The sequence below is a fragment of the Triticum aestivum genome, chromosome 5D (assembly GCF_018294505.1).
Source record: "Triticum aestivum cultivar Chinese Spring chromosome 5D, IWGSC CS RefSeq v2.1, whole genome shotgun sequence".
Classification (NCBI taxonomy): domain Eukaryota; kingdom Viridiplantae; phylum Streptophyta; class Magnoliopsida; order Poales; family Poaceae; genus Triticum; species Triticum aestivum.
The window spans coordinates 487,874,455-487,946,543 of record NC_057808.1 but is presented as its reverse complement, the minus strand read 5'-3'; the positions used below and the strand labels follow the sequence as shown (position 1 = coordinate 487,946,543).

The 72,089-nt window shown below is 45.8% G+C and overlaps 1 protein-coding gene and 1 pseudogene across 1 annotated transcript; both read left to right on the top strand.

Moving 5' to 3' along the window:
* The first annotated feature begins 19,304 nt into the window (after positions 1-19,304).
* On the top strand, positions 19,305-19,443 carry LOC123126399 (uncharacterized; annotated as a pseudogene).
* A 19,254-nt stretch (positions 19,444-38,697) lies between these two features.
* LOC123120965 (probable leucine-rich repeat receptor-like protein kinase At1g35710) lies at positions 38,698-58,986 on the top strand. Its single transcript, XM_044540914.1, has 3 exons — positions 38,698-38,962; positions 39,512-39,701; positions 56,113-58,986. Exons 1-3 carry the CDS (start codon positions 38,698-38,700, stop codon positions 57,803-57,805), a joined length of 2,148 nt encoding a protein of 715 aa, XP_044396849.1. The 3' UTR covers positions 57,806-58,986.
* The last annotated feature ends 13,103 nt before the right edge of the window (positions 58,987-72,089 follow it).

Here is a 72,089-nt window from a genome sequence, read left to right as displayed (position 1 = left end):
AAAAAAAAGATAGAATTTAAATCGGCGCAACAAGCGCTAAATAGGAAATCGGCGCAACAAGCGCTAAATAGGAAATCGCCGCGGCCGGGCGGACGTAGTGGCGCTCGCTGCGCGTTTGTCAGTCCAAGTGGGCGACCGAGCAGCGAGTCACAGACGTGATGGGTGGACAAGATATAGCGCCTTCTCTGCCTCCATCCTATATTGACCCTAAATCTAGTGCACTAAGCTGCCTACCTCATTAATGTCACTTCTGTTGTATTCATGCCTGCATAGTACTTTTTTTTTCGAAACAGATCAAAGTTGCATACTCCTGAATAATGCCACCATTATATTAACTTTACCATTTGTTTCAAAAAAATGTCTACCACTTATTAAAAATTGTTCATAAATTTTGGGAAAATATTATGTAACCATTGTCTTCCTAATGAAGGGTTTAATTTCTAAAGCACAACTCAAATTTGGAAACATGTGTTTTTCTTGCAAATTTATTTTGGAAAATATATCTTCTCCTCGAGTATATTTTTGGAAAATATATCTACAATGATTTTTTTTCCAAAATGTACACTTGTATATTTTCTTCAAAATATTCTTAACACCAACTTGTATGTTTTTTCCTTCAAAAATTGTACTCCAGAAAAAACAAAATAATTTCTAAGACAAATATCCCAATCCAATGTTTTCTACAAAATACTCTTTACAACAACATTTTTTATAATGATCTCTATCTCTAGATCAATCAATGTAATTACCACAATCAAGAAAGCTCCATGTTATCTATAAAATATTATTTACAACGCCAATTATTATTTAAATTAAATTGTTCATTTAAAAAATCCAGTTTATTATGTACTACATTTACATTCTGAAGTCAAATTTCCCAAGGCTCTTTTGTATGTTTTCTTGACAATATTCATTACACCAAGAAATTCTTCAAGAGTAGAACATGAATCAGCGTAACCAAAATATTCATTGCACTTCAGTAAATGAGGGTGTCCTTCATTAAGACTATGGGGATCCATGCGCCCAGGAAAATTTTGTTCTGGCATGTGGACTGAGGCCTCCTTTTGTTTGGAGGAATTTTATAGGATATGATTTTTATAGTAATTTTTCCTTTAGAGCCCTCTAGTTTGTAGGAATGGATTCCTATTCCTACATAGGATTAGTTCATATATCCTCCACATTTCATAGGAAAATAGACATGCGTCTAGACTCAATAAAAAAAATTCAATTTATATGATGTGAACCAAATGACATCTCTTTCCTATTCCTACTCATAGGATTTGAGATACATGTCATCGCATTTTCTAAAGTTTCCTATTCCTGTGATAATCCTATCCTATGAATCAAACGAGGCCTGGATGAAATTGTTGTTGGGGAACGTAGTAATTTCAAAAATTTCCTACGCACACGCAAGATCATGGTGATGCATAGCAACGAGAGGGGAGAGTGTTGTCCACGTACCCTCGTAGACCGAAAGCGGAAGCGTTAACACAACGCGGTTGATGTAGTCGTACGTCTTCACGATCCGACCGATCAAGTACCGAACGCAGGGCACCTCCGAGTTCAGCACACGTTCAGCTCGATGACGTCCCTCGAACTCCGATCCAGCCGAGTGTTGAGGGAGGGTTCGTCAGCACGACGGCGTGGTGACGATGATGATGTTCTACCGACGCAGGGCTTCGCCTAAGCACCGCTACGATATTATCGAGGTGTAATATGGTGGAGAGATCAATAGATCAATTGTTGTGTCTATGGGGTGCCCCCTGCCCCCGTATATAAAGGAGCAAGGGGGGAGGCGGCCGGCCTAGGAGGAGGGCGCGCCAAGGGGGGAGTCCTACTCCCACCGGGAGTAGGACTCCTCCTTTCCTTGTTGGAGTAGGAGAAGGGAAGGGAGAAGGAGAAGGAAGGAAGGGAGCGCCCCCCTCCCTAGTCCAATTCGGACTAGTCCATGGGGAGTGGTGCGGCCACCCTTTGGGGCCTTTCTCTCCTTTCCCGTATGGCCCATTAAGGCCCAATACGAATTCCCGTAACTCTCCGGTACTCCGAAAAATACCCGAATCACTCGGAACCTTTCCGATGTCCGAATATAGTCGTCCAATATATCGATCTTTACGTCTCGACCATTTCGAGACTCCTCGTCATGTCCCCGATCTCATCCGGGACTCCGAACTCCTTTGGTACATCAAAACTCATAAACTCATAATAAAACTATCATCGTAACGTTAAGCATGCGGACCCTACGGGTTCGAGAACTATGTAGACATGAACCGAGACATGTCTCCGGTCAATAACCAATAGCGGGACCTGGATGCCCATATTGGCTCCCACATATTCTACGAAGATCTTTATCGGTCAAACCGCATAACAACATACGTTGTTCCCTTTGTCATCGGTATGTTACTTGACCGAGATTCGATCGTCGGTATCTTAATACCTAGTTCAATCTCGTTACCCGCAAGTCTCTTTACTCGTTCCGTAATACATCATCTCGCAACAAACTCATTAGTTGCAATGCTTGCAAGGCTTAAGTGATGTGCATTACCGAGAGGGCCTAGAGATACCTCTCCGACAATCGGAGTGACAAATCCTAATCTCGAAATACGCCAACCCAACAAGTACCTTCGGAGACACCTGTAGAGCACCTTTATAATCACCCAGTTACGTTGTGACGTTTGGTAGCACACAAAGTGTTCCTCCGGTAAACGGGAGTTGCATAATCTCATAGTCATAGGAACATGTATAAGTCATGAAGAAAGCAATAGCAACATAGTAAACGATCGAGTGCTAAGCTAACGGAATGGGTCAAGTCAATCACATCATTCTCCTAATGATGTGATCCCGTTAATCAAATGACAACTCATGTCTATGGCTAGGAAACATAACCATCTTTTATCAACGAGCTAGTCAAGTAGAGGCATACTAGTGACACTCTGTTTGTCTATGTATTCACACATGTATCATGTTTCCAGTTAATACAATTCTAGCATGAATAATAAACATTTATCATGATATAAGGAAATAAATAATAACTTTATTATTGCCTCTAGGGCATATTTCCTTCAGTCTCCCACTTGCACTAGAGTCAATAATCTAGATTACACAGTAATGATTCTTACACCCATGGAGCCTTGGTGCTGATCATGTTTTGCTCGTGGAAGAGGCTTAGTCAACGGGTCTGCAACATTCAGATCCGTATGTATCTTGCAAATTTCTATGTCTCCCACCTGGACTAAATCCCGGATGGAATTGAAGCGTCTTTTGATGTGCTTGGTTCTCTTGTGAAATCTGGATTCCTTTGCTAATGCAATTGCACCAGTATTGTCACAAAAGATTTTCATTGGACCCGATGCACTAGGTATGACACCTAGATCGGATATGAACTTCTTCATCCAGACTCCTTCATTTGCTGCTTCCGAAGCAGCTATGTACTCCGCTTCACATGTAGAACCCGCCACGACGCTTTGTTTAGAACTGCACCAACTGACAGCTCCATCGTTCAATGTAAACACGTATCCGGATTGCGATTTAGAATCGTCCGGATCAGTGTCAAAGCTTGCATCGACGTAACCATTTACGATGAGCTCTTTGTCACCTCCATAAACGAGAAACATATCCTTAGTCCTTTTCAGGTATTTCAGGATATTCTTGACCGCTGTCCAGTGATCCACTCCTGGATTACTTTGGTACCTTCCTGCTAGACTTATAGCAAGGCATACATCAGGTCTGGTACACAGCATTGCATACATGATAGAGCCTATGGCTGAAGCATAGGGGACATCTTTCATCTTCTCTCTATCTTTTGCAGTGGTCGGGCATTGAGTCTTACTCAACTTCACACCTTGTAACACAGGCAAGAACCCTTTCTTTGCTTGATCCATTTTGAACTTCTTCAAAACTTTGTTAAGGTATGTGCTTTGTGAAAGTCCAATTAAGCGTCTTGATCTATCTCTATAGATCTTGATGCCCAATATATACACAGCTTCACCGAGGTCTTTCATTGAAAAACTCTTATTCAAGTATCCCTTTATGCTATCCAGAAATTCTATATCATTTCCAATCAGCAATATGTCATCCACATATAATATCAGAAATGCTACAGAGCTCACACTCACTTTCTTGTAAATACAGGCTTCTCCAAAAGTCTGTACAAAACCAAATGCTTTGATCACACTATCAAAGCGTTTATTCCAACTCCGAGAGGCTTGCACCAGTCCATAAATGGATCGCTGGAGCTTGCACACTTTGTTAGCTCCCTTTGGATCGACAAAACCTTCCGGTTGCATCATATACAATTCTTCTTCCAGAAATCCATTCAGGAATGCAGTTTTGACATCCATTTGCCAAATTTCATAATCATAAAATGCGGCAATTGCTAACATGATTCGGACAGACTTAAGCATCGCTACGGGTGAGAAGGTCTCATCGTAGTCAATCCCTTGAACTTGTCGAAAACCTTTCGCAACAAGTCGAGCTTTATAGACAGTAACATTACCGTCAGCGTCAGTCTTCTTCTTGAAGATCCATTTATTTTCAATGGCTTGCCGATCATCGGGCAAGTCAACCAAAGTCCATACTTTGTTCTCATACATGGATCCCATCTTGGATTTCATGGCGTCAAGCCATTTTGCGGAATCTTACCGTACCACTCTGGTGCGGATCTTACTCTGGTTGACCTACGAGGTTCAGTAATAACTTGATCTGAAGTTTCATGATCATCATCATTAACTTCCTCACTAATTGGTGTAGGCGTCGCAGAAACCGGTTTCTGTGATGAACTACTTTCCAATATGGGAGCAGGTACAGTTACCTCATCAAGTTCTACTTTCCTCCCACTCACTTCTTTCGAGAGAAACTCCTTCTCCAGAAAAATTCTGAATTTAGCAACAAAAGTTTTTCCTTCGGATCTGTGATAGAAGGTGTACCCAACAGTTTCCTTTGGGTATCCTATGAAGACACATTTCTCCGCTTTGGGTTCGAGCTTATCAGGTTGAAGTTTTTTCACATAAGCATCGCAGCCCCATACTTTAAGAAACGACAACTTTGGTTTCTTGCCAAACCACAGTTCATAAGGCGTCGTCTCAACGGATTTTGATGGTGCCCTATTTAACGTGAATGCAGCTGTCTCTAAAGCATAACCCCAAAACGATAGCGGTAAATCAGTAAGAGACATCATAGATCGCACCATATCTAGTAAAGTACGATTACGACGTTCGGACACACCATTACGCTGTGGTGTTCCGGGTGGCGTGAGTTGCGAAACTATTCCGCATTGTTTCAAATGAAGACCAAACTGATAACTCAAATATTCGTAGCAGCAATGTCGAATAAAACTAAAGTAGCTAGTCCATTCGCATGACAGATCTACATAGAAAGATCTCATTAACCTCACCTAATGTGAGATCTCATACAAGTCTCCCCCTAGAATACCTCTAACTAACATGGGAAGATACTAAACAAACAGAATCTGACAATAAGACCACAAACAGATATCCATGACTAGAAATGCCCAGCTTGACCGATGCAAACGACAACAAAGAACGTGACGCAGATGGCCAGAGATGAAAATGTAGTTGGGGGTTGGGAGCTGGTGGTTGAGAGGTAGAGGTATTAACTAAAGCGTGTGGACAAATGCATGAGCATGACATGCACTAGTAGAAAAAGGGTCATCTGTCCCGGTTGGTAAGGGCCTTTTGTCCCGGTTTTTGAACCGGGACTAAAGGGTCGTTGCTAATGCCCTAGCCCTTTAGGCCCGGTTCTTACACGAACCGGGACAGATGGGCCTCCACGTGGCCGGTGCGGCGAGCCCAGGCAGGAGAGCCTTTGGTCCCGGTTGGTGGCACTAACCGGGACCAATAGGCATCCACGCGTCAGCATTTCAGGGGCTGGGGTTTTTGTTTTTTTTTGAAGGGGGGGGGGCGTTGGGGGTTTTGGGGGGTTAATTTAGGTGTTTCATATATTGTGTTAGCTAGCTAATTAATAGAGAGAAGTGTCCTCTCTTATCTCCGTGCTTGGTCGACGCTACATACTATATACGTATAGAGAGGACTAGACACGCTAGCTAGTAAGCAAATGAAGGAAACAGAAGATCGTCATGAACATATGCATACTGAGAGAAGTGATATCGACCACCTCTCCTTCTCCGAGAGATTGGTCGAACAACAAGTTCTCGTATATCTATCCGACACTACCGGCTACATATATACAATAATTATCTCTGACAATATAATCTCGTTATATATGAACACAGGGTCCACATAGTATTCTCCGTTTTCAGCGATCACGTGGTCAAGGAAGAATGCCGCCAATTCCTCTTGAATTGCTCGCATACGATCTGGTGCTAGGAGTTCATCCCGCATCCGAAAGATCTAATTTGAAGAAGGGGTCAATACATATATATATGTGAATAAATGAAACTCAACACAAATGATGGTAATAAAATAAAATTGTGAATATTATTGCTTACGCACTTCATATTGTTCGTCACAGTAGCCCCGCTCACAGGTCGTGTGGCGGATGGACTCGCAAACGTAGTATCCACAGAAATCATTCCCTTGTTCCTGCCACAACCACTTTACAAGAAATAGAGGTCAATCAAACTGATAAGCAAGCATGCTAAATGGTATTGATGAAACTAGCGCTTGAATCACTAGGAGATGCGCGGAACATGCTACTATAATACTTACTTTCGGGTGTCTAAATTGCAGGTTCTTCGGCAGTCCCGGAGCTTTTTTGGTGAATTTTCTCCAAACCCTGCCAGACAAAGAAAACAATTACTTGATATCAGGAAATGAACAAAGTTGCTGATATGGTGGATAATGATCGATTTAGCTTACTTCTCGAGCATTTGATTCATGTCCGCATAGTCCTGGAGATCTTTTCGTCGCGAGTCTAAGACGGCTACTACTCCCTGCTCAAGCTTAATCTCTAGGAGAATATAGTGGAAGCTGTGCACGCATGCATAACTCATCAATTACATTACTATAACCTGGACTAATAAGGGAAACCGAATATGCACAAGACAATAACACTCACTTGAAGTTGTAAGGAAAGAGTATTATATCTTTGTTTTCATTTATTACCAACGATCGTAGCAAGTTGGCCTCGGTATTTTCGGCATGATATTTAACCTCAGTTGCATCGATGAGATTTGTGTTAATGAACCCAATATCACCGATTTGTCTTTTCTTCAATTCGGCGATCTTCAATCTGCATAATATAGTGAGGATAAGTATAAATACATGCAATGAAAGAGCTGACCTATATAGAGAGACTTAATGACAGAAGTAGTACTACTTACAGATAGTAGCAAGTGATCGTTGTTTTATCGAGGGACTTTAGATTGTAAACTGGAAGAAATCCTCAAATGGAACATTCAGTAGTTCAATTCCAACGAGGTCATGCTCCGGTTTAACTCTCAGCGTCAAAGTACTCATCCCATCAGACTCTCTGCAGGTTTTCATGTACCAATCATGTAGTCTTCGCATCATCGTGCTTAGAGATCTGACATCTTTGACGAGAGGCTTCCCGTAATGGTATTTGTGTTCGTCCACCTCCAAGAAATCATAATGTACATCGTCGGGCAGGTAATCTCCAAGATTGCTATAACCGGGCACCATCCTCGGATCATTAGCGACGATGTCGCTAGACACCTTGAGCGGGGGGCACGGTTGGTTCGCTTGTTCGCCGAGCTGGGCAATTTTTTTCCCAGCTCGTCATTCTTTTAACCTTTGATCACTGACAGTACTTCCCGACTGCTCCGCTTCGACAAATGTCTTTGCAATAATGCGCTCGTAGTTGCCTTTCGGTGGAGACTTTGGTGGTTTTGTCAGGGCAGCCAGAGTGCGCTTCGCTTTCACCGGATCTACCTTCTCCTCCGGAGGTGGATGTTTCTTTGCTTTCACCCCTTCAAAGAAGTTCGTCACTTCGGCTCGCACGATCTTCGTGGTTTCCTCCTCAGTCCTCTCGTATGGTAACTTCTCTGGAGTCTTCAGAGAAGGATCGAATCTGTATTGCCTCCCGCCACTGGTTGTACTGCTAGACACCGGCAGAGCAGATGGAGCGGCTGCGGCTGTCTTCTTTCCCTGCTTACGAGGCGGAGGAGAAGGACCACGACATGCGGAGCAGCCGGAGCGGCGGCGGGTCTCTTCCGCCCTTGCTGACGAGGCGGAGAAGGAAGAGGCTGGCTGCTCGGGCGCGCCTGCGCAGGCGGAGAAGGAGGCGGAGTGCCGCCACGCGCCGGAGAAGGAGGTTGAGTGCCCTGATCACTCGCTGGAGGAGGAGGCGGAGGAGGAGGCGGAGTGCCACCACGCACCGGAGAAGGAGGCTGAGTGCCCTGACCACTCGCCGGAGGAGGAGGCAGAGTGCCTTTACTCGCCGGAGGCGTCCAGTTCGGAAGGTTGATGAGCTCCTTCCGCCATAGGCATGGAGTCTTCAGAGCAGAACCCAGCCGAGTCTCCCCTTCACCGGTAGGGTGGTCAAGCTGGAGGTCCTCAAATCCCTCCGTTATTTCGTCCACCGTCACCCTAGCATATCCTTCTGGAATCGGACGACAGTGAAAAGTTGCGCCGGGTTCAGGAGGTCGAACAGAGCCGACAGACGCCTTGACTTTGAAGTCCTTTGATCGCGTCATAAGGTGGCAATGTTGAGACTCCGTGATAGTATCCACGGGGTAGCTAGCAGGAGCCGTCAAGACATGCTCCAGCTGAAGCAGCTCGGTGGAAGCCACGTTGCTTCTCCGCTAAGATGGCGGGGTACCTTCGGGGGTAGTTTCGGCAGGTTGATTGCTGCGAGCTACGTCTCGTTCCTCTAGCGCTTGAACCCTTTCGTGCAGCTTCTGAATTTGGGTCTGCTCCACTTTTTTCCTCCTCTCCTGGCATTTGTAACCGCCTGCGTCCGGAAAACCAGCCTTCAACGGAATGGAGCCTGGTGTGCCTCGTGTCCGTCCAGGGTGCTCAGGATTCCCGAGGGCCATGTGAGCTCGTCGTTCTCTCTGTCTGGAACGAACGTCCCTTGGTGCGCTGCATCGATATAGTGCTGAAGCCTCTTGACTGGTATTCTCATTTGCTCGTCCGTCCAAATGCACTTCCCTGATACAGGGTCCAAGGTTCCGCCAGCCCCGAAGAACCAAGTCCGGCAACGGTCTGGCCAGTTCATTGTCTCTGGTTCGATCCCTTTATCAAGCAGATCATTCTCAGCCTTGGCCCACTTAGGCCGGGCTTTGAGGTAGCCACCTGACCCCGTGCGATGGTGAAGCTTCTTCTTCGCAGCATTTTTCTTGTTTGTCGCTGACAACTTCTTACTCTTTTCCGATGTCTTGTGGGCCATAAATGCGGGCCAGTGATCTCTGATCTTCTCATATTTTTCGATGAATTCTGGTGTCTCTTCTTTGTCGACAAACGTTTTCAGCTCATTCTTCCACCTCCTGAATAGGTCTGCCATCTTCTTAAGAGCATGAGACTTGATTAATTGCTCTTTAACTGGCTTCTCCGGATCCTCCTCTGGCGGTAGGGTGAAATTTGCCTTCAGCTTAGTCCAAAGATCATCTTTCTGCATATCATTGACATAAGACACCTCAGGGTTTTCCTTCTTAGGCTTATACCATTGGTGGATGCTGATCGGAATCTTGTCCCTAACAAGAACCCCGCACTGAGCAGCAAATGCTTCCTTTGTCCGGATGGGTTCAATCGGTTGCCGTCGCGCGCGATTGTTGTGATCTCAAACCTTTCATCCGACCGCAACTTTCTCTTCGGGCCTCGTCTCTTTATCGAAGTTGTGCTCAATCCAGAGGGCTAGAAAAAAGAAGAAAGACGAGAGTTAATTAATATGTGTACATACCAAAACAATGAATGCATCAATTAGCTAGTCAGCACAGGCTTAACTAATATATTTACCTGGCCGGACTCTGTTCGGTCACCGGAGCCGTCACCATGGGCTCCTTCTTGCACCAGCATTGGGTCACCGGAGCCATCATAATCATGTCTTTCCTCCTCCACTCTTCGATCACCGGAGCCTGCTTCTTCACGCTGTTCTTCCAGACCATCATTGTCGTTAAGATACGACAAGACATCACCTCCGGCTAAGATTATGTCCCCCAACACCTCTTCTGCTTCCCCGTCTCGTCCGTGCTCCATTGTTTCTGCAATTATTACACAAACATGACAGCAGGTGGATATATTAGTGCAAAGTAGACCTAGCTTATTCCGGGTTTGGGGTGGCCTCGGCAACGCTTCAAGGGTAGGGGCGCGGCGGGAGGGGGTAGGAGACCGACATCGTTTTTTTTCTAGGGTTTGGGTGTCCTCGAGAGTTTTGGTCGAGCGAGAGGGCCGGGGGGTGCTCCCGTGGTATAAGTTATCACGGTCGAAGTTATCCGGGAGGGGGTTATACCGACAACGGCGACATACATACATGGGAAAATAATGTTATCGGGGAGGGGGTAGGTCGAACCCCCCCTCGTGTTGAAGTTATCGGGACACGGGGTATATCGACAACGACATATCCGATAAAAAATAAGAAGACGAAGAAGAAATAAAAAGAGGAGAAGAAGATATTAATAGAGGAGAAGATTGAAGAAAAAAAGAAGAAAAAAAAGAGGAGAAGAAGAAAGGAATAGAGGAGAAGAAGAGAAAATATTTTCTCTTCTTCTCCTCTATTCCTTTCTTCTTCTCCTCTTCTTTTTCTTCTTCTTTTTTCTTCTTATTTATTTCTCATCTTCTTCCTCTCCTCTTCTTCTCCTTTCTTCTTCTTCTTATTTTCCTTTTTCCTCTCATTCTTTTTCTTCTTCTTCCTTTCCTAGCTAGATATATAAAACTTTTCTAAAAATGTAACTTTTGCATATATAAAACTTTTTCTTCTTCCTTCTTCTTCCTTCTATTCCTTCTTCCTAAATATATAAAACTTTTCTAAAAATGAAACTAACCTAAAATGTACTAAATCAGAGAACATATATAGATAAAACTTTTGTAAAAATCTAACTTTTGCATATATGTATTTTTAAAACATCATTACAATTGAAAAAAATGCGTACATACATACAAAAAACATGTAAAAAAATACATACATACATATATGAACATACATCAAAAAAATACATATATCTAAAAAATACATACATACAGATATGAAAATCTAAAAACATGTAAAAAAATAGCACGGCGGCGGGGCCGGCAGAGGCGCAGTGCTCACCGAGGGAGGAGCGCACGGCGGGCGGCGTAGGGGCAAGCAGGGGCACGGGGAGTGGCGCGGAGACGGCGTCGGGGCAGGAGCGGCACGCGTCGGGGCCGGGGCGGTGCGCGTCGGGGCAGGGCGGCACGCGGCGACGACGTCGGGCGAGGGCGCGGGCGACAGCGAGGGCGCGGGCGAGCTCGGGCAGCCTGGCGGCGTCGTCGGAGGGATCGAAGAACTGACGAAATTTTCACAAGTGCTGGCTTATATAGCAAACCCATTGGTACCGGTTGGTGGCACAAACCGGTACCAATGCCACCTTTAGTCCCGGTTGGTGTCGCCAACCGGGACCAAAGGCCTCTTTTCAGCAGCCCAAAGGGCGGGAAGTGGCGTCCTTTGGTCCCGGTTGGTGGCACCAACCGGGACTAAAGGGGGGCATTGGTACCGGTTGGTGCCACGAACCGGTACCAATGCACCCCTTTAGTATCGGTTGGTGCCATCAACCGGGACCAAAGGCCTTGTGCTGCTGCGCCCGCGTCGAAAGTTTAGTCCCACCTCGCTAGTTGAGGGGGGCGCGCAGTGGTTTATAAGCCCCACTGCCGCTCCCCTCGCGAGCTCCTCTCCATTGCAGGCTTACGGGCCTAATTGTCACTGCTATGCCTGATGGGCCTACTAGGCCTTCTACGGGTCTGAATCCTGGCCCATCGATGGGTTTCTAGTCGTATTCAGGCCGTGGTGGCCCAGTAGGTGGCACATTTTTTATTTTTTGCCTGTTTTTTATTTTCTTTTTTGCTTTATTTATTTTGTTTTGTTTCTACTTACAACAAAAAAATTATTTATTTTATTTTATTTTGTTTCTAATTACTTATTTATTTTACTTTATGATAATTCTTTTTGCTATTAAAGTTTCTAACAAAAAAAGTTCTTTATGAAAATTCTTTTTGCTTTCAATGATTTGGAACAGAAAATACTAGAGGTTGCTTATAATGTTTTGAACAGAAAATACTTTGATAATTTTAGTTTCATAAATTTTATTTATGTTATTAAAGTTTATTTTATTTTGTTTCTACTTATATATTTTATAAAATTTTATATTATTTTTGTTTCTAATTACTTATTTATTTTATTTGTTATTTTTCATGCACCATTTTTCATGAATTTACTGATTATTTTGAGCTATAAGACCCTAAAATGGAAAAGCATTTCAAATGAACTCTGAAAAGGTTGAAAGTTGGCATGGTATCATCATTTCATCCACATAGCATGTGCAAGAAAGTTGAGAGGGTTACGGCAAAAACTGGATGCACTTCGTGTACAAAACGGACAATCTCTTTCGAAGTATCAGGATTTTCATACGGAAACTCGTCTGTTACAAAGGGATTTCATTTTTTTAAACTTATTTGAAATCCTGACTTTTTGTGTGTTCAAAATGCACCATTCAAAGCCACATCATCAATTTTCAACCCTTTCTGACTTCATTTGTTATTTTTCATGCATTTATCGATTATTTTGAGCTATAAGACCCTGAAATTGAAAAGCATTTCAAATGAACTCTGAAAAGGTTGAAAGTTGGCACGGTATCATCATTTCATCCACATAGCATGTGCAAGAAAGTTGAGAGGGTTACGGCAAAAACGGGATGCACTTCGTGTACAAAACGGACAATGGTATCATACTCGTCTGTTACAAAGTTGGCATGGTATCATCATAATAGTTGCGGGAGAAAGTCTTCACTTTTTCTTCGCTTGTGTCATTTGCTTATTGCGCCGTAACCATGGATAATCTTCATCGTTTCTCAGGATGCTTGGGTCAGCCTTGACTTTGAAGGGAGGAATTTCATGAAACTTTTCATAATCTTCAGACATGTCTGTCTTGCCCTCCACTCCCACGATGTCCCTTTTTCCTGAAAGAACTATGTGGCGCTTTGGCTCATCGTATGATGTATTCGCTTCCTTATCTTTTCTTTTTCTCGGTTTGGTAGACATGTCTTTCATATAGATAACCTGTGCCACATCATTGGCTAGGACGAACGGTTCGTCAGTGTACCCAAGATTTTTCAGATCCACTGTTGTCATTCCGTACTGTGGGTCTACCTGTACCCCGCCTCCTAACAGATTGACCCATTTGCACTTAAACAAAGGGACCTTAAAATCATGTCCGTAGTCAAGTTCCCATATGTCCACTATGTAACCATCATATGTGTCCTTTCCCCTCTCGGTTGCTGCATCAAAGCGGACACCGCCGTTTTGGTTGGTGCTCTTTTGATCTTGGGCGATCGTGTAAAATGTATTCCCATTTATCTTGTATCCTTTGTAAGTTAATACAGTCAAAGATGGTCCCCTGGACAACGAGTACAGCTCATCACAAACAGTGTTGTCACCTCTAAGACGTGTTTCCAACCAACTGCTGAAAGTCCTGATGTGTTCACATGTAATCCAGTCGTCGCACTGCTTCGGGTGTTTGGAGCGCAGACTGTTCTTGTGTTGATCGACATACAGGGTCACCAAGGTAGAGTTCTGTAGAACTGTGTAGTGTGCTTGAGACCAAGAATGCCCGTCCCTGCATATTATTGAGTCCGCTCCTAGCATGCCTTTTCCAGTCAGTCTCCCCTCATACCGTGATTTAAGGAGACCTATCTTCTTAAGGCCAGGAATGAAGTCAACACAAAACCCAATGACATCCTCTGTTTGATGGCCCATGGAGATGCTTCCTTCTGGCCTAGCGCGGTTACGGACATATTTCTTTAGGACTCCCATGAACCTCTCAAAGGGGAACATATTGTGTAGAAATACGGGCCCCAGAATGACAATCTCGTCGACTAGATGAACTAGGACGTGCGTCATGATATTGAAGAAGGATGGTGGGAACACCAGCTCGAAACTGACAAGACATTGCGCCACATCACTCCTTAGCCTTGGTATGATTTCTGGATCGATCACCTTCTAAGAGATTGCATTGAGGAATGCACATAGCTTCACAATGGCTAATCGGACATTTTTCGATAGAAGCCCCCTCAATGCAACCGGAAGCAGTTGCGTGATAATCACGTGACAGTCATGAGACTTTAGGTTCTGAAACTTTTTCTCTAGCATATTTATTATTCCCTTTATATTCGACGAGAAGCCAGTCGGGACCTTCATACTGAGCAGGCATTCAAAGAAGATTTCTTTCTCTTCTTTCGTAAGAGCGTAGCTGGCAGGACCTTCATACTGCTTCGGAGGCATGCCGTCCTTTTCGTGCAAACGTTGCAGGTCCTCCCGTGTCTCAGGTGTATCTTTTGTCTTCCCATACACGCCTAAGAAGCCTAGCAGGTTCACGCAAAGGTTCTTCGTCACGTGCATCACGTCGATTGAAGAGCGGGCCTCTAGGTCTTTCCAGTAGGGTAGGTCCCAAAATATAGATTTCTTCTTCCACATGGGTGCGTGTCCCTCAGCGTCATTCGGAACAGCTAGTCCGCCGGGACCCTTTCCAAAGATTACGTGTAAATCATTGACCATAGCAAGTACGTGATCACCGGTACGCATGGCGGGCTTCTTCCGATGATCTGCCTCGCCTTTGAAATGCTTGCCTTTCTTTCGACATTGATGGTTGGTCGGAAGAAATCGACGATGGCCCAGGTACACATTCTTCCTGCATTTGTCCAGGTATATACTTTCAGTGTCATCTAAACAGTGCGTGCATGCGTGGTATCCCTTGTTTGTCTGTCCTGAAAGGTTACTGAGAGCGGGCCAATCGTTGATGGTTACAAACAGCAACGCGTGCATGTTAAATTCCTCCTGTTTGTGCTCACCCCACGTACGTACACCGTTTCCATTCCACAGCTGTAAAAGTTCTTCAACTAATGGCCTTAGGTACACATCAATGTCGTTGCCGGGTTGCTTAGGGCCTTGGATGAGAACTGGCATCATAATGAACTTCCGCTTCATGCATATCCAAGGAGGAACGTGATACATACATAGAGTCACGGGCCAGGTGCTGTGATTGCTGCTCTGCTCCCCGAAAGGAATAATGCCATCCGTGCTTAAACCAAACCATATGTTCCTTGGGTCACCTGCAAACTCAGCCCAGTACTTTCTCTCGATTTTTCTCCACTACGACCCGTCAGCGGGTGCTCTCAACTTCCCGTCTTTCTTACGGTCCTCACTGTGCCATCGCATCAACTTTGCATGCTCTTCGTTTCTGAACAGACGTTTCAACCGTGGTATTATAGGAGCATACCACATCATCTTCGCAGGAACCCTCTTCCTAGGGGGCTCGCCGTCAACATCACCAGGGTCATCTCGTCTGATCTTATACCGCAATGCACCGCATACCGGGCATGCGTTCAGATCCTTGTACGCACCGCGGTAGAGGATGCTGTCATTAGGGCATGCATGTATCTTCTGCACCTCCAATCCTAGAGGGCATACGACCTTCTTTGCTGCGTATGTACTGTCGGGCAATTCGTTATCCTTTGGAAGCTTCTTCTTCAATATTTTCAATAGCTTCTCAAATCCTTTGTCAGGCACAGCATTCTCTGCCTTCCACTGCAGCAATTCCAGTACGGTACCGAGCTTTGTGTTGCCATCTTCGCAATTGGGGTACAACCCTTTTTTGTGATCCTCTAACATGCGATCGAACTTCAGCTTCTCCTTTTGACTTTCGCATTGCGTCCTTGCATCGACAATGAACCGGCGGAGATCATCATCATTGGACACTGGTTCCTCTTGATCTTCAGCAGCTTCCCCCGTTGCAGCATCATTGACCACATCGTCTGGATCCTCTTGATCTTCAGCAGCTTCCCCCGTTGCAGCATCACCGTATTCAGGGGGCACATAGTTGTCATCGTCCTCTTCTTCTTCGTCGTCTTCCATCATAACCCCTATTTCTCCGTGCCTCGTCCAAACATTATAGTGTGGCATGAAACCCTTGTAAAGCAGGTGGGTGTGAAGGATTTTCCGGTCAGAGTAAGACTTCGTATTCCCACATTTAGGGCATGGACAACACATAAAACCATTCTGCTTGTTTGCCTCAGCCACTTTGAGAAAATCATGCACACCCTTAATGTACTCGGAGGTGTGTCTGTCACCGTACATCCATTGCCGGTTCATCTGCGTGCATTATATATAATTAAGTGTGTAAAAAACCATTACAGAACATCATGAATTGATAATTAAGTGACCAAATTAATAGAAGTACATACATAGTTCTCATCTAACAACATATAGCTCTCCAGAGCATGTAATTAATTAAACCATACATTGAAACTATGCAAAACATTTCAATGCAAAAACAAATGCGATCATAATTGCAACCAAAGTAACAATTGATCCAACGGCATAATGATACCAAGCATCGGTATGAATGGCATATTTTCTAATCTTTCTAATCTTCAAGCGCATTGCATCCATCTTGATCTTGTGATCATCGACGACATCCGCAACATGCAACTCCAATATCATCTTCTCCTCCTCAATTTTTTTATTTTTTCCTTCAAGAAATTATTTTCTTCTTCAACTAAATTTAACCTCTCGACAATAGGGTCGGTTGGAATTTCCGGTTCACATACCTCCTAGATAAATAAAATCTATGTCACGTTGGTCGGCATAATTTTCATAAACAATAAATGAACCAATAGTTATAAAGATAATATATACCACATCCGAATCATAGACATGACGAGGGCCGACGGGGGCGGATACCAAAACCATCGCACTATATAATAACAAGCAATAAAATAGTAAGAAAATTAGACAAGTATCTATCTAAAGTAAGAATTTTTTTCTTTCAGAAAGAATATAAGAACAAGAGGCTCACCACGGTGGTGCCGGCGACGAGATCGGCGCGGGCGATCGACGGCGGTGAAGACGGGAATGGGACGTGACGGGCCGCTAAACCTAGATAAATCTCGAGGAAAATGGAGCTTTGAGGTCGAGCTTCGAGACGAGAAAGCTTAACTAGTGTGGCTCGGGCATTTCATCGAACACCTCATGTGCATAGGAGGTGAGGTAGAGCACCACAAAGCCCTCCCCTCGCCGGCCAGAGAAAAACAGAGCACTGGAGTGCTCTGCTCACGGGCGAGGGGTATATATAGGCACCTCATTGGTCCCCGTTCGTGGCATGAACCGGGACTAAAGGGCAGCCTGTGGTCCCGGTTCAAGCCACCAACCGGGACCAATGGTGGTGGGCCAGGAGCGAGGCCTATTGGTCCCGGTTCGTCCCACCAACCGGGACCAAAGGAGCCAAACGAACCGGGACCAATGCCCCCACGAGGCCCGGCAGGCCCCTGGCCTCACGAACCGGGACCAGTGCCCCCATGGGTCCCGGTTCTGGACTGAACCGGGACTAATGCGCTGACCTGGCCTGAACCAAAGCCCTCTTTTCTACTACTGAGGATGGCCTGGTTGAAATACAACTGGGGTATTCAGTAATAATGAAACATACGCAGGGAAAAGAGAATATACTATTGGTACGAGCATGATCTGGGAGAGAAGGAACGGTGAGATACAGGGAGTGGCTGTACATAAAATCTTGGAAATGATCCCGGTGTAGGTTATGTATGTGATGGCATAAAACACTACTTTCCCTTGTTTAAACACAGCCCATGGATTAACAAACAAGTAGTAAGACCCGTCATATAAAGGCATGTCAGCTCTTGACAATTCCTTAATCCTCATACTAGCTGCGACACCCCTATTGAGATAAACACATGAAAGAACAAGTATTCAGATAAACTAGTTGTATCTACGTGGGACTCCGCTCCTGACTTGCACAAGGCACGCCAGGGCTAGCGTGCCTTGTTGAGAACAACCTAGTGATTAAAAAACGGCCGTCCTCTCTAAAAAAACTACAATATTAAATAAAGTAAATTAACCAGAAAATAGGCAAGGATCAAGTACATTTGAAAACTTACTATGCATGTTCGTTGGTGGATCCAATATTCCTTCTACTAAGAAAGATGTGGTGCATTCATCGAGGAGGTAGATACAGAGGCGCAGGGGCGAACCAAGAAACAAGATACACTGAGGGCAAATTAGTAGAGTGGAGCCACTTCTTCTCTAAATATGAAAAAAATGTGTATTTTTCAATGAAATACAAGCAAAATGGAGTGAAGTTTTAAAAATTGGTGGGGGCATGGCCCCGCACTGGCTTCTTCTATGTTGGTCCGCCCCTGCGGAGGCCAGTAAGAGGTTCTTTCCACAAAGAGAATCAGCGCAAGCTGACCGTACTTGTGACTATGACGAGCCATGAGATGTGTAGTAGTGTGGAATGCCCGCGTGAAGATGTCGGCTGGCACACCGTCTCAACTGCTAGTATGCATGCAGCATGCCAAGGAGAGGCGCATGGGCTGGCGGTCGATGAAGATGGCCGTTGGTGGCAGAGGATAAGAGGGAGCTACATGGAGACTGTTAAAAGGGTAGGCTAGTAGTTGTAGTTGTATAAACATGACATGTTGTCACATATATTGTATGCGTGTGTATATTGTGTAAATGGCGCAGGTTGTTATTATAGGTTGAGCCTTAACTTGTATAGCTTGCAGTAGGGGCAAAGCCTAGTAACAACATGCGCATGATGTACTTGATCCTACGCGTCCCTACCTTCCGTCCCTGCCAGGAAGGTATACGCTTCCACGCCTTTCCTCTTCTTACATGGTATCAGAGCCGTCCTCGAGCTCATCCATGGCGACATCATCAAGTTCCTTCCCTGCCTCGCCATTTGCTCACGCCGCCACAGAGAAACTCAGCAAGGGCAATCAGGCCCTGTGGCGCGCGACCGTGCTCTCCGCCATTCAGGGAGCGCAGATGGCAAAGTACCTCGACGTCGAGCAGCCGCCACCACCGATGCAGATCGATGTAACTTCGTCTGATGGCAAGACCACGGCGAAGGCAGCAAACCCGGAGTTCCAAACCTGGTACGCTCAAGATCAGCAAGTTTTCTCATACCTTCTGACGACTCTCCCTCGTGAGATAGCCATCCAGGTTGCATCATGCCACACTTCGGCGGAGCTCTGGAATACGGTTGAGGGGATGCTTGCATCCCGCACTCGTTCCCAGACCACCAACGTTCGCATCGCCCTCGCTAACTTGCAGAAGGGCAACTCCTCCATCACCGAATACGTTGGGAAAATCAGGTCCCTCTGCGACGAGCTGATCGCCGCGGGGAAGAGGGTGGACGAGGATGACATCGTCTCCCACATCCTAGCTGGGCTTGAAGAAGACTTCGACCCGGTGCTTTCTGCCATGTGCTCCCAGGTGGAACCGGTGACTGTGGCCGAGCTGTACTCACAGCTGCTCAGCTTCGAGACGAGGCTGAATCTTTGTGGTGGAGGGTCTCAGTCCTCTGCCAACGCTGCCACCCGAGGCCGCAAGTTTGGCGGCGGAGGTGGTTACCGCGGCCGCAGACAAGCCGGCGCCGGTGGTGATCGCGGCGGCCGCAGCTACTCCAAACCTGGAGGCCGTGGCGGTGGTGGACATGGCGGCAACGGCGGCGGCGGCGGGGGCAACTACAACAACAATGCCTCTGCACCCAGGGTGCAGTGCCAGATCTGTGGCAAGATGGGCCACCCAGCATGGAAGTGCTCGAAACGCTACGACGAGTCCTATCAAGGAGGAGAAGAGGTCAGCCAATCTTGCAGCGCCACAAATATGGGGTGGACACCAACTGGTATCTTGAAAGTGGTGCCACCGACCATAACACAGGCGATCTAGAGAAGCTGACCGTGCGCGACCGCTACCAAGGCACCGAGCAGATTCACACCGCAAGTGGTTCAGGTATGGATATTAAACACATTGGTCATTCAGCTATTCACACCCAAGATCGTGATCTTCTTCTGAATAATATCCTTCATGTACCCGAAGCAAACAAAAGCCTAATCTCTGCTAGCCGCCTTGCCATTGACAATGATTCTTTTGTTGAAATTCATCCTTATTCTTTTTTTGTCAAGGAACGGGGAACGAGGAAGGTACTCCTTCGAGGCAGGGGTAGGAGAGGTCTCTACCCGGTTAGGCACACGGGATCCGATGTCAACAAGCAAGTGCTAAGTGCCACCAAGCTATCTTCAGATAGGTGGCATCGACGTCTAGGGCATCCTTCTTCTGTTATTGTCAAGAAAGTCATTAGTCAAAATAATCTCCCGTGTGCTAGTTATCTCAATAATGAGTTTGTATGTGACGCCTCTCAAAAAGGCAAAAGTCACCAACTTCCTTATCCAAATTCAATAAGTGAATCAAAGTTCCCTTTAGAACTTGTGTTCTCTGATGTGTGGGGTCCTGCTGTTAAAACAGTAGGAAGAAAGCAATATTATGTCAGCTTCATCGATGATTTCAGCAAATTTACATGGATCTACTTGATCAAACATAAGTCTGAGGTTTTTCAGAAATTTCATGACTTTCAGAATCTTGTAGAATGTCAGTTTGATCGTAAGATCCTTGCTCTCCAAACAGATTGGGGTGGGGAGTTCGTTAAGCTAAACTCTTTCTTTACGAAGATAGGTATATCCCATCACGTCTCACGTCCTCATGCTCACCAGCAAAACGGTTCAGCAGAGAGAAAACATCACACATCGTCGAAGTGGGTCTGTCCCTTCTTACCCAAGCCTCTATGCCTCTGAAGTTTTGGGACGAAGCCTTTATTGCTGCAACTTACTTGATAAACCGTACTCCTAGCAAGGTCATCAATTTTGAGACACCTTTTGAACGATTGCTCCATGAAAAACCCAACTATTCCATCCTCAGAATTTTTGGATGAGCTTGTTGGCCAAATCTTCGGCCATACAATAATCATAAACTTCAATTTCGATCCAAACAGTGTGCTTTTCTTGGCTATAGCAATCTTCACAAAGGATACAAATGTCTTGACATCTCCACTGGACATGTTTACATTCCCAGAGATGTGGTATTTGACGAGATCATCTTTCCTTTCTCTACTTTGCACCCTAATGCCGGCGCTCGTTTACGTGCAGAAATACTTTTGCGTCTCCGGAATTATTAAATCCTACTGATCAAGGGGGTGAATATTATGCTAATGATCATTTGTTTAATAATCCTAACCCTAATGGAGACAGCGGTGAAAAAAACAGCGCTCCAGCCTGTGATTTTATGCAGCAGCAACAGAGCACTCCTGGCGCTGGACACGAGGTGGTTACGGGTGCTGGACACAAGGTGGATACGCCCTCGGGATCGGGCGCGCGTGCCGGCTGACATGGTTACGGGATCCCAGGAGGATCTTCTGGCGCCTCCAGCTTCGTCACCTGTCAACCGGTCTGGTGGGCCGGATGCGTCCCCGTCGCGGTCACAGTTAGGCGCTCACCTCGAGGCGGGGCCCCGGTCGGATGCTCCCTCGTCCACACGCGCTCCCTCGTCCACGCTCGCCAGTTGTCGAGGCGGGAAAGGCAGTACACCACCCGACGCGCACACGAGCCGTGCTGGATTGGCTGGCAGGTAGCTCTCGCCGACCCCACACATGCGGGATTCGAGACCGGCGGCCGAGTAAGGATCAGCCACCTCGACTCGGTCGGCTGCAGTACGAGGAGAGGGATCCTCTGCGGCTGAGGAGCCACCTGCTCCTGTGTGCATGTCACCACGGGTAACTACACGTGCCCAGAAAGGTATTTTGAGACCTACAAAATTCAAAGACGGAACAGTCAGGTATGAAAAGAACTTTAAGTTTGCAAACTTTGCATCTTGTGGTGAACCTCAAAATTTGATAGAGGCACTAAGCAATGACAACTGGAGAAATGTTATGCACACAGAGTATGATGCACTTATGAAAAATCAAACGTGGCACCTAGTTCCTTCAAAGCAAGGGAGGAATATCATAGACTGTAAGCGGGTGTACAAAATTAAAGAAAGACCTTATGGCACTATAGATAGGTACAAGGCTAGATTAGTAGCTAAAGGCTTTAAGCAACTCTATGGGATTGATTATGAAGATACCTTTAGCCCTGCAGTTAAGGCTGCTACTATCAGACTTGTTTTGTCTATTGTTGTTTTCAGGGGTTGGAGTCTTCGCCAATTGGATGTACAGAATGCGTTCTTACACGGCGTTCTCGAGGAAGAGGTCTATATGAGACAACCACCTGGTTTTGAGGACCGTTCAAAACCACATCATGTGTGTAAGTTGGACAAGGCCTTGTATGGTCTAAAACAGGCTCCTAGAGCTTGGTACCACAAGCTGGGTACAAAACTACAACAACTTGGTTTCAAGGCATCTAAAGGAGATACTTCTCTGTTCTTCTTCAAAAAAGGGAAGGTGACTATGTTTATGTTGATGATATAATTGTTGCTAGCTCATCACAAGAAGCCACAGCAGCACTATTAAGAAATTTGAAAGGAGAATTTGCTCTTAAGGATCTAGGAGAGTTGCACTACTTCCTAGGTATTGAAGTAAAACAATGTCATGATGGTATTATGTTAACTCAAGAAAAGTATGCCAGAGACATAATCAAGCGAGTAGGCATGAGGGATTGTAAACCTTCTAGTACACCCATGTCTACCACCGACAAGCTATCTTTGCATGAAGGAGAATTGTTAAGTCCAGAAGAAGGGACTAAATACCGGAGTACAGTAGGTGCATTGCACTATCTAACATTGACAAGACCTGATATATCCTTTGCTGTTAATAAAGTCTGTCAATTTCTGCATGCTCCTACTTCTCTGCACTGGACAACTGTTAAAAGAATAATAAGATATATTCAAGGGAGTGCTGAAATAGGCCTCAAAATATGCAAGTCTTCTTCAACAGCAGTGAGTGCATTCTCTGATGCAGATTGGGCTGGGTGTCCAGATGATAGGAGATCAACTGGAGGCTTCGCAATCTTCCTTGGGTCAAATCTTATATCCTGAAATGCAAAGAAGCAGGCCACAGTCTCACACTCTAGCACTGAAGCAGAATATAAGTCTCTGGCAAATGCAACTGCTGAGGTAATGTGGATTGAAACCCTACTTGATGAACTAGGGATTGGAAGATCACACATGTCATGTTTATGGTGTGATAATCTTGGGGCAACATATCTTTCTGCAAATCCTATGTTTCATGCAAGGACAAAAAACATAGAGATTGACTATCATTTTGTTCGAGAAAGAGTTGCACAAAAGCTGTTGGATATTCGGTTTATTCCAACAGGAGATCAAGTTGCGGATGGATTCACTAAACCTCTTCAAGTCAGACAACTACAAGCCTTCAAGCGTAATCTGAACCTTGATACGTTAAGATTAAGGGAGGATGTTAAAAGGGTAGGCTAGTAGTTGTAGTTGTATAAACGTGACATGTTGTCACATATATTGTATGCGTGCGTATATTGTGTAAATGGCGCAGGTTGTAGTATAGGTTGAGCCTTATCTTGTATAGCTTGGAGTAGGGGCAAAGCCTAGCAACAACCTGTGCATATTGTACTTGATCCTCTGAGTATTTAATATGAACACGTCCCTGCCAGGAAGGTATACGCTTTCACGCCTTTCCTCTTCTTACAGAGACTACAGCTACAATGGTGGCTTCTGATGGTGATGGAATGTTGAAAGAGAAGCATACTTTTTAGCTTAATGGCCAAGCATCGCCCTTGGTCTCTGACCCACCTAAAGATATTGCTCTCCTGGCTATTCCAGATGTCTCTCATTCTCACGCATATGTTGTAATATCTGTCTGATGCTTCTCTAATCCTCCCTTCGATTTTATCATCTCATCACCACCTATCTGGTTCACTAGGCTAGTGCTACCAATACGTTCAAATGAGTTGAACGGTGGTGCTCCGTGGAGTGCCATATATATACAAGGGAAACCATCATTCAGATGACTACATGAGCGACTTACGGTGGGTGAACAACCAATTATTTTGCCAGTCGAATGCACATGAACTGAAACTTGTAATAGACAGGCTAATAAAAAGAGGACAATATAATATGAATCGTAATTTCTGTCCGCGAAGAGTTCAACTTAGATATCTCTCACCCGAGTGAGCTATGCTCATCTCTTATATGGGCTAAGACAGACTCCAGCAGAGTCGCCCCGATTGCCATAATAACAGGCAATATGATGATTTTGGATAAAATGCCGCCTTTCTTCTTCGTCGGCGTCGGGAAAAGACGTGGTGGCGCTAGCAATTGAAGCTAGTGATGTCAACCGTTCAAAATTATCCACGTATGTAAAACATACAGTTAAACATATCAGGGTTAGCTTGCTAAGCACATATCTGTGATATCGCGTGACATCACATATACTACATGTAGCTTCGCCACGAAGACAAAGGCCCAACGGACATGGGGGAGGTCTCCGGCCGACATGTCACACCCCCTCGGTTCTGCCGCTTGTGGTGGACCGTTTAATCGGCTCAGAAAGCAGTGATGTCTATCTGTAGGTTCGCCATTGGAAGACGGCGTCGGCGGCCCGGCAGAACGGGAAGGTCCCCGGCCGACGAGCCATATCATGTCCCCTCCCGCTTGCAGTGGCCGTTTTATCGGCTTAGAAAGTACTCCCTCCATTTCTGTATACAAGGCCACTATCAAAATTACAATTTGCAGCTATACAAGGCCACTAACACCAATCGAGATAAAATTGATGAGGTTTGCCTCGTACTAGTAAGCGAGGACATTAATACCCCATGCATGCATGCGGAGGTGAGAAGGTTGATTTGAATGCACCGCATTAATCAACCAACGAGGAGTGAGAGAGTTGTCTTATTGCGCGTTGGAGAGAAAAATACACATTAATGAAGCGAGGAGAAAAGATTAGTTTGCAACATTGGCTTAAGTGTCCATTAGTTTTTAGCTTGATTCCTGTAATATGGGTTTGTGGCCTTGTATAAAAAATGGAGGGAGTAGTGCTGTCTTAAAACGGTGTTCCTCCGAAACTGGGTGCGGCAACATCACGTTCGTCTCTTCTCCGACGGGATGTGGGCTTGTTTACGCGAGGTCCTCTAGGAGCGTGTCTGTATTTTATTTTCTTTTGTTGAGGCCCTTTATGCAGTTTGTGCTGCGCACCTGTCTTTCTTGGTTGTTCTTCAGGGTCGTACGTATTTGGGTTCTGTAACCTTGACTTTGCATGGACAGGTGTCATAATCTCTCACAAAAAAGAGAGTACACATTCAGCTACTGCGAGGAAAAATGCATCAGGGAGCGGGTCATATCTTCATCAGGAAGATTAATTAAGGGACGAGAGAGATAGAAAGGGAGGATTAACCAGACAGCCGTACAAACGTTTTGACTCTCATGCCTACAGGGAAAGAGACAGCGGTAACACTGGTGCGACGATTTAAGCCAGACGAACTCTCCAAGAGACACAGAAGCAGAACCAATTCCTATCCTCGCCATGGCGCCCTTGTCTTCCAGAATACTTGCCTTTCTCACCGAGTCACCATACTGTGATGATGTCTACCACCGCACTCGTCTCAGCTGCCGCAGCGGCAGCTCTGCCATCAATTGAACAACAAGCACGGGGCACTTCTTGCCCGGAAAGCCAGCCTCAGCCCGCAAAGCCCAGAAGGCTTGCAATCCTGGGGAAACGTGTCAGCACCATGTCGTTGGCACGGCATCCGGTTCGGTGGGCGCCGCTGGCCAATGATCACCACCATCTTCCTGCCGGGGATGCGACTAAGGGGGGCGCTTGAGTCTGTCGACATCTCCGCTGTGTGGACCTTGGTAGGCCTTGAGCTCTCGCACGATGATCTTCCTCAGAGCATCCCAGTGAATATTAACCTCCTCGAAGAACTCTGTGCTCTCCTCCTGCATGACAATCAGATAAGAGTTTCAATTCCACCTGTTTTAGCAGATCTCACAAAAGAGAGGTTCTTGAGGGCAGTGAAGAGAATCAGCACAAGCTCAACATACCTGTGGCTATGGCGAGCAATGAGACGTAGCAGTGCGGGCTGCCCTTGTGAAGAAGATGCCGGCGCGCCAGCTAGCCGCCATGACCGCGAGGATGCACTCAAGTCAAGGAGAAGCGCATGGGCTCGCGGTCGATGAAGCGGGCCGTCAGTGCCAGGGGTTAAGAGGGAGCTACAGGGCAACTAGAGCTCCAAAGGGCGCCTGTAACAGTGGTGAAATGTTGAAAGCGAAACATACTATTTAGCTTAATGGTCAAGCATTGCCCCTGGTCTCTGACCAACCTAAAGATATTACTCTCCTGGCTATTCCGGATGTCTCTCGTTCCCATGCACATGTCGTGACATCTTCTAATTCTTCTCTCATTCTACACTCAATTTGATCGTCTCATCACCATGTATCTAGTGTACTAGGCTAGTGCTACCAATATGTTAATTGAATATAACAACAATGGTCCATGGAGTGGCATATATATACAAGGAAAGCATCATTCACATGAGTGACGGTTGGTGAACATTCAACTATTTTGCCAGTCGAATGCACGTGAACTAGAAACTCTTGTAATAGATATGAGTAAATGTTATTTCAAAGAGGACGGTATAAATATGAATCCTAATTTGTGTCCTCGAAGAGGTCAACTTAGATGCTCTCACCCAAGTGAGCTATCCTCATCTCTTATTTGGCTGAGAGCAACTTTAGCAGAGACGCCATATCTCCCCGATCGCCATAATAACTGTCAGTATGATGATTTTAAACCAAAATGATAGCAGAGTCATCATATGGGTGTCAACAGCATAATTTATGAAGCTTGCTCCAAAAATGACCTCGTAGCCTCCACATTTGAAGGTTGGGGAGGGACAAAATTACTGTTCTGACTTAAAAGGCTAACAAAATCCCGATTTGACCTTGGTTTAAAAAAATCGATTCTGACCTCTTTGGGTGACGCCAACATCCCCGACGTCTGGGTTGCGAAGCAGACGCCAGGCACCCTGGCGTCTGGCCCCTGGCCCGCACTGCCCGGCTGCCCGTTGACCTGCTGACGTGGCAAAGGGGCCAGACGCCAGGAACCTGGTAACTGGATAACCCCACGGGAGAGTGTGTGGGACCCACCCCACACACTTTCCCAAATCAACCAACCCGAGCTTGAAGAACACTTGGAGCTCTCACACTCTCTCCCACCCCTCAAGTTCCCCCTCAAATCCTCTCCAAAAGGTGCATCCCTTAGGTGGATCTTTCCATCACTTTATTGCTCTTGGTAATCTCCCCCAAATCACCCAATTTTTTTGGTTAAATCTTGTTATTTTGGTTGCATTTTATACTTGTTGGTGGAACCCTAGTTCATGTTTTCTCCCATATTGTAGTGTGAATGTCTTGATTAACTTTGGTAATATAGTGATATGCATGGTGTGTAGTAGTAATATTTGCTTCTTGAGTAGAAAGATTGGGGGTTAGGGTTAGTTAGTGTTTAGGGTCAACTTTGCTTGGTGTGTAGTAGGAATAATTTAGTGTTGATATGATTTGGATATAATGAAATGTTTTTGGATAAACACCAATTCTCATTGATGCCTTAAATGCAATCATGTTGTTTTTAGATGGAGATACTTGTCAATGTTCATTACATGGACAAGGAGGCATTTTTGAGTAACAATGCCGACACGGGTGAGGAACCATTGGTTTTTGATACAAGCCCTAACTATGATGATGTTGTTGCAAAAGTAAGACATGTATTAAAGTGGATGGACACCAATGTTGATGTTAAGTTAATAGGAAGGTATGATGTTGGAGTTGGAGCCAAATCTCGCTTGAAAAGCATGCCTATCACCTCGGATTTGCATTGGGATGTATACAAGAAAAAAGTTTCCCAATCGGAAGACAAGTCACTTGAATTGTTTGCCACCAAGGTTGAATCTCCTCGATTTACAATTGATTTGAACCGACATGTCTCTTCCCCAATGGATGACATGAGCGAGATGACAATGGTGCCACTTGTTGATCATAGGGTTGTGGTTGATGCCCCCAATGCTTATCGCCAACCACGTCCCCGTTTACCATCTAGTGAAGCAACTGAGGTTGAGTTGTATGCCCCCAATGCTTCTAGCCAGCCACCAACTAGCCAAGCAAATGAAGTTGAGGTGATTGCTAGTGACAAATGTTAGAAATATGTCCTAGAGGCAATAATAAATTGGTTATTATTATATTTCCTTGTTCATGATAATCGTTTATTATCCATGCTAAAATTGTATTGATAGGAAACTCAGATACATGTGTGGATACATAGACAACACCATGTCCCTAGTAAGCCTCTAGTTGACTAGCTCGTTGATCAATAGATGGTTACGGTTTCCTGACCATGGACATTGGATGTCGTTGATAACGGGATCACATCATTAGGAGAATGATGTGATGGACAAGACCCAATCCTAAGCCTAGCACAAGAACGTGTAGTTCGTTTGCTGAGAGCTTTTCTAATGTCAAGTATCATTTCCTTAGACCATGAGATTGTGCAACTCCCGGATACCGCAGGAATGCTTTGGGTGTACCAAACATCACAACGTAACTGGGTGGCTATAAAGGTGCACTACAGGTATCTCCGAAAGTGTCTGTTGGGTTGGCACGAATCGAGACTGGGATTTGTCACTCCGTGTAAACGGAGAGGTATCTCTGGGCCCACTCGGTAGGACATCATCATAATGTGCACAATGTGACCAAGGAGTTGATCATGGGATGATGTGTTACGGAACGAGTAAAGAGACTTGCCGGTAACGAGATTGAACAAGGTATCGGGATACCGACGATCGAATCTCGGGCAAGTACCATACCGGTAGACAAAGGGAATTGTATACGGGATTGATTGAATCCCGGACATCGTGGTTCATCCGATGAGATCATCGTGGAACATGTGGGAGCCAACATGGGTATCCAGATCCCGCTGTTGGTTATTGACCGAAGAACGTCTCGGTCATGTCTGCATGGTTCCCGAACCCGTAGGGTCTACACACTTAAGGTTCGATGATGCTAGGGTTATAGGGAATAGATATATGTGGTTACCGAATGTTGTTCGGAGTCCCGGATGAGATCCCGGACGTCACGAGGAGTTCCGGAATGGTCCGGAGGTAAAGATTTATATATGGGAAGTCCTGTTTTGGTCACCGGAAAAGTTTCGGGTGCTATCGGTAACGTACCGGGACCACCGGGAGGGTCCCGGGGGTCCACCAGGTGGGGCCACCGGCCCCAGCGGGCTGCGTGGGCCAAGTGTGGGAAGGGACCAGCCCCTAGGTGGGCTGGTGCGCCTCCCACAAAGGGGCTCAAGGCGCAGGAAAGGGGGGAAGGGGGAAACCCTAGGCTCAGATGGGCCTAAGGCCCACCTAGTGGTGCGCCCCCCTCTCTCCCCCCTTGGCCGCCCCTCCAAGTCCCATCTAGGGCTGGCCGCACCCCTTGGGGGAAACCCTAGATGGGGGTGCAGCCCCTCCCCCTCCCCTATAGATAGTGGGGGTTTTGGGGCTGCCATGGACATGAGACTTGCTCTCTCTTTGGCGCAGCCCTACCCCTCTCCCTCCTCGTCTCTCGCAGTGCTTGGCGAAGCCCTGCTAGAGTGCCATGCTCCTCCATCACCACCATGCCATTGTGCTGCTACTGGATGGAGTCTTCCCCAACCTCTCCCTCTCTCCCTGCTGGATCAAGGCGTGGGAGACGTCACCGGGCTGCACGTGTGTTGAACGCGGAGGCGCCGTGGTTCGGCGCTTAGATCGGAACCAACCGCGATCTGAATCGCTACGAGTACGACTCCTTCATCCGCGTTCTTGCAACACTTCCGCTTAGCGATCTACAATGGTATGTAGATGCACTCCCCTTCCCCTCGTTGCTAGATTACTCCATAGATTGATCTTGGTGATGCGTAGAAAATTTTGAATTTCTGCTACGTTCCCCAACAGTGGCATCATGAGCTAGGTCTATGCGTAGTTTCTATGCACGAGTAGAACACAAAGTAGTTGTGGGCGTCGATTTTGTCAATTTACTTGCCGTTACTAGTCTTATGTTGATTCGGCGGCATCGTGGGATGAAGCGGCCCGGACCGACCTTACACGTACACTTACGTGAGACAGGTTCCACCGACTGACATGCACTAGTTGCATAAGGTGGCTAGCGGGTGTCTGTCTCTCCCACTTTAGTCGGATCGGATTCGATGAAAAGGGTCCTTATGAAGGGTAAATAGAAATTGGCATATCACGTTGTGGCTTTTGCGTAGGTAAGAAACGTTCTTGCTAGAATCCCATAGCATCCACGTAAAACATGCAACAACAATTAGAGGACGTCTAACTTGTTTTTGCAGGGTATGCTATGTGATGTGATATGGCCAAAAGGATGTGATGAATGATATATGTGATGTATGAGATTGATCATATTCTTGTAATAGGAATCACGACTTGCATGTCGATGAGTATGACAACCGGCAGGAGCCATAGGAGTTGTCTTAATTTTTGTATGACCTGTGTGTCAATGAAAACGCCATGTAATTACTTTACTTTATTGCTAACCATTAGCCATAGTAGTAGAAGTAATAGTTGGCGAGACAACTTCATGAAGACACGATGATGGAGATCATGATGATGGAGATCATGGTGTCATGCCGGTGGCGAAGGTGATCATGCCGCGCCTCGAAGATGGAGATCAAAGGCGCAAGATGATATTGGCCATATCATGTCACTTTATGATTTGCATGTGATGTTTGTCTTGTTTACATCTTATTTGCTTAGAACGACGGTAGCATAAATAAGATGATCCCTCACTAAAATTTCAAGAGACATGTTCCCCCTAACTGTGCACCATTGCGAAGGTTCGTTGTTTCGAAGCACCACGTGATGATCGGGTGTGATAGATTCTAACGTTCGAATACAACGGGTGTTGACGAGCCTAGCATGTACAGCCATGGCCTCGGAACACATGCGAAACACTTAGGTTGACTTGACGAGCCTAGCATGTACAGACATGGCCTCGGAACACAAGAGATTGAAAGGTCGAACATGAGTCGTATAGTAGATGCGATCAACATGGAGATGTTCACCGATGATGACTAGTCCGTCTCACGTGATGATCGGACACGGCCTAGTTTGACTCGGATCATGTATCACTTAGATGACTAGAGGGATGTCTATCTGAGTGGGAGTTCATTAAATAATCAGATGAACTTAATTATCATGAACATAGTCAAAAGGTCTTTGCATATTATGTCATAGCTTATGCTTTAGTTCTACTGGTTAAGATATGTTCCTAGAGAAAATCTAGTTGAAAGTTGGTAGTAGCAATTATGCGGACTGGGTCCGTAAACTGAGGATTGTCCTCATTGCTGCACAGAAGGCTTATGTCCTTAATGCACCGCTCGGTGTGCTGAACCTTAGCGTCGTCTGTAGATGTTGCGAAACATCTGGCATACACATTTTGATGACTACGTGATAGTGCAGTGCGTAATGCTAACGGTTTAAAATTGTGGCGACAAGACGTTTTTGAAACGTCGCAGAACATATGAGATGTTCCAAAGACTGAAATTGGGATTTCAGACTAATGCCCACGTCAAGAGGTATGAGACCTCTGACAAGTTTCTTAAGCCTGCAAACTAAGGGAGAAAAGCTCAATCGTTGAGCATGTGCTCAGATTGTCTGAGTACTACAATCACTTGAATCGAGTGGGAGTTAATCTTCCAGATGAGATAGTGATGGTTCTCCAAAGTCACTGCCACCAAGCTATTAGAGCTTCGTGATGAACTATAACATATCAGGGATAGACATGATGATCCTTGAGCAACTCGCGATGTTTGACACCGCGAAAGTAGAAATCAAGAAGGAGCATCAATTGTTGATGGTTAGTAAAACCACTAGTTTCTAGAAGGGCAAGGGCAAAAGGGATACTTCATGAAACAGCAAATCATTTGCTGCTCTAGTGAATAATCCCAAGGTTGAACCCAAACCCGAGACTAAGTGCTTCTGCAATAAGGGGAACGGTCACTGAAGCAGAACTACCCTAGATACTTGGTAGATGAGAAGGCAGGCTAGGTCGACAGAAGTATATTGGATATACATTATATGAATGTGTACTTTACTAGTACTCCTAGCAGCACCAGGGTATTAGATACCGGTTCGGTTGCTAAGTGTTAGTAACTCGAAATAAAAGCTGCGGAATAAACGGAGACTAGCTAAAGGTGAGATGACGATATGTGTTGGAAGTGTTTCCAAGGTTGATGTGATCAAGCATCGCATGCTCCCTCTACCATCGAGATTGGTGTTAAACCTAAATAATTTTTATTTGGTGTTTGCGTTGAGCATAAACATGATTGGATTATGTTTATCTCAATACGGTTATTCATTTAAGGAGAATAATGGTTACTCTGTTTATTTGAATAATACCTTCAATGGTCTTGCACCTAAAATAAATGGTTTATTGAATCTCGATCGTAGTGATACACATGTTCATGCCAAAAGTAATGATAGTACCACATACTTGTGGCACTGCTATTTGAGTCATATTGGGATAAAACGCATGAAGAAGCTCCATGTTGATGGATCTTTGGACTCACTTGTTTTTGAAAAGAATGAGACATGCGAACCATGTCTATTGGTATATATGCATGAAGAAACTCCATGCAGATGGATCGTTTGGACTCACTTGATTTTGAATCACTTGAGACATGCAAATCATACCACATGGGCAAGATGACTGAAAGACCTCATTTTTAGTAAGATGGAACAAGAGAGCAACTTGTTGGAAGTAATACATTTGATGTGTGCAGTCCAATGAGTGCTGAGGCACGCAGTGGATATCGATATGTTCCTACTTCACAGATGATTTGAGTAGATGCTTAGAATATTTACTTCATGAAACACAAGTCTGAATTATTGAAAGGTTCAAGTGATTTCAGAGTGAAGTTGAAGATCGTCGTGACAAGAGGATAAAATGTCTATGATATGATCATAGAGATATCTGAGTTACGAGTTTGGCACACAATTAAGACATTGTGGAAAGTGTTTCACAATTAATACCGCCTGGAACACCACAATGTGATGGTGTGTCCGAACATCATAACTGCACCCTATTGGATATGGTGCATACCATGATGTCTCTTTACCACTACCGTTTATGGGTTAGGCATTAGAGACAACCGCATTCACTTTAAATAGGGCACCACGCAATTCCGTTGAGACGAAACCGTTTAGAGAAACCTAAGTTGTCGTTCCTTAAAAGTTTGGGGCTGCGATGCTTATGTGGAAAAGTTTTAGGCTAATAAGCTCGAACCCAAAGCGGATAAATGCATCTTCATAGAATACCCAAAACAGTTGGGTATACCTCCTGTTTCAGATCTGGAAGTAAACAGGTCCTTTCTCGAGAAAAGTTTCTCTCGAAAGAATTGAGTGGGAGGATGGTGGAGACTTGATGAGGTTATTGAACCATAACTTCAACTAGTGTGTAGCAGGGCACAGGAAGTTGTTCATGTGGCACCTACACCAATTGAAGTGGAAGCCTATGATAGTGATCATGAAACTTTGGATCAAGTCACTACCAAACCTCGTAGGACGACGAGGATGCATACTACTTCAGAGTAGTACGTGATCCTGTCTGGGAAGTAATGTTGCTAGACAACAATGAACCTACGAGCTATGGAGAAGCGATGGTGGGCCCGGGTTCCGATGAATGGCTCGAGGCCATAAAATCCGAGAGAGGATCCATGTATAAAAGCAATGTATAGACTTTGGAAGAAATACTTGATAGTCGTAAGGCTGTTGGGTGCAGATGGATTTTAAAAGGAAGACAGACAATGATGGTAAGTGTCACCATTAAGAAAGCTCGGCTTGTCATTAAGATGTTTTCCGACAAGTTCAAGGAGTTGACTATGATGAGACTTTCTCACTCGTAGCGATGCTAAGAGTCTGTTGGAATTGTATTAGCAGTTACTGCATTATTTATGCAATTCTGCAGATAGGATGTCAAAACATTGTTTCCTCGACGATTTTCTTGAGGAAAGGTTGTATGTGATACAACCAGAAGGTTTTGTCAATCCTGAAAGATGCTAACAAGTATGCAAGGCTCCAGCAATCCTTCTAAGGATTGGAGTAAGCATCTCGGAGTTGGAATGAACGCTTTGATGAGATGATCAAAGATTTTGGGTTTATAAAAAGTTTATGAGAAACTTATATTTCCAAAGAAGTGAGTGGGAGCACTATAGAATTTCTGATGAGTATATGTTGTTAACATATTGTTGATCAGAGATGATGTAGAATTTCTGGAAAGCATAGAGGGTTATTTGAAAAGTGTTTTTCAATGGAAAACCTGGATTAAGCTACTTGAACATTGAGCATCAAGATCTATAAGGATAGATCAAAAAACGCTTAATAGTACTTTCAAATGAATACATACCGTGACAAGTTTTTGAAGGAGTTCAAAGTAGATCAGCAAAGAAGGAGTTCTTGGCTATGTTACAAGGTGTGTGTATTGAGTAAGACTCAAGACCTGACCACAACAGAAGAGAGAGAAAGGACGAAGGTCGTCCCCTATGCTTTAGACGTAGGCTCTACAGTATGCTATGCTGTATACCGCACATGAAGTGTGCCTTGCCATGAGTTAGTCAAGGGGTACAATAGTGATCCGGGAATGGATCACATGACAGCGGTCGAACTTATCCTTAGTATCTAGTGGACTAAGGAATTTTCTCGATTATGGAGGTGGAAAAGGAGTTCGTCGTAAAGGGTTACGTCGATGCAAACTTTGACACTAATCCGGATGACTCTGAGTAGTAAACCGGACTCGTATAGTAGAGCAGTTATTTGGTATGGCTCCAAGTAAAGCGTGGTAGCTGCATCTACAAGATGACATAGATATTCGTAAAGCACATACGGATCTGAAAGGTTCAGACCCGTTGACTAATAACCTATCTCACAAGCGAGATATGAACAAACCCCATGGGTGTTGGATTCATTACAATCACATGGTGATGTGAACTAGATTATTGACTCTAGTAAACTCTTGGGTATTAATCACATGGCGATGTGAACTAGATTATTGACTCTAGTGCAAGTGGGAGACTGTTAGAAATATGCCCTAGAGGCAATAATAAATTGGTTATTATTATATTTCCTTGTTCATGATAATCATTTATTATCCATGCTAAAATTGTATTGATAGGAAACTCAGATACATGTGTGGATACATAGACAACACCATGTCCCTAGTAAGCCTCTAGTTGACTAGCTCGTTGATCAATAGATGGTTATGGTTTCCTGACCATGGACATTGGATGTCGTTGATAACGGGATCACATCATTAGGAGAATGATGTGATGGACAAGACCCAATCCTAAGCCTAACACAAGATCGTGTTGTTCGTTTGCTAAGAGCTTTTCTAATGTCAAGTATCATTTCCTTAGACCATGAGATTGTGCAACTCCCAGATACCGTACGAATGCTTTGGGTGTACCAAAGGTCACAACGTAACTGGGTGGCTATAAAGGTGCACTACAGGTATCTCCGAAAGTGTCTGTTGGGTTGGCACGAATCGAGACTGGGATTTGTCACTCTGTGTAAACGGAGAGGTATCTCTGGGCCCACTCGGTAGGACATCATCGTAATGTGCACAATGTGACCAAGGAGTTGATCACGGGATGATGTGTTACGGAACGAGTAAAGAGACTTGCCAGTAACGAGATTGAACAAGGTATCGGGATACGGACGATCGAATCTCGGGCAAGTGCCATACCGGTAGACAAAGGGAATTGTATACGGGATTGATTGAATCCCTGACATCATGGTTCATCCGATGAGATCATCGTGGACCATGTGGGAGCCAACATGGGTATCCAGATCCCGCTGTTGGTTATTGACCGGAGAACGTCTCGGTCATGTCTGCATGGTTCCCGAACCCGTAGGGTCTACACACTTAAGGTTCGATGACGCTAGGGTTATAGGGAATAGATATACGTGGTTACCGAATGTTGTTCGGAGTCCCGGATGAGATCCCGGACGTCACGAGGAGTTCCGGAATGGTCCGGAGGTAAAGATTTATATATGGGAAGTCCTGTTTTGGTCACCAGAAAAGTTTTGGGTGCTATCGGTAACGTACCGGGACCACCGGGAGGGTCCCGGGGGTCCACCAGGTGGGGCCACCGGCCCCAAAGGGCTGCGTGGGCCAAGTGTGGGATGGGACCAGCCCCTAGGTGGGCTGGTGCGCCTCCCACAAAGGGGCCCAAGGCACAGGAAAGGGGGGACGGGGGAAACCCTAGGCTCAGATGGGCCTAAGGCCCACCTAGTGGTGCGCCCCCCTCTCTCCCCCCTTGGCCGCCCCTCCAAGTCCCATCTAGGGCTGGCCACACCCCTTGGGGGAAACCCTAGATGGGGGCGCATCCCCTCCCCCTCCCCTATATATAGTGGGGGTTTTGGGGCTGCCATGGACATGAGACTTGCTCTCTCTTTGGCGCAGCCCTACCCCTCTCCCTCCTCGTCTCTCGCAGTGCTTGGCGAAGCCCTGCTGGAGTGCCACGCTCCTCCATCACCACCATGCCGTTGTGCTGCTGCTGGACGGAGTCTTCCCCAACCTCTCTCTCTCTCCTTGCTGGATCAAGGCGTGGGAGACGTCACCGGGCTGCACGTGTGTTGAACGTGGAGGCGCCGTGGTTCGGCGCTTAGATCGGAACCAACCTTGATCTGAATCGCTACGAGTACGACTCCTTCATCCGCGTTCTTGCAACGCTTCCGCTTAGCGATCTACAATGGTATGTAGATGCACTCCCCTTCCCCTCGTTGCTAGATTACTCCGTAGATTGATCTTGGTGATGCGTAGAAATTTTTGAATTTCTGCTACGTTCCCCAACAACAAAGTAATTCAAGAGGATGAAGATTATCATGATGACAATGAAGAGCAAGAAGAAGGGTTTCATGGTTATGATGTTGGTGACTTGGATGCGTACATAGCGCAAAAGGACATGGATCGTGAGTTGCCTTTCAGGCGTCAATATGCGTATGACTTGGATGACGAAGGTCTGGGGGAGGAGTTGGACGAGGATGGATTCACAAAGGAGGAAAACCAAAACCACTTTGAGCTGATGGGCTTAGAAAAAAGAACTCACTTGTTTAAAGATCTCAGCCTTGCCCATAAAGTTGTTGTTGACGGTGGAATGAGAATGACGGCGATTGAGCCAACACCATGCCCGGATCCAGGAGAACCAAGGGTGGAGAATGAGGACGAGAATGCTTATTTGAAGAAAGGAGTGAAGTTTCTGAGCTTGCCTATGCTGAAGTTTTGGTTGTCTGACTATGCCATTTGGAACCATAGGCCAATTTATGTTGAGCACTCCGACATGAAGTTGCGTTATACCGTGAAGTGTGAGCAAGAAGGATGCCCATGGAAGGTTCGTGCAAGAAAGCTTAAAGAAACCGAAGAATGGGTGTTAAGAAGTTGTGTTGCCACTCATAGGTGCAAACCGCCATCTAAACGACTTCGAACGACACACCGTCAACTCACATCTGAGTATCTGGGATACAAATGAATGAAAGACATAGGCTTTGATCCCACTGTGAAAGTGAGGTTCCTCATGCGGACGGTGAAAAAACAATTTGGTTATGAAGTCAAGTATGGGAAGGCATGGAAGGCAAAGGCAAATGCTATTAGGATGTTGTATGTTGGTTATGAAGAAGCATACAACCAGCTCCCGAGGTTGTTTGGCGTGATTGCACATAAGAACCCGGGCATGTTTCATGTGGTCGAGGATCACGAGGGAGTGTTCCACCGTGCCTTCTGGAGTTATGGACAATGTGTGGAGGCGTTTGAGCATTGTCGTCCGGTCTTGTCTATAGATGGCACGTTCTTGACCGGCAGATACAAGGGCACACTAATGGTAGCAATGGCGCACTCATCAAACGACAACGTGTTGCCAGTTGCATTTGCTTTGGTGCCTTCCGAGCACCAAGACAACTGGGAGTGGTTCATGGGTCATGTTAGGCACAAGGTGATTGGGGCTAGGAAGGTATGCATCATATCGGATCGGCACCATGGCATACTCAAGGCAATGGACATTGTTATTCCAGGATTTCCAAAGCTTCACCACAGATGGTGCATGAGGCATTTCGTGGCCAACTTTTACCGGGCATGTAAGAGCAAGGAGCTCAGCAAAGACCTCACCCATGTATGTGTGGCCTTCACCACCGAAGGTTTCGATGCTCGGTACAACAAACTCTTTGCAGCGGTGAACGAAGGGGGAAAAGAGTTCTTAACTAGGAATTTAAGCGAGAAGCACAAGTGGGCACGCGCTCATGACGATGGTGGTAGGCGATATGGCGACGTGACGAGCAATCTGGTAAAATGTTTCAACAATGTGCTGAAGCGTGCTCGTGCATTGCCGGTGACTGCAATAGTGGAGTACACCTTCTTCAAGCTTAATGAGTACTTTTAGAGGCATTCTGAAGAGACTGCAAAATGGATAGGTGAAAAAAAGGATTATCCGGAAAAGGTTGATGAATGGTTGCAGTTACAAGCAAGCAAGTCTTCACGGCAACAAGTTATCATATTCGACAGAATTGAAATGATATATCCAATTGATGAGCCAGGTGGCACAACACAAGACGGTTTTCAATATGGTGGTGCTGCATTTGAGGTGCGTCTGAAGACTCGGTGGTGCTAGTGCGAGAGGCCTAGTAAGTATCATTGGCCATGCTCGCATTTGATAACGGCGGCGAAGGCGAGAAACATACATGTTTGTGATGGAAAAACCATGCGGATGCAAGAGTTCCATGTGGAAGCTACTAGGTTGACATGGGCGCCAAGATTTCACCCTTTCTTGGACCAATCACAGTGGCCTGAGTACCATGGCCCTCATATTAAGCCAGACCCTCTTCTGAAGGTGGAGACCAAGGGTAGAAGGGGAACTAAGAGGTTCAGGGGTGATATGGATGACCTGGCTAGATACACTGGCATGAAACAATTTGGTAGCGGTCATTTCATGGAGGCTCCTGACACTATCAACTGTGGGGTCTGCGGTGAAGGGTGACACAATGAGCGGACATGCAAGAAACAGAAAACGTCGAAGGGTGGCATTCCTAGCACTAGCCGTAGAGGAAAGACAAGTCGTGGAGGTGGCACCGATGGTGAACGAGGTGGAAGAGGTGACGGTGGTGGTGGTCGCGGAAGCACAAGTGACAGAGGTGGTGGTGGTGGTCGTAGAGGGAGCACAAGTGCTAGAGGTGCTAGTGTTCGTAGAGGGAGTACAAGTGCTAGAGGTGGTGGTCGAGCAAGCACAAGTGCTAGAGGTGGTGGTCAAGCAAGCACAAGTGCTAGAGGTGGTGGTCGAGCAAACACAAGTGCTAGAGGTGGTGGTGGTCGGAGAGGAAGCACAAGTGCTAGAGGTGGTGGTGGTCGTAGAGGAATGGTTGATAATGGATCGGCCTTCGGTTATTTGCTTAATCCAGATGGTTGATCTAATAATAATGGTATATTATTTGTTCATACAATTCCTAGCATTTATGGATTTACTGTATTTACACATTTACTCTCTTTGTGTCTTGTGCTAACAATTCTTCTTTTTGTAGGCATGGCTTCATCCAGTTCCAGGACGAGGCCGGCATGCGCGGACCAAGAGGACATGCCGAAGACGTGGATGGAGGCCAGGTTGGACAAGGAGAAGGAGAAGGATGTGCCCACACCACCATGTTGGTGTGGTGATGTTTGCAAGCTGAAGGTGTCCACTGACCGCAAGAAGTCATGGACAGAAGGTAGAAGGTTTTTCGTGTGTCCCAACTATGCACATGATCATCTGTGACACCCAAAAATTTTATTTGGCTTTTTCAAACTTTTATTTGATTTGAGGGAGGTTATTTAAAATTTTCTTCTAAAGAACTCTCCCTCTCAAAAATTTTCTTTTATGACAAGTATTTTGTTTGGATTCACCCAAGACTTGGTCTTTGGCCTTGGAGGTTTTTCCATCTTATGTTGACTCATCACAAATGTTTTTCATTTGGGAAAGTTTTTGAAAATCTTTTTAAATAGCCCTATGGCATTTGGAGTGATCTTTTCCCTTTAAAAATCTCCTCTTGCCATGACATGAGTGGAAATCCCCTCCCAAAAGCCATTCCCCATCTTTGTGTCAAAATAAACTTCAAATCCAGCAAGTTGAACTTCCCCATGATTTTTCTTCCAATTATTTCTTATCAAAAATATTTTCTGCCTTCTACTTTGGCTCTTGGAGATTTACAAAGGAACTACCATTTCTCCTTTGAGTTTTGCCTCCAAACATATTTCCCTGGCTAGTCCTTAGAGCCCTCAACCAAGATCCATGAAGATCCACTGGTCTCCAGTTCAAAAATTTCAAATTATGCTTGCTGCAAGTTTGGACCACATTTGTCAATTTTGATGAAATTCATTTGTTTTCTCCTCCTAAAAATCTGAGTAAATTCAGGCAGCCTCTGGATGCATCGAGAGGTCACCTCACCAAGTCCCAGCTCCAGAAAAAAATTTTCCTCATGCCAAATCATTTCGTCGAACACCTGGAGGACACTGTTACTATCAACTTCAGAAAGTTCAGAGATACAGTTTCAGTGAGCCGCTGTCGTTTTCTTCAGAACCCCTTCTCGATCTCGCCAGTAGCCGCGGTGGCGCCGTGCGCCCTGTGCCTCCTTCTTATCCCTGCGTCGCACGATCGCCTGGAAGCTTGCGGGCGTCGGCGACGAGCTGGTGGAGGTGCGCCTCCCCGTGAGCGACGGCAGCAGCGCCCTTTGCGGCTGCCAGAGAAGCGCAGCGTTGGACGGCGCCGTCCAGTGCCGCCCAAGACACCAGAGGCCACCGCATGGCCATCCACTCACCTGTGCACACTGCAGGTCCGTCGTCGTGAACTAGAAGGCGCGGAGCGCGCTCCCTGCCGCCGCCGTGCCCGTACGGCCGTTCCGTCGAGGACCGGCGTATTACACCAAGCCCGACCGAGGTTTAGCGGAAGAACGGTGCCAGTGATCCACCACGATGATGCCTAGCCACCTAAACCCCCTGCCCAACCTCTGCCTCGCCGTAATTTCTCGCCGGCGTTATCCCGTTCACGGCCACCCCTCGGATCGCCTATAAAAGGAGGCCCCGAGCTCGAACTCGAACCCGCACCGTCTCTGCACACCACCAGTACCACGCCAAGCCACTGGAAGAGCCCCGAGGGAGTCTTCTTCCCCAACTCCGGCCGCCTCGACCCGCTTCGGGATCCAGCGCGATTCACTCCCGTGCGTGCACCCCTACCCCTCAGCTCTTGCCAGTAGCCTCCTAGTACATCCACATCTCTGACCCGCGCATCAATTTGGAGTTTGCAGCACCCACCGGAGTATTCCACCATCGCCCGAACCACCGTCCGCCGGAGATAGTGTCGCCGTCGACGTGGTGCTCTCCGACGGTCAAGTCCACCACCCACCGACGAGGAAGAACACCCTGAACCCGTAGGTACCCTCCAATCACTCTGCCTCACCGTGGTTCAACGCCGGCGACCACCGCAGCCTTCGGGCGCCGGCGAGCTCCGTTGGAAGTTTTGAACCTGACGGGTGGGACCCCCCCGTCAGCCTCTCTTCTTTTCCCCTTCGAACCGTTTTCTGAAAGCGCCTTCGGGCAGAATGTGTTTTCTCTCTGGGCTAACGTATTTCTTACCGAAGCGTTTTCTTGGTTTTCAAACAAGTCCCTGGTTCTTTTCTGTTTCATCACAGATTAGTCCTTGGACTAAAACTCTTATATCTTTTTAACAGAAGATGATTTTTCATTGATTCTTTTTCTGTCAGTCTTATATTTTTGTCTAGTTTTTTATAGTATTTATTTGGAAATTTTTTGGAACAATTTTTATACACGCAACGGTTTTCACGTTAGTATACGGTTTCGTTATACCGTAGGTTCTGGAGGAGGTGACGGAGCCGCGAACTTCACCGAGATAGACTCCGACTTCTCCGAACCAGGCAAGCATGTTTGAACCTTTGATATGATGAGTGTTTTGCATGTTTGCTTGAATGGTTTGTGCATGGCATATGAGCATCGGTGAGCGTTACGTTGCATGCAAGGCAATTAACCGTGTGCTTCGAAGTTTACTGTGATCTTTGATGAGAGATGACCTGATCATGTGGTGACATGAGAGGTAGTAAGTTGGTATTGTTGTAGCATGCCAGTCTTATGTCATCGGATAAACTCCGACGTTAACGTGGACCGAGCCACGTTACCGTTCGTCCCCTCCCGTGCTGCCACATGTTTTCTGCCAAGAATACGGTTTAGTAAGTTGCTAACCTCTTTCCTTGTACACACCAAATAGAGGGGCCGGGATGAGGGTTCCATGGCCCTGGATTAAAGCCAGTCATCCGGTCAGGGGGCATGGGTGTTTCCGGTTGGGACCGAGAGGGGGGCACCCCTTAGAGCGCGCGGTATAAATTTGATCCCATGCTACGCGAGGTTGTAGCCTCCCCGTCTCAAAGTTTTTCTTGAACGTTGCCTAGGGTGATTCCTGGCATCGGAATGTTGAATGGGTGTGTACTGGTTAGATGTGTTTCTCCTAAAATACCGTAAACGGAACTAGTCCCTTGTGACTACTGAAATCCGTTGGCTGTGGTTAAGAGTACAAACTCTGCAGAGTCAAATCCTTCCGAGTCATCGTGCCCATGGTCAAACACCGTGGCCAGCATATCCCTATTCATGTCAGTCCCCGTGTCAGTTTCCGCGGGAATCTCGGTGAATAAGCCTGAGTGGTAAACCCGGTTGAACGTTATTCCTGTGGATGGACTAACCCTTTTATTATTTCGTACCTGAATATTCCCTTGAAATGATTCAACTTCATGAGCTACTGGAATATTAAGTTATGAAATATATGCCCTTTATGTGATGTCGCTCAGACGTCCGACTGTGGCATTCTTGTTATTTACTTTCGATATGAGCCCTTTATGTGATGTCGCTCAGACGGCCGACTGTGGCACTCTGTTATTTACTTTTGATATAAGCCCTTTATGTGATGTCGCTCAGACGTCCGACTGTGGCACGCTCGTTATTTACTTTTGATATAAGCCCTTTTCGTGATGTCGCTCAGACGTCCGACTGTGGCACGCACTGTCATTTATATTCCATTATAAGCCCTTTATGTGGTGTCGCCTTGACGCCCAACTGCGGCATTGTTATTTATTTGTATCCTTTCGAGGAGTCATTCAGACACTCGATTGGCCTTCAGTATTACATTGGGATTTCGGGAGGACTACCGCCCGACTTCCTTTTTTATTTCCCATGCATCGCTATTTTATTATCTGAGTGCGCATTATTAATCTGTTCATATGCATCATGTTTGCATTTGTTATATCTTATGTCCAAACTGTCTTGCGAGTACTTTCATAGTACTCACCTGGCTTGTTGATTTGGCCAGATGTTGACGAAGGCGATCTCATGGATGAAGAGTTTGATAGTGAGTCCGACGCCTAGAGGAGTCCCAGTCAGTCCCGTGCGATCCTGGATTTTGGTCACTTGTGTTATATACGCTTCCGCCACCCACAATAAGAATCTTCGAGCCTCACTCCGACGCTCGATGAGCTGTTAGATTCAGGAGTCATGTCACCCACTTCACTGTGACATATCCACCACCGCTTTTATTGTGAGTCAGTAGTTATGCCACCATATCCGCCTTTATGTGTAATATCGGCGTGCTTGTAATAAATTGTTGAGCAGTCTCCGCTCAACCTTGTATTATATTTAGTACTCCTGGTTTTTCTTCTGTGATCAAGAAATTGTCTACCAGTGAGAAGGATTCTTCTCTACTGGTCCGTAAAAGGGATCGGTTTCTCAATAAATATTTTTATTGGAAAACCGGTCGTGACAAGCTTGGTATCAGAGCCAGGCTGACTGTAGGAAGCCACTAGGTGCGATCGCTAATCGGTTATTAGCATTTTTAGTGCTTTTTCAGCATTTTGCAAATGTAGCTATTTTCTGTTGGTCATCATAAATTTATGATTTGACTACTCAGAATTTTTGCCTACTTTTGTAGATGGCTGGCAGCGACTGCGAGACTCGGGTGTTCACTAATGTGCCCGAGGGGTTTGTCAAACTCCTCGTCTCCATCACCAAGCTCACGATCGGGCCAGCGACTCGTCCGGAGTTCACGCTTTACCAGCACAAGCTCAGCGACGACGTGTCTATGCACCAGGCCGTGGTGCAATTCAAGGGAGGACGTTCTGCGTCTCGCCACTTCCGTTTTGTGGGAAGGGCCATGCCTACGGAGAGGCATGCCATGCAGATGGCCGCCCGTGAGGCGATAGCTCGCCTTCGGGATATTCTTCCTACGATGAAGACTCGTCGCTACCGCTACCTCCCATGCCATGTGCCATATACTTGTCACTATGCATTCGCCTGCCATAGGGGAGAGCGAGATGAAGCTATCGAGATGCTTGTTGAGTATCTCAAAGCTCTGGAGGCAGCTTTCGACAACCTCGTGGACGATCTTGTGGCTGCCCGCATGGACTTAGTTCGGGGCTGTTCTGCCAACAGGAGGGAGCTTCTCCACATGGCACCGCCACTGACTTTCGTCTCGTCCTCAGCATCCTATTCACCTGCCATTTTGGCCACCGCTCGCCGTCTGCCTACCACTGAGGAGTTCGACCAGGTCATTGCTCCTACTCCAGTCAGAGCTGCACCGCCTGCCGCACCCACACCACCGCCTGTCGCACCCGCGCCATCTCCTCAGCGCAGTGCTACGCGCCTGGAGCCTATTAGGGAGGAGGTGGAGGTTGAGTCTCCTGCACCGCTGGGTCTTACCCTCGGCAGGGGAAGGACATCTTCACCATCTCCGACTGAGTGCGCCTAGTAGCCGCGCGATGTGTCTGCATGTATGATATGTTTTATATGTACATAAGTTTGTAGTAGTTGTGTGCGCATCATGTAGGATCCCGGAGGAGTGTGCTAGCCTAAATAACATGTCAGGAGTGTGTACGCACATCCTGAGTGATGTATCGTATGTTTGCGTATCGCGTGTAAGATTTGTACTGAGCAGTCCTTCTCCGTGCGCAATCAAATATTTTCTTGAAAAATCTTGAGGTCTTTTAAAATTTTCGCCTTTGCAAAATTTTCCTTGTGCCACACAGTTCTTCTCATGAGTTTTGCAAAATAATACCCCAGAGTGGAAAATGTCTCGTCCGTGGACTCGTTCCATGCCAAATCCACCAGAAGAAGTTTATGGAACACAGACAAGCAACAACTTCACACAGGGGCAGTCTAGTCAACAGGACAGCGAGGCAGCCTTATCTCAAGTATGCCGCCTTTTCGAACAAAGCCAACAGCAACACCAAGAAATGATGAATCACGTCATCAATATGGGAAATCACCGTGAGCCATACCAACCGCACTCCAAGTTGTCTGAACTACAGAAGACACGCCCTCCAACGTTCGCTCACACTGATAGGCCGCTTGAAGCCGATGATTGGCTTCGAGACATCGAAAGAAAGTTGATTATTGCTCAATGTTCAGATCATGAGAAGGTGCTTTATGCACCTCACTACCTCACTGGAGCAGCTGCCGCATGGTGGGAAAACTTCCTACACATGCATCCCAGTGAACATAACATCACCTGGGAAGAGTTTAAGGAAGGTTTTCGTGGGGCGCACATCCCCAGGAGCATTATAAAAATCAAGAAAAGGGAGTTTGATGACCTCAAGCAGAGAGGCATGACAGTGACGGAATACAACAGTTAGTTTACCCAACTATATCATTATGCCTATGATGAGCATTGACTGAGAACAAAAGGATGGAAAAAAATTTGGACGGCCTGGCGCCAGCACTAAAATGCCAACTGGTCGTACACACTTTCCCAGATTTCAAAACTCTGGTTGACAAGGCCATTACGTTGGAGAATGAGCGCCGCAGTCTGGAGGATATTCGTAAGCGAAAAAGGGACAAGACGACTCTTGCTCGCAACAACCGGAGCAAGACTGATGTTCAGAGGAATGAAGCGAGAAAATCCACGACTACTGCTCTAAGGCCAACCAGACAGTTTCATTCAAGGGACAAGGACTTCACGTACCGCCCAGGGGTCACTTGCTATGCTTGTGGAGAGGAAGGGCACTATGCCAAACAGTGCCCAAAACCAAGGAACTCGGCCCCCAAGCCAAACAATGGTGGGAGTAATCCAGCCCCCAGGCGTAACAATTTCAACCCCAACAACAATCACAGGAAGGGTCACCTGAACCATGTGACCAAGGAAGAAGCACAGAATGCCCCAGACATCGTACTCGGTACGTTCCCTGTCAACACAATACCTGCCACGGTTTTGTTTGATTCTGGAGCTTCTCACTCGTTCATTTCGAAGAGTTTTGTTTTGCAACATGGTTTTCCGATACTTCCTTTGGAAAATCTATGATCATCAAGTCCCCCGGGAATAAGCAGATCACTCAGAGTTACTGCCAAGGAGTGATTATTGAGTTTGAAGGACTAAAGTTTCAGGCAAATCTCATCGTGTTGGAAAATAAAGGACTGGATGTTATCCTAGGAATGGACTGGTTAACCACCAACAAGGGATTTATTGACTGCTTCAATCGGACTGTGATTCTCACTCATCATCACGGCAAGACAATAAAAGTTACAGCTCAAGAGAGACCACGGTCACGGCAACCAAAGTTGAACAAAGTGGACATTTCAGAATTGAGAAAAGTTCCAGTGGTGTGCGAGTTTCCCGACGTATTTCCTGAAGAACTACCAGGCATGCCACCAGACCGAGAGATAGAGTTCAGCATTGAACTAGCACCTGGCACCACCCCCATCTATAAGAAACCTTATAGAATGGCACCCTCCGAGTTGGTAGAATTGAAGAAGCAAATAAAGGAATTACTGGACAAAGGATTTATTCGAGCCAGCTCCTCACCTTGGGGTTCGCCAGTATTATTCGCCAAGAAAAAGGATGGGACACTGAGATTGTGTATAGACTATCGAGCTCTCAATATGGTCACCATCAAAAACAAATATCCGATGCCACGGATAAATGATTTGTTTGACCAGCTCGCACAAGCCAAGGTGTTCTCAAAAATTGATTTAAGATCGGGATATCATCAATTAAAAGTACGGACAGAAGATATCCCTAAGACAGCATTCACCTCCAGATACGGATTATATGAGTTCACAGTAATGCCGTTTGGACTGACGAACGCCCCCGCATATTTCGTCCACCTCATGAACAAAGTGTTTATGAAATTTATGGACAAATTTGTTGTGGTGTTCATTGACGATATTCTGGTATACTCAAGGACACCAGAAGAACATGCTGAACATCTCAGAATTGTATTGGGAGAATTAAGGAAACATCAATTGTACGCCAAATTTAGCAAGTGTGAATTTTGGCTAAGACAAGTTGGTTTTCTAGGCCATATATTGACCCAAGAAGGCGTGGCCGTAGACCCAGAAAAAGTCAAAGCCATACTTGACTGGAAACCACCAGCCAACGTAACAGATGTACGGAGTTTCCTAGGAATGGCTGGATATTACCGAAGGTTTATTGAAGGATTCTCCACTGTGGCAAAACCAATGACACAGTTCTCAAGAAAGACAAGAAATTTGTATGGACTGAAGCGTGCGAGAAAAGCTTCCAAGAGCTCAAGAAGAAACTAACAACAGCACCGGTTTTGGTTGTGCCGGACATACACAAGAGTTTTGAAGTGTATTGTGACGCATCCCGGAAGGGCCTCGGGTGCGTATTGATGCAGGACGGCAAAGTTGTCGCGTATGCTTCCAGGCAACTACGGAAGCATGAGGAAAATTATCCTACTCATGACTTGGAGCTAGCAGCAGTCATCCATGCACTCAAAGAGTGGAGGCACTTTCTGTTGGGAAATCGCTGTGAAATATATACGGACCATAAGAGCCTTAAATATATTTTCACACAACCAGAGCTAAATTTACGACAACGACGCTGGTTGGAATTGGTCAAGGACTATGATGTCGGCATTCACTACCATCCAGGGAAAGCAAATGTAGTGGCAGATGCTCTTAGTCAGAACCCCAGCTCGGGCAACGACAGTCCACCGAACTTGAGGCCTGAGTTTCAGCAGGAGTTCGCTAAACTCAACATGGTGATAGTCTCTGAGGGCAACGTATCAAATCTGGAGATACGGCCCACCCTAATGGAACAAATTAAGAAGGCTCAGCATGGACATCCCAGCATCGAAGCTATAAAGACAAAAATGAGCCTTGGCAAGGCTTCAGAGTTTGTCACCGACAATGAGGGAATATTATGGTACGGGGACAGACTTTGCGTACCAAACATTGAGGAACTCAAGCAACAAATCCTAACCGAAAGCCACACCGCCCCATATTCGATCCACCCTGGAGGAACCAAAATGTACAAAGACATTCAGGAAAGATTTTGGTGTCACGGTATGAAAAGGGATATAGCCACATTCATTGCTTGTTGTGATTCGTGTCAGCGCATTAAAGCTGAGCACCAAAAACCAGCAGGGCTGCTACAGCCAAACAGGATACCTGAGTGGAAATGGGATGAAATTGGAATGGATTTTATCGTCGGACTACCTCGATCACAACGCGGAAATGATGCCATATGGGTCATCACAGATAGGCTAACCAAGGTGGCACATTTCATTCCCGTGAAGACGACCTACTCCACTCAAAGGCTTGCTAAGCTTTATCTCTCCCGTATAGTTTGTTTGCATGGAGTCCCAAAGACTATAATATCCGACCGAGGCACTCAATTTGTCTCTAAATTTTGGGATCACTTACAACAAGCTCTGGGCACTCAACTAGCATTCAGTACAGCGTACCACCCCCAGACTGATGGACAAACTGAACGCGTGAACCAAATCCTAGAGGACATGCTGAGAGCCTGTGTGCTCACCTATGGATCCAGTTGGGAAGAAAGTTTGCCGTATGCCGAGTTCGCATACAACAACAGTTACCAAGCCAGCTTACAAATGGCACCTTTTGAAGCATTGTACGGACGGAGATGTCGTACCCCATTAAACTGGTCAGAAACGGGTGACAGTCGTATCTTCGGCCCAGACATGCTCAAGGAAGCCAAGGAGAAAGTTAAACAGATCAGGGACAGACTCAAGACAGCTCAAAGTCGACAAAAGAGCTACTACGATCGAAAACATCGTGAGGTCAGCTTTGAACCCGGTGATTACGTATACCTACGAGTGTCTCCTATGTGGGGCCTGCAACGGTTCAAAATTAAGGGGAAGCTAGCCCCAAGATTTATTGGACCCTTCTGTGTAATTGCACGAAGAGGCACAATAGCCTACCAGCTGGACCTACCCAAAGAGCTGTCAGACGTCCACGACGTGTTCCACGTCTCACAGTTGAGGAAATGTGTGAGCAACCCGGAAAAGCATGTATCTCATGAGAGCATTGATGTGCAACCAGACCTCACCTACAGAGAGCGACCAGTAAAAATATTGGAAGAGTCTGAAAGGAGGACCCGTCAGAAAACAACTAAATTTTTCAAGGTTCAGTGGAGCAATCACACCGAGGATGAAGCAACATGGGAAAGAGAGGATTTTCTTCAGGCAGAGTACCCACATCTATTTGAGGATCAGCTGAAATCTCGGGGACGAGATTTTTCCTAAGGGGGTAGGTGTTGTGACACCCAAAAATTTTATTTGGCTTTTTCAAACTTTTATTTGATTTGAGGGAGGTTATTTAAAATTTTCTTCTAAAGAACTCTCCCTCTCAAAAATTTTCTTTTATGACAAGTATTTTGTTTGGATTCACCCAAGACTTGGTCTTTGGCCTTGGAGGTTTTTCCATCTTATGTTGACTCATCACAAATGTTTTTCATTTGGGAAAGTTTTTGAAAATCTTTTTAAATAGCCCTATGGCATTTGGAGTGATCTTTTCCCCTTTCAAAATCTCCTCTTGCCATGACCTAAGTGGAAATCCCCTCCCAAAAGCCATTCCCCATCTTTGTGTCAAGATATACTTCAAATCCAGCAAGTTGAACTTCCCCATGATTTTTCTTCCATTTATTTCTTATCAAAAATATTTTCTGCCTTCTACTTTGGCTCTTGGAGATTTACAAAGGAACTACCATTTCTCCTTTGAGTTTTGCCTCCAAACAATTTTCCCTGGCTAGTCCTTAGAGCCCTCAACCAAGATCCATGAAGATCCACTGGTCTCCAGTTCAAATATTTCAAATTGTGCTTGCTGCAAGTTTGGACCATATTTGTCAAATTTGATGAAATTCATTTGTTTTCTCCTCCTAAAAATCTGAGAAAATTCAGGCAGCCTCTGGATGCATCGAGAGGTCACCTCACCAAGTCCCAGCTCCAGAAATTTTTTTCCTCATGCCAAATCATTTCGTCGAACACCTGAAGGGCACTGTTACTGTCAAGTTCAGAAAGTTCAGAGATACAGTTTCAGAGGCCGCTGTCGTTTTCTTCAGAACCCTTCCTCGATCTCGCCAGTAGCCGTGGTGGCGCCTTGCGCCCTGTGCCTCCTTCTTATCCCTGCGCCGCACGATCGCCTGGAAGCTTGCGGGCGTCGGCGACGAGCTGGTGGAGGTGCGCCACCCCGTGAGCGACGGCAGCAGCGCCCTTTGCGGCTGCCAGAGAGGCGCGGCGTTGGACGGCGCCGTCCAGCGCCGCCCAAGCCACCAGAGGCCACCGCGTGGCCATCCACTCACCCGTGCACGCTGCAGGTCCGTCGTCGTGAACTAGTAGGCGCGGAGCGCGCTCCCTGCCGCCGCCGTGCCCGTACGGCCGTTCCGTCGAGGACCGGCGTATTACACCAAGCCCGACCGAGGTTTAGCGGAGGAACGGTGCCAGTGATCCACCACGATGATGCCTAGCCACCTAAACCCCCTGCCCAACCTCTGCCTCGCCGTAGATTCTCGCCGGCGTTATCCCGTTCACGGCCACCCCCTCGGATCGCCTATAAAAGGAGGTCCCGAGCTCGAACTCGAACCCGCACCACCTCTACACACCACTAGTACCACGCCAAGCCACTGGGCAGCCCCGAGGGAGTCTTCTTCCCCAACTCCGGCCGCCTCGACCCGCTTCGGGATCCAGCGCGATTCACTCCCGTGCGTGCACCCCTACCCCTCAGCTCTTGCCAGTAGCCTCCTAGTGCATCCACATCTCTGACCCGCGCATCAATTTGGAGTTTGCAGCACCCACCGGAGAGCTCCACCATCGCCCGAACCACCGTCCGCCGGAGATAGTGTCGCCGTCGACGTGGTGCTCTCCGACGGTCAAGTCCACCACCCACCGACGCGGAAGAACACCCTGAACCCGTAGGTACCCTCCGATCACTCTGCCTCGCCGTGGTTCAACGCCGGCGACCACCGCAGCCTTCGGGCGCCGGCGAGCTCTGTTGGAAGTTTGAACCTGACGGGTGGGACCCCCCCGTCAGCCTCTCTTCTTTTCCCCTTCGAACCGTTTTCTGAAAGCGCCTTCGGGCAGAATGTGTTTTCTCTCTGGGCTGACGTATTTCTTACCGAACCATTTTCTGTTTTCTCAAACAAGTCCCTGCATCTTTTCTGTTTCATCACAGATCAGTCCTTGGACTAAAACCCTTATATCTTTTAACAGAAGATGCTTTTTGATTGATTCTTTTTCTGTCAGTCTTATATTTTTGTCTAGTTTTTTATAGTATTTATTTGGAAAAATTTGGAACAACTTTTATACACGCAACGGTTTTCATGTTAGTACGGTTTCGTTATACCGTAGGTTCCGGAGGAGGTGACGGAGCCGCGAACTTCGCCGAGCTAGACTGCGACTTCTCCGAACCAGGCAAGCATGTTTGAACCTTTGACATGATGAGTGTTTTGCATGTTTGCTTGAATGGTTTGTGCATGGCATATGAGCATCGGTGAGTATTACGTTGCATGCAAGGCAACTAACCGTGTGCTTCGAAGTTACTGTGATCTTTGATGAGAGATGACCTGATCATGTGGTGACATGAAAGGTAGTAAGATGGTATTGTTGTAGCATGCCAGTCTTACGTCATCCGATAAACTCCGACGTTAACGTGGACTGAGCCACGTTACCGTTCTTCCCCTTTCGTGCTGCCACATGTTTTCTGCAAAGAATACGGTTTAGTAAGTTGCTAACCTCTTTCCTTGTACACACCAAATAGAGGGGCCGGGATGAGGGTTCCATGGCCCTGGATTAAAGCCAGTCATCCGGTCAGGGGGCATGGGTGTTTCCGGTTGGGACCGAGAGGGGGGCACCCCTTAGAGCGCGCGGTATAAATTTGATCCCATGCTACGCGAGGTTGTAGCCTCCCCGTCTCAAAGTTTTTCTTGAACGTTGCCTAGGGTGATTCCTGGCATCGGAATGTTGAATGGGTGTGTACTGGTTAGACGTGTTTCTCCTAAAACACCATAAACGGAACTAGTCCCTTGTGACTACTGAAATCCGTTGGCTGTGGTTAAATAGTACAAACTCTGCAGAGTCAAATCCTTCCGAGTCATCGTGTCCATGGTCAAAGACCGTGGCCAGCATATCCTATATCCATGTCAGTCCCTGTGTCAGTTTCCGTGGAAATCTCGGTGAACAAGCTTGAGTGGTAAACCCGGTTGAACGTTATTCCTGTGGATGGACTAACCTTTTATTATTTCGTACCTGAGTATTCCCTTGAAATGATTTCAACTTCATGAGCTACTGGAATATGAAGTTATGAAATATAAGCCCTTTATGTGATGTCGCTCAGACGTCCGACTGTGGCATTCTTGTTATTTACTTTCGATATGAGCCCTTTATGTGATGTCGCTCAGACGTCCGACTGTGGCATTCTTGTCATTTACTTTTGATATAAGCCCTTTATGTGATGTCGCTCAGATGTCCGACTGTGGCACGCTCGTTATTTACTTTTGATATAAGCCCTTTTCGTGATGTCGCTCAGACGTCCGACTGTGGCACGCACTGTCATTTATATTCCATTATAAGCCCTTTATGTGGTGTCGCCTTGACGCCCGACTGCGGCATTGTTAATTTATTTGTATCCTTTCGAGGAGTCATTCAGACACTCGATTGGCCTTCAGTATTACTTTGGGATTTCGGGAGGACTACCGCCCGACTTCCTTTTTTTTATTTCCCATGCATCGCTATTTTATTATCGGAGTGCGCATTATTAGCCTGTTTATACGCATCATGTTTGCATTTGTTATATCTCATGTCCAAACTGTCTTGCGAGTACTTTCATAGTACTCACCTGGCTTGTTGATTTGGCCAGATGTTGACGAAGGCGATCTCATGGATGAAGAGTTTGATAGTGAGTCCGACGCCTAGAGGAGTCCCAGTCAGTCCCGTGCGATCCTGGATTTTGGTCACTTGTATTATATACGCTTCCGCCACCCACAATAAGAATCCTCGAGCCTCACTCCGACGCTCGATGAGCTGTTAGATTCAGGAGTCATGTCACCCACTTCACTGTGACATATCCACCACCGCTTTTATTGTGAGTCAGTAGTTATGCCACCATATCCGCCTTTATGTGTAATATCGGCGTGCTTGTAATAAATTGTTGAGCAGTCTCCGCTCAACCTTGTATTATATTTAGTACTCCTGGTTTTTCTTCTGTGATCAAGAAATTGTCTACCAGTGAGAAGGATTCTTCTCTACTGGTCCGTAAAAGGGATCGGTTTCACAATAAATATTTTTATTGGAAAAACCGGTTGTGACATCATCGAAGGCCAACTAACGCATATGACCTACCACCGGTATGTTAGGTGTACATACAAAAAACCTCAACAAGGTTGAACTCATATTACTAACAAAAACATGATTTTTATGTAGTCGCCTCCTCCACTTTGCAAGTACTTCACTTGGATAGATCACGAGGTACCAAAAGATGTCCAAGAGGACCAACATCGAGATTACTTACGGAGGCAGCGCCTGTTCGAGGAGTCCTTTGCACGGGGATTGGAGCATGAGCGTCGTGAGAAGTCGAAGAACGAGCGCAAGAAGCGTGAGGAAGAGAGGGCACGCAAAGAGAAGGAGGCTCGTCAAGAAGAGAGGGCAAGAAAACTTGCAAGGGCTCGCGATGCACGAGAGGAGGACGAGGCACGTAACAAGAAGGGAAAGTGGCCCCGTACTACTCAGTAGACAAATGGAAAAGGCACCGGCATCGATGATAGACTTTCGAGACTTTGTTTAATTCAAAAAATGATGGAAAAGACCACATTTCACCATCAAATAAATTTCACCATCATCATCCGCCATCCTATTGAACAAATCATGTCACACACAATCATCAAATTTCATCATCTCTTTTGCAAAAAAATATTATGCCATCTATATATTCAACTATATTCTCATACCACTTCACACATATAATATTTTTTTAAATATATTTGCTTGCCAAAGTAGTCTTCTCAGATTCAAACAAATATTATGCCATCTATATATTCAACATATAGCTAATTTAGTAGCACATGCATACATCATCTATAATTAAAAAAAAATCACAAACTAAGTCTATTGGTGGACAACTACAAACATCTACCAACTACACTACCTACATAATCATCTACCAACTACAAACATATTCCTAAAACAAAGAATTCATCTACTCATTTAACATCACCTATTGTGAAATAATGCATCCAAAAAGAGAGGGGAAAACCAAAACAAATTGGAGGGAATGGGGGAGAATACCTCAAAGATGCTTGGGGGGGGGGTCAGATCTACGAGTTTGAGCGGAGGATGGAGTAGATCAGGGGGTGGTGGTGTGAGGGAGAGGAGGGGCGACGAACAGAGCCCCTCTGTTCGTGAGGCGCCGCCAGGAGAAGATGAGATGGGGATGGGTGGGCTGGCCCGCGCCGTTATCCAGTTACCAGGGCCAGACGCCAGGGTCCTTGGCGTCTGGCCCCTTTGCCACGTCAGCAGGTCAACAGGCAGGCGGGCAGTGCGGGCCAGGGGCCAGACGCCAGGGTGCCTGGCGTCTGCTACGCAACCCAGACGCCAGGGATGTTGGCGTTACCCAAAGAGGTCAGAATCGATTTTTTTTAAACCGAGGTCAAATCGGGATTTTGTTAGCCACATAGGTCAGAACAGTAATTTTGTCCGGTAGGGAGCCCCAATATGAAGCTTGCTCCATACCCAGCCACCATCGCGGGAGGGAAGTTTCAGCTTCTTCCTCCTCGCGCCACGGCCGGGTTTGAAGCAGCGCGCAGCCCGTAGAAACATGTCATGTTCCAATTAATCACGGATGAGTGGGGCGACGTGACCAGTAACCACTTGTCCATTAATGGCCTCCACCGCTCCCCCCATTTGCCAAATAGGAAGACAAACTCCACAAAATGCAACATAAGCTGATGGTACCAGGCGTATAGGTACTTCACAGCAGGCAGGACCGCTTTTCTTCTTCTCCAGCATCAAGCGACGACGGCGCTGGTAACGCTAGCAATTGAAGCCAGTTGTGCTAACAGCTCAAAACTGCCCATGTATGTAAAGTTGTAAACATATACACTTAAACATACCCGGGGTCAACTTCTAAGCACATTTCTGTGATGTCGCTCGACATCACAGACTACATCTAGCTTCGCCACTGTCAAGACGGCAGAACAGTGGACATAAGTACCCAGCCGACGAGCCACATTGCCTCAATTCTGCCTCTTGCGGTGGACTGTTTAATCGACTCAGAAAGTAGTGCCGTCTGCAATGGTGTTCCTCCGAACCTGGGTGAGCAGCATCATGCCCCTCTCTTCTCCGGTGGCGATGGTCTTCTTTGCACCAGGTCCTCTAGGGGCATGTTTGTAATTTTCTTTCTTTTGTTGAGGTCCTTTCTGCAGTTTGTGTTGTGGCACCTTCTTTCTGGTTTCCGTTTCTGGGTGCGTACATGTTTGGGTTCTGTAACTTTGACTTTGAAAGAACAGGCGTCATAATCTATGTCAAAAAAAGAAAAGAAAAATGTATCAGAGAGCGGGTCAAATCTTATCATGAAGATTAATAAAGGAACGAGAGGGACAGAAAGGGAGGGGTGGTTAATCAGTCATACAAACCATTAGACTACCTGCAGGGAACGAGACAGCGGCAATATTTGGTGCGATGATTTAAGGTGAACCCTCCAACAGACGCAGAAGCAGAATCAATTCCTATCCTCGCCATGGCGCCCTTGGCTTCCAAAATACTTGCCTCTCTCACCATATTGATGATGTGAACCACCGCACTTGTCTCAGCCGCTGGAGCGCTGCCATCACTTGAACAACAAGCAGGGGCACTTCTCGCCTGGAAAGCCAGCCTCAGTCCGCGAAGCCAAGACGCCCTCCGATCCTGGGGAAACATCTCAGCACCTTGCTGTTGGCAGGGCATCCGGTGCGGTGGCCGCCGGCCGGTGATCGCCGCCATCTCCCTGCGACCCTGCCGGGGATGCGGCTGAGAGGGACACTTGAGTCTCTCGACTTCTCGGCTTTGAGGACCTTGGTGGCCCTTGAGCTCTCGCACAACGAGCTTACCGGGAGCATCCCTGTGAATATTAAGCTCCTCAAAGAACTCCGTGCTCTCCTCCTGCATGACAATCAGATAAGAGATTCAATTCCACCTGTTTTAGCAAATCTCACCAAACTGCAACTCCTAATGCTCCATGACAACCAAGTCTCCGGTGAAATACCAAGGCAAATAGGCGAGATGGGTAATCTTGTGAGGCTGAACTTGTCAAACAATTACTTAGTTGGTCCTATCCCTTGTGAAATAGGTCACCTTAAGCATTTGCTTAAATTAGATTTCTCCAGCAATGACCTTTCCGGACCAGTTTCCTTCAGTCCAGCTAACTCATCCATACAAAATCCTATGAATAATTTTTCATCTCAGCCTACTGCAAAAGTAAACTTAGAAAACATAAATATGCTATCATTATCCCGTAACAACTTAAGTGGTCCCATTCCCAAAGATATAGTGAAATTTTTCAACCTACAACACTTAGACATAAGCCAAAACAACTTTTCAGGTTCAATCCCAAGCAATATAGGTAACCTGACCAAACTCACTACCTTGTACCTTTACCATAACCAACTTTCTGGACACATTCCTCGAGAACTAGGTTATTTAGTGATCTTAGAAGACTTGAGGCTCAACAACAACACATTATCTGGTTCCATTCCAAGCAATTTATGGAATTTGACCAAACTTACTACCTTGCACCTTCACCGTAACCAACTTTCTAGACACATTCCACTGGTTTTGGGATATTTGGTGCACATAGAGGACTTGCGGCTTAGCTACAACACACTAACAGGTTACTTTCCAAGAAATTTGTGTAATTTGACCAAACTCAAGATCTTGTACCTTGGCCAGAATCAACTTTATGGAAAAATTCCTTGGGAACTAGGTTATATGGTGAATTTAGAGGACTTTCAGCTCAGTTTGAACAACCTAACAGGTCCTATCCCAAACAGTTTAGGCAATTTGACTAAGCTCACCTTCTTAAACCTTAATTTCAACCAATTTTCTGGACACATTCCTCAAGAAATTGGTGAGTTATTGAATCTGGAAATGTTTGGAGTCTCTTTGAACAATCTATCTGGTGCATTGCCATCGGGTCTTTGCGCGGGAGGCCGACTACAGTTTCTCACCGCTAATGGCAACAACTTGGTTGGACCCTTGCCAACAAGCTTGCTAACTTGCAAAAGCCTAGTCACACTTCGTCTTGAAGGAAATCAGCTTCAAGGAGATATCTCCAAGATGGGGCTTCACCCTAATCTTGTCTATGTTGATATCAGTTCAAACAAACTATTTGGTCAACTATCTCAACGCTGGGGTGAGTGTTACAAACTTACGATGCTACGTGCTTCAAACAACAACATTACTGGAGTCATACCACCAAGAATAGGGCAGTTATCTCAGTTGGGGATACTTGATGTTTCAGCAAATAAACTTGAAGGGCAGATTCCACTGGGGATTGGCAATTAAACGGTGCTGTTCAACTTGAGCCTCAGTAATAACCTGCTCCAAGGAAGTATACCTAAAGATATTGGATCGCTAAATAATTTGGATTACTTGGATTTATCATCAAACAACCTAAGTGGGATGATACAAGGGTCAATTGAACATTGTCTCAAGCTTCACTTCCTGAATTTGAGCCATAATCGCCTCAATGGCAGCATTCCAATCGAACTAGGAATGTTGGTAAACCTACAAGAATTGTTGGATCTAAGTGATAATTCATTTCCTGGTGTCATTCTGAGTCAGCTAGGTGGCTTGAGCATGCTCGAAGTTTTGAATCTTTCACACAATGCATTGAAAGGTAGCATCCCACCATCGTTTCAGCGCACGTTCAGCCTCCTATCCATTGATGTGTCATTCAACAAATTGGAAGGGTCAGTGCCACAGAGTAGGTTGTTTGAAGAAGCTCCAATCGAATGGTTCATGCAGAATAAGTAATTGTGTGGTGTAGTGAAAGGTTTGCCCCCTTGTGACCTTAATCAAAGTGGTGGACGGAAAAAGAAGCCCAGAGCTATTTTACTAGCTATAATACCTGTTGTTGCATCTTTTCTGTTTATCATGGCACTAGTAACTTTGCAATGCAAGAGGAAATCCAAGGTGGAATGCGCAAATGAATTGCAACAGACAAAGCTGTTCGCCATCTGGAACTTTCATGGAGATATGTACATGCAAATTGTCGACGCCACAGAAAATTTTAGTGACACTCACTGCATTGGAATTGGAAGTAGTGGGTCAATATATAGAGCTCAGTTACCAATATGCGAGATATTTGCAGTAAAGAAGATTCATAAAATAGAAGATGATGAGCTATTTAATCGAGAAATAGATGCCTTGATGCATATTCGGCATCGCAATATTGTGAAGTTATTTGGCTACTGTTCTGCTACTCAAGGAAGATTTCTTTTGTATGAATACATGGAAAGAGGAAGCTTAGCAGCATCTTGAAGGACCAAGGAAACTGCAATAGAGTTGGACTGGACAAGGAGGTTAAATATTGTTAAGGATGTGGCCCATGCTTTGTCTTACATGCATCATGATTGCTTTGCGCCGATAGTCCATAGAGATATAACAAGTAACAACATTTTGCTTGATCTGGAATTTAGAGCACGCATCTCTGATTCTGGTATTGCTAAACTATTAGATGTGGATGGGTCAAACTGCACAAGGCTTGCCTGGACAAAAGGATATCTTGCACCAGGTACAATAATATATATCTATGTCGGTTAAATCAACATGTTGTTACGTTTATTTTGGTCTCTTCGATGGATGTCTTGCATAGCGTTATATATATTTTCACATCAATAATGAAATGATTAGCATAGATCTTCCTAACTGTTGCAGGAAGTAGAGTTTACTTATTGGTTTGTGTAAATGTAACCAATTATACAGTCAAAAACTAGTATATTATATACTCCGTCCCAAAATAAGTGTCTCAACCTTAGTACAACTTTGTACGGAAGTTAGTACAAAGTTGCGACACTTATTTTAAGACGGAGGGAGTATCTTTTTATCGACCATACTATGTTTGTCTTTGGTCTCTACAATCTACATACGAGAACTCTCCCGGATGCAAATGTTCAGTACCATGGTTGGTGCGCTAGCAAGCCCGGGTTCGAGCCACGCCTTCTTACTTTCGTGTGGTAGGGAACAAGTCTTATTATCCCTTCACACCGCTTTTTTCAGTACATACATACAAAAAGGTTAATAAAATTAACTCTTCATTATTGGTTTGGCAGAGCTTGCATACACAACAAGGGTGACGGAGAAGTGTGACGTCTATAGTTTTGGAGTGCTTGTGCTCGAGTTGTTGATGGGACATCATCCGGGTGATTTTCTTTCGTCCCTCTCGTCCATGGACAAGAAAAGTACAATAGCAAAGGATTTTCTGGACACCTGGCTCCCATTGCCTAAAGCTGGGATTGCAAATGAAATATTCAAAGTGATTGCCATCGCTGTTCGGTGCATAGAACCTGACCCATTACACCGTCCAACGATGCAGGATGCAATCAAGGTGTTCTCTGCAGATGAAGGGCCCAGTAATCTTGATTGCCTGGACACTGAAATCGTCATCCCTGCTTGTGGTTTTGAATGTTCTTAGCACATTGGTGTTTCTTCCGTTGCACCTTTTGATCAGAGATAATTAGTCATTTCGATCATAGATTATTTTGGCTTTACCCTCAAAGATTGTACAATAGGAGTACTATACTTTAAGCTGATCAGTCCTAGCTGATTGGCAATTTGCTACTTCTAAATATTTGTATAGCAATGCAGAGAAACTTTTTGCTACTAGTTACTCTAATAGCTAGTTGTAAATATTTATATAGCTGACTCGTGCTATTTCTTCAAAAGAACAAATAAATATCCATCTGCATCCTCTTATTGAAGAACTGCGAGCCAATTCAAGTATTCAACTGGTTATTTCCTATATCTTCACCGCCATGGCCTACTTTATTGCCGGCCGATGAGCTAACTCACGCTCTTGGAAATGCTCATTATCAAATGGCGGCCTCCTGGTGCGTTTCTTCTAGTGGAATTCAGATTGACTTAATATAGGCTGCAAATTGCTACAGGTAAGCTGTTCGAACTTGATTGTTCAGGTAGCCATTGATCTGCTACCACAAAGAATGGACTATCTTTTTACTGTTATTACGCTTTTAGCAATTTAGCATGTGCTAGTTTTCAGTTTTACACCAGCTTATATCCCATTAGGGCATCTCCAATGCACATCGGCCATAATAAGTCTCAAAAGGTGGACCTTAGACTACTTTACACATTGAGGAGATCGATTATAAGGGTGTCTCCATTCTCCAATGTGTGAATAAGGTCGTTGATAAGGCACCTTAAGTCAACCTTATGTGACCTTAGACATCGTGAGTACAAGAATCAGCAGCGCCTATAACTACCCCAAAAAAACCTCATAACTACCACCAAAAGTACCTCAAGCGAATAGATAAAACATGGCCCAATTGCACAAAATATGGCCCAATTGCACAATAAATCTAGAATCGGTGTCGGCGCTCCTCGACTTGGGCGGCGCAACGGAGGCAGGAGCCGGCAGCATGGCGGCCGCGGAGATAGGGAGAGCACCTGACTGCCGAGGCCGAGGGGCGGAGGGGAATGCGCAGAGCAGCCAGCAAGCGGGGCCGCAGGGGGGGACGGGCGGCGGCATCAATCTTTTTTTTTCAGATATTTTTTTCTTTTTTTGACATCAATCTTTTATTTTTTGAGAATCGTTTTTTTACATCAATCTAAGGGAGGTCCTCGTTAGGGCCTTGGGCGCGCGCATAGCTGGGCTGACCATTAGCTCAGTCCAACCGCTCACCCGCTCGTCCGATGGCCCGGCTCGCTCGCTGCAGTTTCAGCAAAAACCAGCAGCTACTGGTTTAGAAGAAGAAAAAACGACTCTCTGGTTCTTTATAGATTGTAAATCTGTACTTTCCAAAAAATTCATGGGTTTAAATAAGTTCGTGAATTTTAAAAAACTTCCGTAATTTAAAAGAAATCCCAAATTTGAACAATGTTCACGAATTTAAAAAAGTTATGAGATATAAATCATCCACATCCACAACCGCAGAATCCCTAAAGTAGCGCTCCCTATCCTTGTCCCATATGAGTGCCTACTCCAGCGCATTAGGGAGTGTGACTTGAAAACCCTTAGACACTCAGGCCCACAAGGATCCAATCTGTAGATATACGAACGATGATTGGATCCACAAAGATTCAACAAGTAATGTTGCGAGCCACGAGTTTGAAACATCTGTTTCAGCTCTCCATTTTGAAATCTATTTTTTCTAGATTAAAGAAAAAAATTGGGATATGATAAACATCCATTATCTGTTTTTCAAATTACCACTCTGATGATCTATCCAGTTTACCATGTAGCAGGGTACCTCAACGAGCTTTCTTCAAATGGCAAGGTTTTAGCCACAAATAATACATGACTGGCTAGTAACTAAAACGGTCAACCGAAAGCTTCGTAACATTGTACTCTCGTGAAGATCCAGAATGTCCTATTTCCCTTCGGACTCTTTCACCCATGTCTCCAACGCTGCTCCCGATGTCTTCTGTTCCCACTGGCTCTAACATTCTGTTGTTTCTTCTCTCATTCTCTACTCAATATGTATATGTGACCATCACCCATTTGATTTTCGAAGGTAGCGCTACCACCTACCAATACTAAGAAAAGTTCTACCAACATCTTATAAGATGTAAAATGGACATGCAAAGGTTGTAATCTGCTCGAGGAAGATGCAGTGGTGTATATAAAGGGCTATGGCCTAAAAGCATTATTCATGCAAGCAGAAAAGGTTGGTAGGCATTCATTATTTTTCCCATAAGCTGAATCACTAGTAGAAAAAGGGGCTTTTACCCCGGTTGGTAAGGGCCTTCTGTTCCGGTTTTCGAACCGGGACTAAAGGGTCGTTACTAAAGCCCTAACCCTTTGGTCCCGGTTCTTACACGAACCGGGACAGAAGGTCCTCCACGTGGCCGCTGCTGCCAGGCCAGGCAGGGGGGCCTTTGGTCCCGGTTGGTGCCACCAACCGGGACCAATAGGCAGGGCCTTTTGTCCCGGTTGGTGCCACCAACCGGGACCAATAGGCATCCACGCGTCAGCATTTCAGGGGCTGGGGTTTTTGTTTTTTTTTAGGGGGGGGGGGGGGTTGGGGGGTTAATTTAGGTGTTTCATATATTGTGTTAGCTAGCTAATTAATAGAGAGAAGTGTCCTCTCTTATCTCCGTGCTTGGTCGACGCTACATACTATATACGTATGGAGAGGACTAGACACGCTAGCTAGTAAGCAAATGAAGGAGAAGATCGTCATGAGCATATGCATACAGAGAGAAGTGATATCGACCACCTCCCCTTTTCCGAGAGATTGGTCGAACAACAAGTTCTCGTATATCTATTTGGCACTACCGGCTACATATATACAATAATTATCTCTTACAATATAATCTCCTAATTAAATTGTAAGAACACAGGGTTCACATAGTATTCTCCGTTTTCAGCGATCACGTGGTCAAGGAAGAATGCCGCCAATTCCTCTTGAATTGCTCGCATACGATCTTCTGCTAGGAGTTTATCCCGCATCGGAAACATCTAATTTGAAGAAGGGGGTCAATACATATATATATATATATATATATATATATATATATATATATATATATATATATATATATATATATAAAATATGAATAAATGAAACTCGACACAAATGATGGTAATAAAATAAAATTGTGAATATTATTGCGTACGCACTTCATATTGTTCGTCAGAGTAGCCCCGCTCACAGGTCGTGTGGCGGATAGACTCGCAAACGTAGTATCCACAGAAATCATTCCCTTGTTCCTGCCACAACCACTTTACAAGAAATAGAGGTCAATCTAACTGATAAGCAAGCATGCTAAATGGTATTGATGAAACTAGCGCTTGAATCACTAGGAGATGTGCGGAACATGCTACTATAGTACCTACTTTCGGGTGTCTAAATTGCAGCTTCTTCGGCAGTCCCGGAGCTTTTGTGGTGAATTTTCTTCAAACCCTGCCAGACAAAGAAAACAATTACTTGATATCAAGAAATGAACAAAGTTGCTGATATGGTGGATAATGATCGATTTAACTTACTTCTCGAGCATTTGAGTCATGTCCGCATAGTCCTGGGGATCTTTTCGTCTCGAGTCTAAGACGGTTACTACTCCCTGATCAAGCTTAATCTCTAGGAGAATATAGTGGAAGCTGCGCATGCATGCATAAGTCATCAATTACATTACCATAACCTGGACTAATAAGGGAAACCGAATATGCACAAGACAGTAACACTCACTTGAAGTTGTAAGGAAAGAGTATTATATCTTTGTTTTGATTAATACCAACGATCGTAGCAAGTTGGCCTCGGCTTCTTTGGCATGTTTTTCAACCGTATATGCATCTATGAGATTTGTGTTAATGAACTCAATATCACCGATTTGTCTTTTCTTCAATTCGGCGATCTTCATTCTGCATAATATAGTAAGGATAATTATAAATACATGCAATGAAAGAGCTGACATATATAGAGAGACTTAATGACAGAAGTAGTACTACTTACAGACAGTAGCAAGTGATCGTTGATTTATCGAGGGTCTTTTGATTGAAAAACTGGAAGAACTCATCAAATGGAACATTCAGCAGTTCAATTCCAACGAGGTCATCCTCCGGTTTAACTCTCAGCGTCAAAGTATTCATCCCATCAGACTCTCTGCAGGTTTTCATGTACCAATCTTGTAATCTTCGCATCATCGTTGTTAGAGATCTTTCATCTTTGACGAGAGGCTTCCCGTAATGGTATTTGTGTTCGTCCACCTCCATGATTTCATAATGTACATCGTCGGGCAGGTAATCTCCAAGATTGCTATAACCGGCCACCATCCTCGGATCATTAGCGATGATGTCTTTAGACACCTTGAGCGGGGGGCACGATTGGTTCGCTTGTTCGCCGAGATGGGCAATTTTTTTCCCAGCTCGTCGTTCTTTTAACCTTTGATCACTGACAGTACTTCCCGACCGCTCCGCTTCGACAAATGTCTTTGCAATAATGCGCTCATAGTTTCCTTTCGGCGGAGACTTTGGTGGTTTTGTCAGGGCATCCAGAGTGCGCTTCGCTTTCACCGGATCTACCTTCTCCTCCAGAGGTGGATGTTTCTTTGCTTTCACCCCTTCAAAGAAGTTCTTCACTTCGGCTCGCACGATCTTCGCGTTCTCCTCCTCGGTCCTCTCGTATGGTAACTTCTCTGGAGTCTTCAGAGAAGGACCGAATCTGTATTGCCTCCCGCCTCTGGTAGCTGTACTGCTAGACGCCGGCAGAGCAGACGGAGCAGCTGCGGCTGTCTTCTTTACTTGCTTACGAGGCGGAGGAGAAGGACTACGACGCGCCGGAGCAGCCGGAGCGGCGGCGGGTCTCTTCCGCCCTTGCTGATGAGGCGGAGAAGGAGGAGGCTGGCTGCTCTGGCACGCCGGTGCAGGCGGAGAAGGAGGCGGAGTGCCGCCACACGCGGGAGAAGGAGGCTGAGTGCCCTGATCACTCGCCGGAGGAGGAGGCGGAGGAGGAGGTGGACTGCCGCCACGCGCCGGAGAAGGAGGCGGAGTGCCCTGATCACTCGCCGGAGGAGGAGGCGGCGGCGGAGTGCCCTTACTTGCCGGAGGCGTCCAGTTCGGAAAGTTAATTAGCTCCTTCCGCCATAGACACGGAGTCTTCAGAGCTAAACACAGCCGAGTCTCCACTTCACCGGTAGGGTGGTCAAGCTGGAGGTCCTCAAATCCCTCCGTTATTTCATCCACCATCACCCTAGCATATCCTTCTGGAATCGGCCGGCAGTGGTAGGTTGCGCCGGGTTGAGGAGGTAAAACAGAGCCAACAGCCGCCTTGACTTTGAAGTTCTGCCATTCCGCCATAAGGTGGCAATGTTGAGACTCCGTCATAGCATCCACGGGGTAGCTAGCAGGAGCCGTCAAGACATGCTCCGGCTAAAGCAGCTCGGTGGAAGCCACACTGTTTCTCCGCTGAGATGGCGGGGTAGCTTCGAGGGTAGTTTCGGCATGTCGATTGCCGTCTCGTTCCTCTAGCTCTTGAACCCTTTCGTGCAGCTTCTGAATTTGGATCTGCTCCATTTTTTTCCTCCTCTCCTGGCTTTTGTAACCGCCTGCGTCCGGAAAACCAGCCTTCCATGGAACGGAGCCTGGCGTACCTCGTGTCCGTCCAGGGTGCTCAAGATTCCCGAGGGCCATTGTGAGCTCGTCGTTCTCTCTGTCTGAAACGAACGTCCCTTCCTGCACTGCATCGATATATTGCTGAATCTTCTTGACTGGTATTCTCAAAAGCTCGTGCGTCCAAACGCACCTCCCTGATACAGGGTCCAAGGTTTCGCGAGCCCCGAAGAACCAAGTCCGGCAACGGTCTGTCCAGTTCATTGTCTGTGGTTCGATCCCTTTTTCAAGCAGATCATTCTCAGCCTTGGCCCACTTAGGCCGGGCTTTGATGTAGCCACCTGAACCCGTGCGATGGTGAAGCTTCTTCTTCGCAGCATTCTTCTTGTTTGTCGCTGACATCTTCTTACTCTTTTTCGATGTCTTGTGGGCCACAAATGCGGGCCAGTGATCTCTGATCTTCTCATACCGGCCGATGAATTCTGGTGTCTCTTCTTTGTCGACAAACGTTTTCAGCTCATTCTTCCACCTCCTGAATAGGTCTGCCATCTTCTTAAGAGCATGAGACTTGATTAATTGCTCTTTAACTGGCTTCTCCGGATCCTCCTCTGGCGGTAGGGTGAAATTTTCCTTCAGCTCAGTCCAAAGATCATCTTTCTGCATATCATTGACATAAGACACCTCAGGGTCTTCCTTCTTAGGCTTATACCATTGGTGGATGCTGGTCGGGATCTTGTCCCTAACTAGAACCCCGCACTGAGCAGCAAATGCATCCTTTGTCCGGATGGGTTCAATCGGTTGGCCGTTGCGCGCGATTGCTGTGATCTCAAACCTTTCATCTGAGCGCAACTTTCTCTTTGGGCCTCGTCTCTTTACCGAAGTTGTGCTCGATCCGGAGGGCTAGAAAAAAGAAGAAAGACGAGTGTTAATTAATATGTGTACATACCAAAACAATGAATGGATCAATTAGCTAGTTAGCACAGGCTTAACTAATATATTTACCTAGCCGGACTCTGTTCGGTCACCGGAGCCGTCACCACGGGCTCCTTCTTGCAGCAGCATTGGGTCACCGGAGCCATCATAATCATGTCTTTCCTCCTCCACTCTTCGATCACCGTAGCCTGCTTCTTCACCCTGTTCTTCCAGACCATCATTGTCGTTAAGATACGACAAGATATCACCTCCGGCTAAGATTCCCAACACCTCTTTTGCTTGCTCGTCTCGTCCGTGCTCCATTGTTTCTGCAAATATTACAACATGGCAATTATTACACAAACATGACAGCAGGTGGATATATTAGTGCAAACGTAGACCTAGCTTATTCCAGGTTTGGGGTGGCCTCGGCAACGCTTCAAGGGTAGGGGCGCGGCGGGAGGGGGTAGGAGACCGACATCGTTTTTTTCTAGGGTTTGGGTGTCCTCGAGAGTTTTGGTCGAGCAAGAGGGTCGGGGTGTGCTCCCGTGGTATAAGTTATCACGGTCGAGAGGGGGTATAAATATCGACCGTCAATCATGTCGAAGCTATCTGGGAGGGAGTTATATATATCGACAACGACGACATACATACATGGGAAAATAATGTTATCGGGGAGGGGGTATATCGACCCCCCCCACGTGTTGAAGTTATCGGGAGGGGGTTATATCGACAACGACGACGTACGTACATGGGAAAATAATATTATCGGGGAAGGGGTATATCGACCCCCCCTCGTGTTGAAGTTATCGGGAGAGGGGTATATCGACGACGACAGACCCGATAAAACATAAGAAAACGAAGAAGAAATAAAAAGAGGAGAAGAAGAAAGGAATAGAGGAGAAGATCGAAGAAAAAAAGAAGAAAAAAAGAGGAGAAGAAGAAAGGAATAGAGGAGAGAAGAAGAAAAAATAGAATTTTTTCTATTTTTTCTTCTTCTCTTCTATTCCTCTCTTCTTCTCCTCTTCTTTTTCTTCTTTTTTCCTCTTCTTATTTATTTCTCCTCTTCTTCCTCTCCTCTTCTTCTCCTTTCTTCCTCTTCTTATTTTCCTTTTTCCTCTCATTCATAAAAAAATGTTCAAATAGAAAATTTCAAAAAAAAGTAAAGGTTTTGCCTAATGCATTGTTCATATGAATATACAAACATTTGCATATTCTACAATAATTAATATCACCAAAAAAATCTATGAACAGAAAAAAAATCCTAACTTTTCTAAAAATCTATCTTTTGCATATATACATAAACATATATATACACAGAGAACATATATACATACATATATACATTTTTATAAAAATGCAAAAAAAAGATCTAAAAAAGGACATATAAACAGATATACACACATACATATACTCATACATATACATATAATCAGGAAAAAAATCATATATATGTGCAGAAAAAAATCAGGAGGAAGGGGCAGTGCCGGCCCTGACCAAGGCGACGGCGGCACGTCGGGGCAGGGGCAGAGGCGACGACGGCATGGTCGGGGTAGGGGCAGAGGCGACGGCGGCGTGGTCGGGGCAGGGCGAGGCAAAGGCGACGGCGGCGTGGTCGGGGCAGCTGGGGCGACGACGACGTGGTCGGGGCAGGGGCGCACGGCGTGGTCGGGGCGGGCCGCCGGCGGCGTGCTCGGGGAAGGGGCGGCAGCGCGTCGACGAGGCAGCAGAGGGCGGCGACGGCGTCGACGGGGCGAGCTCGGGCAGCCTGGCGGCGTCGTCGTGGCGGGGCAACTGCAGAGATGAATCTGAAAAACGCTAAGTGTTTTCTTATATACTCCGAGCATTGGTCCCGGTTCGTGGCACCAACCGGGACCAATGCCCCCCTTTAGTCCCGGTTGGTGCCACCAACCGGGATCAAAGGCCTCTTTTCAGCAGCCCAAAGGACGGGAAGCGGCGGCCTTTGGTCCCGGTTGGTGGCACCAACCGGGACTAAAGGGGGGCATTGGTCCCGTTGGTGCCACGAACCGGGACCAAAGGGTGGCATTGGTCCCGGTTCGTGCCACCAACCGGGACCAATGGCCTTGCACAGCGGCGTGGTGGTGGGAGTTTAGTCCGACCTCGCTAGCTGAGAGTGCGGTGCGCCTGAGCTGTCGAGCTCCTCTCTAAAGCAGGCTTACGGGCCTAACCTCTCTATACATGCCTCTGGGCCTACTGGGCCTTCTGCGGGCCTGAATCCTGGCCCATGGATGGGTTTCTAGTCGTATTCAGGCCGTGGTAGGTGGCATAATTTTTATTTTTGCCTGTTTTTTTGTTTTCTTTTTTGCTTTATTTATTTTGTTTTGTTTCTACTTACAACAAAAAACTTATTTATTTTATTTTATTTTGTTTCTAATTACTTATTTATTTTACTTTATGATAATTCTTTTTGCTATTAAAGTTTCTAACAAAAAAGTTCTTTATGAAAATTATTTTTGCTTTCAATGATTTTGAACAGAAAATACTTCGATAATTTTAGTTGCATCAATTTTATATAGTTTTAGTTTCAATAATACTAGAGGTTGCTTATAATGTTTTGAACAGAAAATACTTTGATAATTTTAGTTTCATAAATTTTATTTATTTTATTATAGTTTATTTTATTTTGTTTCTACTTATATATTTTATTAAAGTTTATATTATTTTGTTTCCAATTAGTTATTTATTTTATTTGTTATTTTTCATGCACCATTTTTCATGCATTTACTGATTATTTTGAGCTATAAGACCCTAAAATTGAAAAGCATTTCAAATGAACTCTGAAAAGGTTGAAAGTTGGCATGGTATCATCATTTCATCCACATAGCATGTGCAAGAAAGTTGAGAGGGTTACGGCAAAAACTGGATGCACTTCGTGTACAAAACGGAGAATCTCTTTCGAAGTATCAGGATTTCATACGGAAACTCGTCTGTTACAAAGGGATTTCATTTTTTAAAACTTATTTGAACTCCTGACTTTTTGTGTGTTCAAAATGCACCATTCAAAGCCACATCATCAATTTTCAACCCTTTCTGACTTCATCTGTTATTTTTCATGCATTTACTAATTATTTTGAGCTATAAGACCCTAAAATTGAAAAGCATTTGAAATGAACTCTGAAAAGGTTGAAAGTTGGCATGGTATCATCATTTCATCCACATAGCATGTGCAAGAAAGTTGAGAGGGTTACGGCAAAAACTAGATGCACTTCGTGTACAAAACGGACAATGGTATCATACTCGTCTGTTACAAAGTTGGCATGGTATCATCATAATAGTTGCGGGAGAAAGTCTTCACTTTTTCTTCGCTTGTGTCATTTGCTTATTGTGCCGTAACCATGGATAATCTTCATCGTTTATCAGGATGCTTGGGTCAGCCTTGACTTTGAAGGGAGGAATTTCATGAAACTTTTCATAATCTTCAGACATGTCTTACTTGCCCTCCACTCCCACAATGTCCCTTTTTTCCTGAAAGAACTATGTGCCGCTTTGGCTCATCGTATGATGTATTCGCTTCCTTATCTTTTCTTTTTCTCGGTCTGGTAGACATGTCCTTCACATAGATAACCTGTGCCACATCATTTGGTAGGACGAACGGTTCGTCAGTGTACCCAAGATTGTTCAGATCCACTATTGTCATTCCGTACTGTGGGTCTACCTGTACCCCGCCTCCTGACAGATTGACCCATTTGCACTTAAACAAAGGGACCGTAAAATCATGTCCATAGTCAAGTTCCCATATGTCCACTATGTAACCATCATATGTGTCCTTTCCCCTCTCGGTTGCTGCATCAAAGCGGACACCGCCGTTTTGGTTGGTGCTCTTTTGATCTTGGGCGATCGTGTAAAATGTATTCCCATTTATCTTGTATCCTTTGTAAGTCAATACAGTCAAAGATGGTCCCCTGGACAACGAGTACAGCTCATCACAAAGAGTGGTGTCACCTCTAAGACGTGTTTCCAACCAACTGCTGAAAGTCCTGATGTGTTCACATGTAATCCAGTCGTCGCACTGCTTCGGGTGTTTGGAGCGCAGACTGTTCTTGTGTTGATCGACATACGGGGTCACCAAGGTAGAGTTCTGTAGAACTGTGTAGTGTGCTTGAGACCAAGAATGCCCGTCCCTGCATATTATTGAGTCCGCTCCTAGCATGCCTTTTCCAGTCAGTCTCCCCTCATACCGTGATTTAGGGAGACCTATCTTCTTAAGGCCAGGAATGAAGTCAACACAAAACCCAATGACATCCTCTGTTTGATGGCCCATGGAGATGCTTCCTTCTGGCCTAGCGCAGTTACGGACATATTTCTTTAGGACTCCCATGAACCTCTCAAAGGGGAACATATTGTGTAGAAATACGGGCCCCAGAATGACAATCTCGTCGACTAGATGAACTAGGACGTGCGTCATGATATTGAAGAAGGATGGTGGGAACACCAGCTCGAAACTGACAAGACATTGCGCCACATCACTCCTTAGCCTTGGTATGATTTCTGGATCGATCACCTTCTGAGAGATTGCATTGAGGAATGCATATAGCTTCACAATGGCTAATCGGACGTTTTCCGGTAGAAGCCCCCTCAATGCACCCGGAAGCAGTTGCGTCATAATCACGTGGCAGTCATGAGACTTTAGGTTCTGGAACTTTTTCTCTGGCATATTTATTATTCCCTTTATATTCGACGAGAAGCCAATCAGGACCTTCATACTGCTTCGGAGGCATGCCGTCTTTTTCGTGCAAACGTTGCAGGTCCTCCCGTGCCTCAGGTGTATCTTTTGTCGTCCCATACACGCCCAAGAAGCCTAGCATGTTCACGCAAAGGTTCTTCGTCACGTGCATCACGTCGATTGAAGAGCGGACCTCTAGCTCTTTCCAGTACGGTAGGTCCCAAAATATAGATTTCTTCTTCCACATGGGTGTGTGTCCCTCAACGTCATTCGGAACAGCTAGTCCGCCGGGACCCTTTCCAAAGATTACGTGTAAATCATTGACCATAGCAAGTACGTGATCACCGGTACGCATGGCGGGCTTCTTCCGGTGATCTGCCTCGCCTTTGAAATGCTTGCCTCTCTTTCGACATTGATGGTTGGTCAGAAGAAATCGATGATGGCCCAGGTACACATTCTTCCTGCATTTGTCCAGGTATATACTTTTAGTGTCATCTAAACAGTGCGTGCATGCGTGGTATCCCTTGTTTGTCTGTCCTGAAAGGTTACTGAGAGCGGGCCAATCGTTGATGGTTACAAACAGCAACGCGTGCAGGTTAAATTCCTCCTGTTTGTGCTCATCCCACGTACGTACACCGTTTCCATTCCACAGCTGTAAAAGTTCTTCAACTAATGGCCTTAGATACACATCAATGTCGTTGCCGGGTTGCTTAGGGCCTTGGATGAGAACTGGCATCATAATGAACTTCCGCTTCATGCTCATCCAAGGAGGAAGGTTATACATACATAGAGTCACGGGCCAGGTGTTGTGATTGCTGCTCTGCTCCCCGAAAGGATTAATGCCATCTGTGCTTAAACCAAACCATACGTTCCTTGGGTCAGCTGCAAACTCAGCCCAGTACTTTCTCTTGATTTTTCTCCCTGCGACCCGTCAGCGGGTGCTCTGAACTTCCCGTCTTTCTTACGGC

Coding starts and splice junctions, on each gene's coding strand:
- LOC123120965 (XM_044540914.1), top strand. CDS start 38,698: ATGCGGATGCAAGAGTTCCATGTGGAAGCTACTAGGTTGACATGGGCG. Junction 38,963..39,511: donor TATCAACTGTGGGGTCTGCG/GTGAAGGGTGAC, acceptor TTCTTTTTGTAG/GCATGGCTTCATCCAGTTCC. Junction 39,702..56,112: donor TCATGGACAGAAGGTAGAAG/GTTTTTCGTGTG, acceptor AACAACAAGCAG/GGGCACTTCTCGCCTGGAAA.